The sequence below is a fragment of the Lolium rigidum genome, chromosome 3, assembly GCF_022539505.1.
Source record: "Lolium rigidum isolate FL_2022 chromosome 3, APGP_CSIRO_Lrig_0.1, whole genome shotgun sequence".
In the NCBI taxonomy this organism is placed as follows: domain Eukaryota; kingdom Viridiplantae; phylum Streptophyta; class Magnoliopsida; order Poales; family Poaceae; genus Lolium; species Lolium rigidum.
Genome location: NC_061510.1, coordinates 86,447,989 through 86,520,077, shown reverse-complemented (window position 1 = coordinate 86,520,077; position 72,089 = coordinate 86,447,989). Strand labels below are relative to the sequence as shown.

General features: G+C 47.6%; 1 protein-coding gene across 2 annotated transcripts; it reads left to right on the top strand.

Annotated features, from left to right (window-relative positions):
* Positions 1-26,429: 26,429 nt before the first annotated feature.
* On the top strand, positions 26,430-34,255 carry LOC124701898 (filament-like plant protein 4). 2 transcript variants are annotated; one of them, XM_047233999.1, is made up of 6 exons: positions 26,430-26,539; positions 29,547-29,644; positions 29,935-30,130; positions 30,371-32,714; positions 32,796-32,856; positions 33,498-34,255. In XM_047233999.1, exons 2-6 carry the CDS (start codon positions 29,561-29,563, stop codon positions 33,921-33,923), a joined length of 3,111 nt encoding a protein of 1,036 aa, XP_047089955.1. In that variant the 5' UTR covers positions 26,430-26,539; positions 29,547-29,560; the 3' UTR covers positions 33,924-34,255. The 2 variants fall into 2 exon arrangements, with proteins under 2 accessions (XP_047089955.1, XP_047089954.1); XM_047233998.1 differs by lacking the exon at positions 26,430-26,539 and adding an exon at positions 28,640-28,664.
* Positions 34,256-72,089: the final 37,834 nt, after the last annotated feature.

The following is a 72,089-nucleotide window of genomic DNA, read 5'->3' as shown; positions in this document are numbered from 1 at the left end:
GTTTCGGTTATTCAATCAAGACGCCCTCGACAAAGCTGTCATCGATTGCTACTGCTCGTAAGTGATTTATTTGTGTAATTAAGTTTGTAGCTCATTCATTTGCACTAACAATTATCCTCATTATATTCTTTGTGTACGCTATACATTTAATTATGCAGAATGAAGAAGCTGGAATACAAAAGAGGCAAGCTCCTACCGCTGGGGTTCATAGACCCAAACACGAGTTCATGAAGTTACGGTTCGAGACTTCGCCAAGGACACGGAGGACAACATCGTAATGTTTTTAGAGAAGCAAGCAGACAAAGAGGATATATTCTTTCCCTACAACTTCAAGTGAGTGTTATATATAACATACATTATGCTTGTGCATCTTCCACTTTATTCTCGTAATCATTGAGCTATGCTTGTGCAGTTTCCATTTTATTCTCCTAATCATTGATCTTCACCTTGGAGTCGTAAACGTCATGGACTCGAAACGTACAGAATATGCGGAATGGGCGGACATGGCTGCCATCCTCCGGAGGTAGTTTCAATCAATTTCGTATTGGCATCTTCATCTGCTCTAATTCGAAGATATCATCAACTAATCAATTACTCATTTACTCATTATTTTTTGCCGGGCAGGGCTTGGAAACGGTTCATCAATACTGTTCCGGGTGAATGGTGGAAACCGGAGCTTACATTTAGAGATTACCCCGTAAGTAGTACTATATATATAGCTATGTCCGTGAAACTTTATATATGATATTTACTTTCAATACGATGCTTGATTATTAGTTTGATCGAACTATTTTTTCGTAAAGTGTATGAGGCGAGGAACAAGGGAATAACTTATGTGGATACTACGTCCGCACCTTCATGCGTGACATGGCCTGTCCCAAGGGTGGGGATCCCCAAATACACCACACTCGTGTACGATAACAAATTTTCACAATTAATCTTAATTAGTACCATCTATTGTATTGAGTTCCATTCATATATTGATCTCCTTTTTTAAATATAGATGACACGCCCGCGGGACACTCTCATAACAGCGGATCAAATAAAAGCAATTCAAGAGGAAATCGCGGGATTCTTTATTACCGAGGTCCTTACCCCAGTGGAGAGCACTATCGGAAGATCGTGACGGCGGAGGATATTCGTTCGGGAAAAGTTGTATTGTAAATATGCATGCATTACGTGTACTTGTGTTGACTATGTCGTCTACCGTTGACGATGTCTATATATATTCATGACGATTTTTTGTGGTTTCTTGAATGATATAGATATGCATTGCTGAAACTCGCCGCGGCAAGGGAAACAGATCTGTTTCTCGCCGCGCGCAGAAACGCCTGGTACAGCCCAAATCTGTGCCGCGGCGAGAGAAATAGCAATTCTCTGCCGCGGCGAGAAACATAGGCCCGGTTCGTACCACGAACCGGGACCAAAGCCCTTCCAGCGGGAGCTCCCTGGTCGCACCACGTGTTGAGGCCTTTAGGCCCGGTTTATCTTTGAACCGGGACTAAAGGGTACCCCCTTTAGTCCCGCCTAGTTGGTCCCGGTTCGGGAACCGGGTCTAAAGGCCCAAATGGACCGGGCCTATTGCCCCGTTTTCCACTAGTGTCTGGACATTGCATAAAGCTACTGGACATTAATGGATCAAAGAAATTCATCCAACATAGCAAAAGAGGCAATGCGAAATAAAAGGCAGAATCTGTCAAAACAGAACAGTCCGTAAAGATGGATTTTATTAGCCCACCAGACTTGCTCAAATAAAAATACTCAAATTGAATGAAAGTTGCGTACATATCTGAGGATCATGCACGTAAATTGGCATAATTTTCTGAGCTTCCTGCAGGGCAGTGGGCTCAGATTCGTGACAGCAAAGAAATCTGGAACTGCGCAGTAATCCAAATCTAGTACTTACTTTTCTATCAACGGCTTAACTTGGCACAACAAAACTCAAAACTAAGATAAGGAGAGGTTGCTACAGTAGTAAACAACTTCCAAGACACAAATATAAAACGAAGTACTGTAGCAAAATAACACATGGGTTATCTCCCAAGAAGTTCTTTCTTTTTAGCCATTAAGATGGGCTCAGCAGTTTTAATGATGCACTCGCAAGAGATTGTATGTGAAGCAAAAGAGAGCATCAAGAGGCAAATTCAAAACATTAAGTCTAACATGCTTCCTATGCATAGGAATCTTGTAAATAAACAAGTTCATGAGGAGCAAAGTAACAAGCATAGGAAGATAAAACAAGTATAGCTTCAAAAATTTCAGCACATAGAGAGGTGTTTTAGTAACATGAAAACTTCTACAACCATATTTTCCTCTCTCATAATAACTTTCAGTAGCATCATGAGCAAACTCAACAATATAACCATCACATAAAGCATTCTTATCATGAGTCTCATGCATAAAATTATTACTCTCCACATAGGCATAATCAATTTTATTAGTTGTAGTGGGAGCAAATTCAACAAAGTAGCTATCATTATTATTCTCATCAAGTGTAGGAGGCATAGTATAATCACAACAAAATTTACTCTCCATAGTAGGTGGCATCAAAAGACCACTATTATAATCATCGCAAATAGGAGGCAAAGTATCATCAAAGAAAATTTTCTCCTCAATGCTTGGGGGACTAAAAATATCATGCAAACCAGACTTCCCCAAGCTTAGAACTTTCTATATCATTAGCAACAATGGTGTTCGAAGCATTCATACTAATATTACTACCAGCATGCAAATAAGGTTCCATAGGTTTTTTAATTTTCGCACCAAACAATCCATGTTTTAATTCAGGAAATAGAATAAGAAGCTCATTGTTGTCCATTATGCCAAACTAGTGTAAACAAGAAACAACAAGATGCAATTGCAGGATCTAAAGGAAATAGTTTTGAGCACACACACGACGGCGCCGGAAAAATACTTTACCTGGGACCGTAGTATGAGAGCCTTTTACCTTTCCTCCCCGGCAACGGCGCCAGAAAAGTGCTTGATGTCTACGTTCCCCCTCCTTTCCTGTAGACAGGTGTTGGGCCTCCAAGAGCGAGAGGTTTGTAGAACAGCGGCAAGTTTCCCTTAAGTGGATACCCAAGGTTTATCGAACTCGGGGAGGAAGAGGTCAAAGATATCCCTCTCATGCAACCACTGCAACCACAAAGCAAGAAGTCTCTTGTGTCCCCAACACACCTAATAGGTGCACTAGTTCGGCGAAGAGATAGTGAAATACGGGTGGTATGAATAAGTATGAGCAGTAGCAACGGTGCCGGAAAAGTGCTTGGCGTGTAGTTGATGTTGGTGGTATTGCAGCAGAGTAACGCGATAGAAACGAGTAAACAAGCGAGTAGTAATGTAGCAGTAGTAACACGAACAGTAGTAACGCAGCAGTAGTAACGCGGTATTTAGGAACAAGGCCTAGGGATTACACTTTCACTAGTGGACACTCTCAACATTGATCACATAACGAAACAGATAAATGCATACTCTACACTTTTGTTGGATGATGAACACATTGCGTAGGATTACACGAACCCTCAATGCCGGAGTTAACAAGCTCCACAATAATGCTCATGTTTAAGTAACCTTTAGTGTAAGATAGATCAACAGACTAAACCAAGTACTAGCATAGCATGCACACTATCACCTTCATGCATATGTAGGAGGAATAGATCACATCAATATTATCATAGCAATAGTTAACTCCATAATCTACAAGAGATCATGATCATAGCATAAACCAAGTACTAACACGGTGCACGCACTGTCACCTTTGCACACATGCGGGAGGAATAAACTACTTTAATAACAAATCACTAGAGTAGCACATAGATAGTAGTGATACAAACATGCTGCAATCATAAAGAGATATAAATAAGCACCTCACTATGCCATTCAATGAGTAAGTATTCTGTGAAATATGGCCTAAGAGACCCACACGGTGCACACACTTGTCACCTTTACACACGTGGGACTAGGAGTCTCCGGAGATCACATAGGTAAAACTCACTTGACTAGCATAATGACATCTAGATTACAAGCATCATCATATGAATCTCAATCATGTAAGGCAGCTCATGAGATTATTGTATTGAAACACATAGGAGAGAGATGAACCACATAGCTACCGGTACAGCCCCGAGCCTCGATGGAGAACTACTCCCTCCTCATGGGAGCAGCAGCGGTGATGAAGATGGCGGTGGAGATGGCAGCGGTGTCGATGGAGAAGCCTTCCGGGGGCACTTCCCCGCTCCGGCAGGGTGCCGGAACGAGATCCTGTCCCCGGATCTTGGCTTCGCGATGGCGGCGGCTGCGGCGGGTTTCGTGGGTTTCGTCAATTGGTCTCGGGTTTTCTGATCCAGGGGCTTTTTATAGGCGAAGAGGCGGCGCAGGAAGGTCGAAGGGGGGCCCACACCCTAGGGGGGCGCGCCCCCCCCCTTGGCCGCGCCGGGCTAGGGTTTGGTGGCCATGTGCCTCTTCTCTGGCGGTTCTCGTGTGTTCTGGAGGCTTCCGGGTAAAATAGGAACCTGGGCGTTGATTTCGTCCGATTCCGAGAATATTTCGTTACTAGGATTTCTGAAACCAAAAACAGCAGAAAACAGGAACCGGCACTTCGGCATCTTGTTAATAGGTTAGTTCCAGAAAATGCACGAATATGACATAAAGTGTGCATAAAACATGTAGATAACATCAATAATGTGGCATGGAACACAAGAAATTATCGATACGTTGGAGACGTATCAGCCACGAGGCGCCGCCACAACAGGGCGGCGCGGCCCAGCCCTAGGCCGCGCGGCCCTGGCGTGTGGGGCCCTCGTGTGGCCCCCCGCGTTGCCCTTCCGCCTACTTAAAGCCTTCGTCGCGAAACCCCCGGTACCGAGAGCCACGATACGGAAAACCTTGCGAGACGCCGCCGCCGCCAATCCCATCTCGGGGGATTACGGAGATCTCCTCCGGCACCCTGCCGGAGAGGGATTCATCTCCCGGAGGACTCTTCACCGCCATGGTCGCCTCCGGAGTGATGAGTGAGTAGTTCACCCTCGGACTATGGGTCCATAGTAGTAGCTAGATGGTTGTCTTCTCCTCATTGTGCTTCATTGTTGGATCTTGTGAGCTGCCTAACATGATCAAGATCATCTATCCGTAATACTATATGTTGTGTTTGTCGGGATCCGATGGATAGAGAATATTATGTTATGTTAATTATCAAGTTATTACCTATGTGTTGTTTATGATCTTGCATGCTCTCCGTTATTAGTAGAGGCTCCGGCCAAGTTTTTGCTCTTAACTCCAAGAGGGAGTATTTATGCTCGATAGTGGGTTCATGCCTCCATTAAATGCGGGACAAGTGATGAGAAAGTTCTAAGGTTGTGGATGTGTTGTTGCCACTAGGGATAAAACATTGATGCTATGTCTAAGGATGTAGTTATTGATTACATTACGCACCATACTTAATGCAATTGTCTCGTTGTTTTGCAACTTAATGCTGGAAGGGGTTCGGATGATAACTCGAAGGTGGACTTTTTAGGCATAGATGCATGCTTGGATAGCGGTCTATGTACTTTGTCGTAATGCCCAATTAAATCTCACTATATTTATCATATCATGTATGTGCATTGTTATGCTCTCTCTATTTGTCAATTGCCCGACTGTAATTTGTTCACCCAACATGCTTTTATCTTATGGGAGAGACACCTCTAGTGAACTGTGGACCCCGGTCCTATTCTTTTACATCGCATACTATCTACTGCAATTGTTCTTTACTTGTTTTCTGCAAACAATCATCTTCCACACAATACGGTTAATCCTTTGTTACAGCAAGCCGGTGAGATTGACAACCTCATCTGTTTCGTTGGGGCAAAGTACTTTGGTTGTGTTGTGCGGATTCCACGTTGGCGCCGGAATCCCCGGTGTTGCGCCGCATTACATTCCGCCACCATCAACCTTCAACGTGCTTCTTGGCTCCTCCTGGTTCGATAAACCTTGGTTTCTTTCGAGGGAAAACTTGCTATCGTCCGCATCACACCTTCCTCTTGGGGTTCCCAACGGACGTGTGTCAACTGCACGCATCAAGACTGTTTTCTGGCGCCGTTGCCGGGGAGATCAAGACACGCTGCAAGGGGAGTCTCCACAATCCAATCTCTTTACTTTGTTTTTGTCTTGCTTTATTTTATTTACTACTTTGTTTGCTGCATTATATCAAAACACAAAAAAATAGTTGCTAGCTTTACTTTATTTACTGTCTTGCTCTCTATATCGAAAAACACAAAAAAAATTAGTTTACTTGCATTTACTTTATCTAGTTTGCTTTATTTACTACTGCTAAAATGGCCACTCCTGAAAATACTAAGTTGTGTGACTTCACAACCACAAATAATAATGATTTCTTATGCACACCTATTGCTCCACCTGCTACTACGGCAGAATTCTTTGAAATTAAACACTGCTTTACTTGAATCTTGTTATGCGAGAGCAATTTTCCAGTGTTAGTTCTGATGATGTCTGCTGCCCATCTCAATAATTTTGTTGAATTGTGTGAAATGCAAAAGTATAAAGATGTAGATGGTGACATTATAAAATTAAAATTGTTTCCTTTCTCATTAAGAGGAAGAGCTAAAGATTGGTTGCTATCTCTGCTAAGAATAGTATTGATTCATGGACTAAATGCAAGAATGCTTTTATTGGTAGATATTATCCCCCTGCTAAAATTATATCTTTGAGAAGTAGCATAATGAATTTTAAACAATTAGATAATGAACATGTTGCTCAAGCATGGGAGAGAATGAAATCTTTGGTAAAGAATTGCCCAACCCATGGATTGACTACTTGGATGATCATCCAACCTTCTATGCAGGACTAAATTTTTCTTCGCGGAACCTATTGGATTCAGCTGCTGGAGGTACCTTTATGTCCATCACTTTGGGGGCGGCTACAAAGTTTCTTGATGATATGATGATTAATTACTCTGAATGGCACACGGAAAGAGCTCCACAAGGTAAGAAGGTAAATTATGTCGAAGAAACCTCTTCCTTGAGTGATAAGATTGATGCTATTATGTCTATGCTTGTGAATGATAGGACTAATGTTGATCCTAATAATGTTCCATTAGCTTCATTAGTTGCTCAAGAAGAATATGTTGATGTAAACTTCATTAAAAATAATAATTTCAACAACAATGCTTATCGGAACAATTCTAGTAATAACTATAGGCCATATCCTTATAATAATGGTAACGGTTATGGTAATTCGTATGGGAATTCTTACAACAATAATAGGAGTGCACCCCCTGGACTTGAAGCTATGCTTAAAAAATTTATTAGTACACAAACTGCCTTTAACAAATCTGTTGAGGAAAAACTCAATAAAATTGATACTCTCGCTTCTAAGGTTGATAGTCTTGCCTCTGATGTTGATCTTTTGAAATCGAAAGTTATGCCTAATAGGGATATTGAAAATAAAATTGTTACTACAGCAAATGCCATCCAAGTTAGAATTAATGAGAATATAAGATTAATGGCTGAATTGCGTGCTAGGTGGGATAGAGAAGAAAATGAAAAACTAGCTAAAGAGAATAATGTAGCTAAAGTTTGGACTATCACCACCACAAGTAATGTTGATTCCCCACATGTTGCTGCACCTCCTACTATCAATGGTAAAATAATTGGTGTTGGCAATGTTTCTACTCCTAGTGCAAAGCGCGCAAAATTACCTGAAACTGCTAAAACTGCTGAAACTTCCTGTGATAAAACTGCTGAATTTTTTTCCAACATTGGGGATGATGATCCCATTGCTGTAGCTCATAATGATTTAGATTTTGATGATTGTCACATCTCTGAAGTTATAAAGTTCTTACAAAAACTTGCTAAGAGTCCTAATGCTAGCGCTGTAAACTTGGCTTTCACAAAACATATTACAAATGCTCTCATAAAAGCTAGAGAAGAGAAACTAAAACTTGAAACTTCTATTCCTAGAAAGCTAGAGGATGGTTGGGAGCCCAACATTAAAATGAGGGTCAATGATTTTGATTGTAATGCTTTATGTGATCTTGGTGCAAGTATTTCTGTTATGCCTAAGAAAGTCTATGATATGCTTGACTTGCCACCATTGAAAAATTGTTATTTGGATGTTAATCTCGCTGATAATGCTAAAAAGAAACCTTTGGGGAGAGTTGATAATGTTCATATTATGGTTAACAATAACCTTGTCCCCGTTGATTTTGTTGTCTTGGATATTGAATGCAATGCATCTTGCCCCATTATATTGGGAAGACCTTTTCTTCGAACCGTTGGTGCTACTATTGATATGAAGGAAGGTAATATTAAATATCAATTTCCTCTCAAGAAAGGTATGGAACACTTCCCTAGAAAAAGAATGAAGTTACCTTTTGATTCTATTATTAGAGCAAATTATGATGTTGATGCTTCATCTCTTGATAATACTTGATTTACACTTTACGCGCCTAGGCGAAAGGCGTTAAAGAAAAGCGCTTATGGGAGACAACCCATGTTTTTACTACAGTATTTTTGTTTTATATTTGAGTCTTGGAAGTTGTTTACTACTGTAGCAACCTCTCCTTATCTTAGTTTTGTGTTTTGTTGTGCCAAGTAAAGTCTTTGATAGTAAGTTCATACTAGATATGGATTACTGCGCAGTTTCAGATTTCTTTGCTGTCACGAATTTCGACCTTCCTTCCTGTAGGTAGCTCAGAAAATTAAGCCAATTTACGTGCGTGATCCTCAGATATGTACGCAACTTTCATTCAATTTGGGCATTTCATTTGAGCAAGTCTGGTGCCTCCATAAAATCCATCTTTACGGACTGTTCTGTTTTGACAGATTCTGCCTTTTATTTCGCATTGCCTCTTTTGCTATGTTGGATGAATTTCTTTGATCCATTAATGTCCGAGTAGCTTTGTGCAATGTCCAGAAGTGTTAAGAATGATTGTGTCACCTCTGAACATGTTAATTTTTATTGTCCACTAACCCTCCAATGAGTTGTTTCGAGTTTGGTGTGGAGGAAGTTTTCAAGGATCAAGAGAGGAGAATGATGCAATATGATCAAGGAGAGTGAAAGCTCTAAGATTGGGGATGCCCCGGTGGTTCACCCCTGCATATTTTAAGAAGACTCAAGCGTCTAAGCTTGGGGATGCCCAAGGCATCCCCTTCTTCATCGACAACATTATCAGGTTCCTCCCCTGAAACTATATTTTTATTCCGTCACATCTTATGTACTTTGCTTGGAGCGTCGTTTTGTTTTTGTTTTTGTTTTGTTTGAATAAAATGGATCCTAGCATTCATTGTGTGGGAGAGAGACACGCTCCGCTGTTGCATATGGACAAATATGTCCTTAGGCTTTACTCATAGTATTCATGGCGAAGGTTGAATCTTCTTCGTTAAATTGTTATATGGTTGGAATCGGGAAATGCTACATGTAGTAATTCTAAAATGTCTTGGATAATTTGATACTTGGCAATTGTTGAGCTCATGTTTAAGCTCTTGCATCATATACTTTGCACCCATTAATGAAGAAATACATAGAGCTTGCTAAATTTGGTTTGCATATTTGGTCTCTCTAAAGTCTAGATAATTTCTAGTATTGAGTTTTGAACAACAAGGAAGACGGTGTAGAGTCTTATAATGTTTACAATATGTCTTTTATGTGAGTTTTGCTGCACCGTTCATCCTTGTGTTTGTTTCAAAATAACCTTGCTAGCCTAAACCTTGTATCGAGAGGGAATACTTCTCATGCATCCAAAATCCTTGAGCCAACCACTATGCCATTTGTGTCCACCATACCTACCTACTACATGGTATTTCTCAGCCATTCCAAAGTAAATTGCTTGAGTGCTACCATTAAATTTCCATCATTCGCCTTTACAATATATAGCTCATGGGACAAATAGCTTAAAAACTATTGTGGTATTGAATATGTACTTATGCACTTTATTTCTTATTAAGTTGCTTGTTGTGCGATAACCATGTTTACGGGGACGCCATCAACTATTCTTTGTTGAATATCATGTGAGTTGCTATGCATGTCCGTCTTGTATGAAGTAAGAGAGATCTACCACCTTAATGGTTGGAGCATGCATATTGTTAGAGAAGAACATTGGGCTGCTAACTAAAGCCATGATTCATGGTGGAAGTTTCAGTTTTGGACATATATCCTCAATCTCATATGAGAACACTAATTGTTGCCACATGCTTATGCATTAAAGAGGAGTCCATTATCTGTTGTCCATGTTGTCCCGGTATGGATGTCTAAGTTGAGAATAATCAAAAGCGAGAAATCCAAAATGCGAGCTTTCTCCTTAGACCTTTGTACGGGCGGCATGGAGGTACCCCATTGTGACACTTGGTTAAAACATGTGTATTGCGATGATCCGGTAGTCCAAGCTAATTAGGACAAGGTGCGGGCACTATTAGTATACTATGCATGAGGCTTGCAACTTGTAAGATATAATTTACATAACTCATATGCTTTATTACTACCGTTGATAAAATTGTTTCATGTTTTCAAAATAAAAGCTCTAGCACAAATATAGCAATCGATGCTTTCCTCTTTGAAGGACCATTCTTTTTTACTTTTATGTTGAGTCAGTTCACCTATTTCTCTCCACCTCAATAAGCAAACACTTGTGTGAACTGTGCATTGATTCCTACATACTTGCATATTGCACTTATTATATTACTCTATGTTGACAATTATCCATGAGATATACATGTTATAAGTTGAAAGCAACCGCTGAAACTTAATCTTCCTTTGTGTTGCTTCAATACCTTTACTTTGATTTATTGCTTTATGAGTTAACTCTTATGCAAGACTTATTGATGCTTGTCTTGAAGTACTATTCATGAAAAGTCTTTGCTTTATGATTCATTTGTTTACTCATGTCATTACCATTGTTTTGATCGCTGCATTCATTACATATGTTACAATAGTATGATCAAGGTTATGATGACATGTCACTCCAGAAATTATCTTTGTTATCGTTTACTCGCTCGGGACGAGCAGAACTAAGCTTGGGGATGCTGATACGTCTCCGACGTATCGATAATTTCTTATGTTCCATGCTACATTATTGATGATATCTACATGTTTTGTACACATTATATGTCATATTTATGCATTTTCCGGCACTAACCTATTAACAAGATGCCGAAGAGCCAGTTGTTGTTTTCTGCTGTTTTTGGTTTCAGAAATCCTAGTAAAGAAATATTCTCGGAATTGGACGAAATCAACGCCCGGGGTCCTATTTTTGCACGAAGCTTCCGGAAGACCGAGGGGAAAGGAAGTGGGGCCACGAGGCGCCGCCACAACAGGGCGGCGCGGCCCGGCCCGAGCCGCGCGGCCCCGGCGTGTGGGGCCCTCGTGTGGCCCCCGCGTTGCCCTTCCGCCTACTTAAACCCTTCGTCGCGAAACCCCCGGTACTGAGAGCCACGATACGGAAAACCTTGCGAGACGCCGCCGCCGCCAATCCCATCTCGGGGGATTCTCGGAGATCTCCTCCGGCACCCTGCCGGAGAGGGGATTCATCTCCCGGAGGACTCTTCACCGCCATGGTCGCCTCCGGAGTGATGAGTGAGTAGTTCACCCCTGGACTATGGGTCCATAGCGGTAGCTAGATGGTTGTCTTCTCCTCATTGTGCTTCATTGTTGGATCTTGTGAGCTGCCTAACATGATCAAGATCATCTATCCGTAATACTATATGTTGTGTTTGTCGGGATCCGATGGATAGAGAATATTATGTTATGTTAATTATCAAGTTATTACCTATGTGTTGTTTATGATCTTGCATGCTCTCCGTTATTAGTAGAGGCTCGGCCAAGTTTTTGCTCTTAACTCCAAGAGGGAGTATTTATGCTCGACAGTGGGTTCATGCCTCCATTAAATCGGGACGAGTGACGGAAAGTTCTAAGGTTGTGGATGTGTTGTTGCCACTAGGGATAAAACATTGATGCTATGTCTAAGGATGTAGTTATTGATTACATTACGCACCATACTTAATGCAATTGTCCGTTGTTTTGCAACTTAATACTGGAAGGGGTTCGGATGATAACTCTGAAGGTGGACTTTTTAGGCATAGATGCATGCTTGGATAGCGGTCTATGTACTTTGTCGTAATGCCCAATTAAATCTCACTATATTTATCATGTCATGTATGTGCATTGTTATGCCCTCTCTATTTGTCAATTGCCCGACCGTAATTTGTTCACCCAACATGCTTTTATCTTATGGGAGAGACACCTCTAGTGAACCGTGGACCCCGGTCCTATTCTTTTACATCGCATACAATCTACCGCAATTGTTCTTTACTGTTTTTCGCAAACAATCATCTTCCACACAATACGGTTAATCCTTTGTTACGGCAAACCGGTGAGATTGACTTCCTCACTTTGTTTCGTTGGGGCAAAGTACTTTGGTTGTGTTGTGCGGGTTCCACGTTGGCGCCGGAATCCCTGGTGTTGCGCCGCATTACATTCCGCCACCATCAACCTTCAACGTGCTTCTTGGCTCCTCCTGGTTCGATAAACCTTGGTTTCTTTCTGAGGGAAAACTTGCTACTGTCTGCATCACACCTTCCTCTTGGGGTTCCCAACGGACGTGTGTCAACTGCACGCATCATACACCCCTTCCAACATGATAGGGAGTTGGTACTTCGTGCCCTCTTACTTAGCCTTCTCCGCCAAGTAGGTGAGGTAGCTCAAGTAGTCGTCAGTGTCATCCCTCTCAACCGTAAACTGCTCCACCTCGTCATCCACCTTCATATCCGCGGACAACGGATCGCCGTACTCGAACTCATTGTCACCAAGGAACCTGGAGCGGCACCGAGGATCACACAATGTAGAGTCAAAGCCGTAGGCTGGGTCCACCAGCAGATCTGAAATCACAACGTCCCGCCGAGGCGCGATCTCCACGCGCTGACCCGACCCAGCCACGGCAGCGACGTCATGGGCACCCTCCTTGCGCCGAGGTGTTGTTATTGTATAGCGCCCACACAACATCCACGTGGACGGAGACACGGGCGTTGGCTCTTTCATTGGCTTCGCCGACGACCCATCCTCGTGGCCGTTCTTCGGTTTCCTCTACAGTTGGGCTTCCTTGCCCATGGTCGTCTTGGGGGAGGCTACCGGTACTCTGCAAACACAAGGAGGCAAAGTGCCAAGTATTGATCTACTTTGTAAGACCAACTACAACAATCGCGTATCGTGCGGGCGCGGCAAAACCGGCAATTTAGTGCGTGGGGGAGAAGGGGGCGGCTCTAGCAGCCGCGCCAAAAAATTCCCCGCGCATGGGATAAAGCGGTAGCACGCGGGATATTTGGTGCATTGCTTCCAGCGAGCGCTATAAAATTTGCGGCTCCCAACCGCCAGACATCCACTCCATCGCACGTTAATTCGTCGCCCCGCATGCGCCACCGCTTCGCCATGCCTATGCGCACCGCAGCTAGTCCGGGTTCCGCGCCGTCCACCCTTGGCCGATGGGGACGTTCTACATGGAAATCCTCACCACCGGAGGGCGCATCATCCTTAGCATGTTTGCCACAGCGGAGGAGGTCGCGCCCGCCTCCGACGCGGCAGCGTGGCGGGTCGGACGACCCCGCCACGACATGAACTTCTACAACTATGAGTCGCTCGCAGAGGCCGAGTTCCTTGCGGGGGTGGCCAATATCGTCACCGCCGAGTAGCGTTGCCGTCAGCGCGCTCCAGCGCCGCCTAGCCGTCGTGGAGGCAGACGAACGCGCCATGGAAGCGTGGCACCAAGCCTTCCCGGAGAACGTCTGCAGCGAGCAAACCTTCTTCGCGCAGATGGAAGTCGAGGGCAGTGCGGCGAAGGAGGACGTGCACCGAGTGAAGGCCTTCGTCCAGAGGAAAGGTCCCCAAACCATCAACGACAATGATGGATCGCTGGGCGGATGAATTCTTGACCACCCCGTCGGAATCATAGAGTTCTGATGATTCCGATTTTTATATCATCGGCGACAACTAGTTATAATGTTTAGTATTTTGCTGCATTTGGTATTTTACTTTGTCGTATGTATATCGCATTTGTTATATATGTATTTATTTTGATAGCTGCATTTAATCTTGTTTTGAGCAATTTGATCAGTGAGTTATGTTTGTGGTGCGCTATTTTGCAGCGTCTAGTGAAGAGCTATTTCCGTGCTTTCGCGTGTTGTACTTTATCGCCTCCAGTGGAGGACATATTGACGTTACGCGCTAAATCCCTTTGCAGTATGGCATAAACGCTATTTACAGTACTGGGTTTTGGCGCGGCTGCTGGAGATGCTGCGAGGCAGGGTTGTTTGGGATTGGGGCAAGGGCAACGCTCAGCGTCGGTCGGCCGACGTGGGCTGATAAAATCGATTGCTGTCCTGGCCGTCAGATCGCGATCTACCGGCCAAAAATAGCAGCAGCAAACGTTTTGCATTTTAGTATCTCAAGTTTCGAGAAATCAACCCGCCGTCCCAACAAACCACAACGTGTATATCCTGCTGCCCCTAACTATCTTGGTATACACATAAAATGCCACCATGGTGATTTATTATTAGAACAGAGAGTTTTACAATAAAAACCTCTCACCATGTGTACAATTTTTTTCGATATTACAACAAAAGAGGCACATCATTTTTTTAAGTAAATGTACAAAAAGAGGTTAAACAACAATATTTTTTGCTATAGATTGATTTACAACAAAAGATCACTAGCTATTTTAACAAAAAAATGCAACGTATTACAACAAAATAAAAAATGATTCGAACAAGTTGATGTTAACAATAATACTAACAATTTCAGCACTAATCATTATATGTACCATACATACATTTACAACAAACTATCAATATATTTACAATAATAATTAACAACAAAAACAACTTTTTTTATTTGGGTGTTTACAATAATAATTAGTTTTCCATGCAAGAAGTATCTTTTACAACAAATCCGTAACATATTTACAACAATAGTTAATAACAAAAAAAAAATTAGGCCTTTACAACAAATAGTCACCAACAGTTTTAACAGGATAACAACAATTCCCATGTTAAAACTATATTTACAACAAATCACCAGTATATTTACAACAAATAATTAACAACAAAACAACAACAAAAAAACCGTATCCGCATCCCCACACCACCTTGGCCATTTCATCTCCTCTAATATCTCCTGCCCCGGCGGCAGCTCCGTCGTTGACAACACTCACCGGGGGTCAATGTATTGCGGTAGCCGAGCAGTAGGAAGCACATAACACACTCGTCGGGGGAGGGGTAGGGGTCGCTCGCCGGGAGGAGCAGGAGCCGCTCGCCGGGGAGAAGCTGAGGCGGCATGCTCGCCGGGCGGCGCACTCGCCGGGGGAGGAACAGGGGCTCCCCGGGGAAGGAGAAGGGCGTGAGGCTCGCCGGGGAGGAGCAAGGCGGCGCGCTCATCTAGGAGGAGCTGGGAAGGCGCGCACCATGGGAGCGGAGCTGGGGCAGAGCTGGGCGGCGCGCTCGACGGGGCAGGAGCCGTGGTGGTTGAAGATTGAACAACGAAGGAAAGTTTCCGTGGCCAGCGTTAGGATAAGAGTGCGGTGGGGGCTACCCACGTGCGGGTTGTGTGTCCACCCTCAAGGGAAAAGCAACGACCGATTTTTTGTGAGTTATCGGTGGGCTGATCCAAAGCGTTTTCCTTGGGGCAAACTGACGGCATCTGTGCATGGAACGAAGAACCTGAACCGAAGGTTTCGGCCGTCCCATCACCCCATCGAACGGCGCAAGTTAATTTCATTTCGGTCTCGCTTGTCTTCCCCGATGTGCCATGAGTCGTGCGCGGGCGCGGTTCCGTACGTTTTTTTTTAACAGGAAAGGTCCCGAAGGATCTAGGGCTTCATTTTTTCAGCGGTGGAGTATATTTTACAGATAAGGCCTAAAGAAAACAGGAAAATTACAAGCTGGCCCTTACAAATTGCATTGAGGATCTTGAAATAAAACCAGAAAAAGCGATCAGGTCCAGCTCCTTCTTCACCGCGTCGAAGCTCACCGGAGTCAACCTCTACGCCGCCGGGGACGAACCACTTGGGGCGCAGAGGTGGGAGCCAACTCCGACGAAACTGGAGAGCCTCCGAGCTGACAGGAATGCCTGACGGAGGTTGTTGTTGCCTTGAGGACGGCCTATCGCCGTCACACGAGGGTGGAGGGGCCGCCCTCCGCCGTGAAATACGACGACAGAGGCGCCGTGGTAATCCTCCGATGGAGGGGCTGCCTTTCAGCCATGGGATACAGCGACAGTGGCGCCGTGGAGAACCTCCGAGAAGAAGCCGACGAGCTTCCCTGCTGCAGATGCGACGACCAGCCGGAGACAGCAAGCAGCAACTCCTCCCTCTCGCCACCCCGACGAGGAAGAAGAAGAAGCTTATCGCTGCACCGCTGGCCACCAAATCCGCCGCGATAACAGCCTTATTTACGGAGATCTTCGTCTCCCCCCACCGCCACATCTCCGGCTCCGACCATCGGAGCTCGACGAGGCAGAGAAGGACAACAAGCTAGTGCCAGATCCGGCCGACGAGATCCGCCACTTCCCTCCCGTCATCAACGCTATACACCATATAGGAACAAAAACTATACTTAAATCTACAGCTAACTACTCCGGCACCATCTCCCCTCCAACTCCGGCCGGCTACTCCGGCGAAGAGGAAGAGGGAGAGGCCCGGTAAGAAAGTGGAGAGGCTCAGGTACTGTAGCTTGTAGCTGGACGAGAGCCAGATGGGGGAAATGCCGAAATGAGAGCTCCACTTGTGGTGGTGATACTACTCAATTCCAGTTCCGTACGTATTAAAGTCGGATAAATTCGTGTCTCATAGTCCGCGCCTGTCACTGGCTTCCTGGCGGTGGATGAAGTGGCGTTGTAGCCGGTGATACGTGCCATCTTCGCCGCGCGCGACATGTGCTTGTACGCTTGCCCTCGGACGGTAGCGCTCTCTAATCACCGTCGCGCTCGATCGTTTTAATTCCGTCCGATTAGACGGACTGAGACAGTATAACAGTAGGATGTATCCAATCTTCTTCCACGGCACGGGATGTGTGGCGACGGGTATGCATATGCGACTGCTTCACTGAGACACTGACACAATTCGTGAACTTCACAGCAGCATACGTACTACGTGGTCATAGTAAAATCGTCGCAGCCACATGCGCAGGCCTAGAAGATACACAGAGGCCTGCTGCTATTCAGCATCTTTGGATCCTCTCCTCTTTCCCGGCGCCAGGAGCTGGAGCTGAGCAACAAGCCTACGACCCTTTCGTCCTTTCCAGGTCATCCGGCCACACCTACACCTACTATGATGGCCCTTTGTTACTTTACTTTCACACACATGTGTAACACAAGACTGATTATTGCCGCGACAATCGCCAGTCAATGTAGGAAAGCTCGATGACACTGTAGAGTGTAGAGAGATCAAGTTTCACGCTGGAAATTCGCGGTCGTTAGCCGAGTTTTTAAGGAACGAACGACATGTCTGATCGTGCTGTTCGCTTTGCTTAAGGGGAAAAGATTGGGAGAATGCGACCGGTTTTCTTGCGTGTCATGGTTAATTGCTTCACAAGGAGATGGTACGAGGGGGATTAAGACTGGAATTCTGTGTTGTCGTTTTTTTCTGGGAGGAAAATAAAAGATCGGAGAAGGATGAGTGAGAGCGTCTTCATCTTCCCGGCTCAAACGAACATAAAGTAACAGTTTATATTCTGGTGATCAAAATATGGGTATGTATTTAGCTTAGCGGCCCGACATAAACTGTCTACATTGTCAACGGGGACATAAACGTGGCCTAAATTTGGGATGTGAATGCGTCCGCGCACGGACATCATGGACACGGTGCGGACACCTCGCGTGACCTACCCGCCTCCGCCTGCCAGGGATAGCGAAATGTATCAGATCAAAATAAAGGACTCTCGCCTTCTTTGCAGCCCTAGGGCAACGCCGCCATCCGCTACCCCCTCGCCGGAGTCCACGCTAGGTGTCGGGTAGGGGGGAGCCCTTGCCTGCATCGCCCGCGTCTTTGTTGGCTGACCATCTCGTCGGAGCCCTCACCGGTGATGCACATGGCAGTTCGATCAATTGCGCGCTACGATACCGACGAACTGTTCAGCCATTTCGGCAAACTATGCTTGCCATTTATCCGTTATTGTTGCCCCGCAGATGCACCTCGGGCAGTCGATCGAGATGCTCCGTAGGGAAGGCGTGGACACCTCATCCGACGAGACGTCACAACTCATGGTTGTCGCAGCCTCCCTCATCCACGAGCACAATCACAGGCAGATACCGTTGTACCGGGACTCGACGAAGGGCCGCTTGGACAACCTGAAGCGCTACAAAGACTACTTCCACCTCACCAATCCGGTGTATAAGAAAGTCATGTTCCCACGCCGCTATCGGATGTCAAGAGACTTGTTCTTGATAATCTTACGGGGCGTCAGAGACTACGACCCCTACTTCCAACGCATGGCCGATACCACTGGTAAATGAGGCCTCACCTCTTATTAGAATTGTTCCACATCATTCACGAATACCTACGAATGAGTGAGAGCATCTGCCTTCGATCCATGTACATGTTTTGCCGAGTAGTGATTGCGGTGTTCGGCAAATTTACTTGAGAGAGGCACCAGTTGAGGATACATCACAATTGTTGTCGATTAACAAGGCAAGTGGGTTCCCGGGGACGATCGGTAGCATAGACTGCATGTACTAGGAGTGGAAGAACTGTCCATTTGCATGGCATGGTCAGTACAACAGCCATGCCGAGAGATGCGCTGTCATTCTTGAGACAGTGGCATCATACGATTTGCGGCTTTGGTACTCCTATTTGGCATGGCTAGTTCTCATAGTGACATCAATGTGCTCCACTGCTCTTCGGTATTCGAGTGGGACACACTTGTGAAGATAGTATGCAAGCCTGATACAGAGAAAACCAAGAGGTTTGCCCATGGAGAAGAAGCTTGCGGGAAATATGTGAAGCGGGTATTTGGCGTGCTCCAAGATAGGTGGGCTATTGTTCGTCACCTAGCTCGAACATGATCTTTGAAGACCATGAATGAGGTGATGATCTGTTGTTTGATCATGCACAATAGGGTTGTTGAGACAGAGCGTCCTAATGACTTAATGACCACAAATGGAAATTTTAGCGTGATTTAGTTGAGTCGTAGCCTAGGGCAGGAAAATGGGAGGAGTTTCTGCGTATGAACACGCTGAAGTCTCAACCACGTTTCCAAATGTTTGCAGCCGATTTTGATTGATGGGCATTGGAAGACTATGAAGAGAATGAGGAATAGTCAATTTCACCTAATTTAATTTGCTCTTTCATTTTTCATGCTTGGAAATGCTTGTAAATTTTGTATTTATTTGGATGTAATAAGTTCATTAATCATCACATTGTAACATTTGGTTTTTTATATATCATGTCCCGGTTTGGGGAGAATAGGTGAGGAAAATTCGAAAAATGCCCAGATCGGAAAAAGAAAGCATCCAGCCGTTGGGCTACTTGGATCCAAACAAATATACAGAATAAAGCGGCCAACTTGGTGTCCGTGGCATCCAAACGAATTTCGTCGACCCGGTGGAAGCCTACAAGAATTTCCTTCGCAAAGTTTCTTTTTCTTCGTATCCTTCTCGATCTACAAGGTCTAGCCACCTTTCCGTTCGCTACCCTCGGTATAGGTGGTGAGCTGTTGGATTTGCGATTTCTATTATTGGTGTCTGTAAAGGTATTTGCTCCAAAGGAAAAGCAAGGTATCAGACAGCAGTGTCACTAGACCAGGGATACACTAGTATACTGATTCTCTCCAGCTACTGTATAACACTCTGACATGAAAAGAGTAACAAGAACGGATGCGACAACAGTGGTCTATATCTTTCAATTTGAGTTCCGTGCATCATCGAAAGCACCTTGCCAAGGTTAACTGAACCAGTGGATGTTAGTTGAACAGTGATGTACCACCTGACTGTTGTTCTTGGACACTAACCATAATACTGATTGTGTAAAGTTTATCATTACATTACCCACAAAAAAAGGTTTATCATTAGATGGTTTATATATTGAGCTGTTAGCGGATAGGAATAATAAGATCGACCAGAGACAAGTGTCACGATTAAACTAAAAAAATCCCACCTGCCGATTCCAAGCGGCTGCCTGCTGATATCTGCATTTTCTGCAGGCTGCTAGTATAGTATTTTGCTTCCTCGGAACTCATGCCTCCATATAATACGCATGGCTTCTGTACGTGGCGGTGGAGGGTAGAGAGGTGAGGTAGAATCAGGCGGTGTGCATTCTCGGTTGGCAGTTTGCTCGCATGATTTGCGTGAGCAAATATGGTTCTAAATTTTGGTTGTTGTGGAGGCGGCGGGTTATCTGCTCCAACTCTGTTGTCCTTCCTCTCTCAACAGAAGCAGAGTTCACACTCTACTACCGATGAGAGGTAGTTTCACTTTAAAAAAAATAGATTGTCCATTCCACCTTTTGCTGCTTTATCGCGTTGGAGAATATATGCCATAACTGCACAAACAATATTTGGATTAGACACGAAAAAGGATGACATAAGTATGCAGTGGAAAAATCAAACAAAAAGAGTCTAAGGTTTCACACAAAAAAATCACCACTTAAATTTAGAGCATGTATGTAAATGAGTAGATATCCATCTTCTCATGTTATACATGTTGCGAGGTGTACAACATTCCTCTCGCGTTGAGGCAATATGTTCTCAACTTATGCAAATGCATGCAGCTATTAGGACTAACAATTTTTCCATTTCTGAAACAAAATTAATTGTAAAAACCGTTTAGAAAATTGGGATCCATGTGAGTAATAAGGTCGTCTCTTAGACTAGCGATAATGAGAGTACCATAAGTAGTACCATATGGAGTATCATGCATGTGATGCTGACAAAAATTTGATATGACACAACAATTAATAAGGAGAGGCGTGCGAGTGGTGGATTATAACACGTTAAATTATAAAATTTAATGGCAAATAGATCATATACATAAATTTGCATTAAAAAAATCTACAAAATATTAAACACGATGGAACTATGATACTAGCTCATGATAGATTATACTATGCTTTGTATATGAAACCCCAAAAAGTTAACGTTATTTAAAGTCCAATTAAGGTCACATCGCATTATGGCTTCTATACTTGCGTGTGAGGCTAGAAAGGTGAAGTAGAATCAGTGGGAGCGGCGTGCATTCTCGGTTGGCAGTTTGTTCGCATGATTTGCGTGAAAACAATGTGGTTCTAAATTCAGTTGTTGTAGAGGCGATGGGTTATCTGTTCCAACTCTGTTGTCGTTCCTCTAGGAACAAAAGCAGCGTACACACTCTACCGCCGATGAGACGTATTTTCATTTTGTTTTTTAATAGATTGCCCATTTCACCTTTTCCTGCTTTATCACGTTGGAGAATAAGCAATAATTGGATTAGACATCAAAATGGATGACAGAAGTAGTGTCCCGGTTCAGTTGAGAAAACAAACAAAAAGAGTCTAAGATTTCACACAGAAATTCACCACTGATATTTAGAGCATGTATGTGAGTATTTAGAGCATGTATGTAAGTGAGTAGATAGCTATCTTCTTCTGGAGAATGGACTTCTGTAGATCGGGCTACATGTAGGCCACTTTTCGAATCTAAGAATTTTTTTAAAAATATGTTTAAAAAATTCGAAAATATGTTGACGTAGAGAATGTTGAAATCTATTGGTGTGTAAATTTTCAGATTAAAATATGTTATATTTTAGACTCAGCAAAAATAACAAATCTTGATTTCAACATTGGTAAACAGTAATAAACAGTACACTAAAATCTAGATTTATATTTGTGAGACTTTGTTATTTTTACTGAGGGTAATATATGATGTATTTCAATCTGAAAATTTTCACACCGATAGATTTCAACATTCTCTACGTCTACATATTTTTCAAAAAATTTAAAACTTTAAAATCAGAAATTTTGAAGTTTGAAAAAGGAAAAACAAAACCGGGCTACATGCCCGGGCTACATTTGATGTTTTGGTCTTGTTCTTCCCTTAACAGTCATTGAGGTGCTAGGTAAGGTGACATGCACGACGACCACCCATCTCCACCTGCCTAGGCCTTGATTCCCTCTCTTTCGCTTGCCGCTCCGACGGCAGGCGGGAGTGGGATCTCGTTCCTTCACTATTGCCTAGTATGTAGGGTTAGGGTTTGTCTGCTGTGGTGTGTCATTTGAGTGGTGGGAGCAGCATCGGGATGAACAAATCTGGCTTAACTCTAATCCCACACTGATGGCAGCCTTCAGGGCGGCGTCTCGGAGTTGATGGCAATATGTTCTTGTCGATCTTTCAAATTGGCGGCTTGGTCTTCTCGCTGATCTTTAGATCTTGTGAGATCAGTTCCTCGGCGCGTTGCTGGCAATCGTTGTTGCCCACGGCGGCGCCGGGGGCCAGCACGAGGTGGATGCTCTGGAGCGAGGATGTTGGTAAAGAGATGGTGGGTATGTCGTTATTCCCTGACTTCGTCGGTGGGATACGGTGGATCTTGGTCCAAGGTAACACGGGAATGTCCCCCGGCCGGCGTGCCACAACGACATGTACTTTGCTACTTGCAGCGGGCCTGTTTTATAGACGCACAAAGCGTCATTGACGATGGTCCTTTAGATCTGGCAATGGAGGGATTCGGCGTCTCTTCCAGCGTGCGTCTAAGCGGTGTTGGAGTTTGGCGGCGGCCGTTAGCTTCACTTAGTGCAGGAGACAGTAAGGATGGTTATGTACTTTTCTATCCGTTAGGATTCTACCTGCAAAGTTTTCATGATAACTTTTTTCTCATGCTCTGTCTTTTAATTTTTACGTTTGTGCGCTCATGTAACTTGATATTCAATTAATTAAATACATGCGGTTGCTCTCAAAGAAAAAAAGATAGCTATATTCTCATGTTATAACTGTTGCGAGGTGCACAATATTCCTCTCGCCGCTACCTGGCAACATATTCTCGACTTTTGCATGCGCATGCGTGCAACTATTAGGAGTAACAATTTTGCCATTTCCCATATGAAATGTTTCTAAACCGATGGTAAAAACCAATTGATTTAGAAAATTTTGATCCATGCCGAGTAGTAAGGTTGTATCATATATTAAATGTCATATATCATAGTACATTTTTGTGGGGTAAAGCTATTATATTAATGATGTGGTCCCATGTTAGTTTAGTGCAACCATACGGGTTTTCTAATCCGGAGAGCAAATTTGGCGATACCAAGATGTTGGCGGCAAAACTAGAGCTTACCTCGGGAAAGTTACAGATTCATATGAATTGCACCTAAAACCTCTCGACCTAAATAGGCCAACGATCTCCCTTTCCATCCTTCCTTCCTTTTGCATCTCACTGTAGAAATGGAAGACAATCTGAGAGATCGTTAGCTCACCAATCCATAGCTAGGAAAAAGGGCACGCATTGGGCAGTTATGTTTGCCACGGATTGCATCTTCCTCCTCTAGCTAAACACCATGGCCGTCCTCTGCATGCTCCACCTATATAGCTCGTTAATCCCTCCTCTCCTTCTAGCTACAACACCATGGCCGGATTCAATCTAAACTTGCTACTAGAGGAAGAAGTAGAGGGGGGAAGACGAGCCGGAGGAAGTATTGGAGGAGGAGGAGGACGAGACAATGGAGGTGGAGGAATCAATCGGCCACATCTCGACCTTGCGGGACATGGTCTAGGCAGTTTCCCTTCGAGCCTCGGCTCTGGAGGATGCTGGTCCGACACATAGTGGTAGTGGGAGCGGGAGTATGAGGCACTCGCGGCTTGGCTTCGCCGGCACATCGTGGAGACGATGGGTAGAGAGGAAAGAGACTTTATTGCTGGGAAGTTAAGTCACGCACGGAAATTAAGAGAACTAAATACTCCGGACTTGTATTTTCGAAATACCTAGAAAAGCTCTCTGGACTAGAAATCCCAAACAGTGGGAGTACATACCCAAAAATGGTTTACGCTATTCAAAGTCCAATTAGCATCATATCGCCTTCGAGAGTCACCAAAAACTCAGGGGCAACTTGGGTAGATCAAATCTTAGATAGGTTTAATTAGATCATTTTTTTTTGAAAAGACAAAATTAACAATAAACATATATGCTATATATGCAACCACTAAAAATTGTAGCTTCAAATTCGACATACACTGAAAGAACCCAAAAAGGAAAGAAAGATAAAATCAGGGTGTGAATAGTGTGAACTACTATTCACCTAAATCTAACACTATTTACAGTTTCTCCATATATAGGTTAAATTTTCAACAGATTTTTTTGGAGTTGTAGCCAGTAGGTATGTTGTATACAAATTCCTTTTTTTTCTTCATGAGCTGATCCTACGATCACGTCCAATACGACGATTCCACACAAGTCCCCCTCCCCCCTCCCCTCTTCCCCACACATAAAACTCCGTTGACGAGCTCCTTTGGATGTCTTTGGATTTGGTACACGAAACCGGCACCGACCGGCCAATCAACTACTCGTGAACGAATGAGCTATCCTCCACCCGGATAAACCGGTGTGCATACCACCGGTCCAATGAGAATAATTCCTACATGAACAAGATGAGAGTCGAGAGAAGCCACATTTTTGTTACGATATTTTGTTTTTTCAGTTTCTATATATTACGATAGTTACAAAAATCTCAGTGCACTTTACACTCTACTACTCCCTCCTTGTCTACTTACACGGGGCACGCTACCCCCATTCTAGTTTGACCGTCAATGTTCAACAAAATATAGGTTAATGCTACAAAAAACAGTGTACAATGAAATTCACAGTGAAAATATAGTCGTATAATTTTTGTGATACATTTCATATTAGTTGGCGATGAATTCGGTGCTCAAAACTAAACTGAGCAAGTCAAGGGCATCCAGTAAATAGAGTCATGGTTCATGGATAGTATTGTTGAATGCTTCCTACAGTTTGCAATAAACAGAAAATTGTGGCAAGAGGTAATTTGAATTTTGAAATGGCTATCGTCGCCACTTATTAAGAAGGGATTGTAATGATGATCATCTCTAATGTCTCTACAAATATTTTGAACTACTAATGCTTTCTAGAAAATCTTTGATATTTAATGATATTATTGACTGAGGTCCCTCATTTATCTTAGATACTGGAGTACGTGACACATTGAGATCTTCTAGTAGAGTACTCATGTGAAAGAGCCGGAAGAATACATTGTTGGCGTCATCGCTTCTACCAGAAAATAACAATTCTTCGGCAAGTTTATTCATAGCAGTATACCATTTCGTTGCTACTAAGGCTGGTGCCATTGGGGGCGGGAGTGGGGGCGCTATCGCCCGGCGCGGGGTGGGGAGAGGCGGGAGCGAGGCGAGACGGTAGCGTCGGGCGGTGGCGCGGACGCCCGGTGTTAGGGCGCGGTACCGCCCGCCTATAGCCCGCGTTGGAGGCGAGAGCGGGGCGAGAGGGAGGCGATAGCGGTGCTAGTGGGGGCGATAGGGAGGCGGTAGGAAGGCGGTAGGGAGGAGAGAGAAGTGAGAGCTGACACTATAGCCCGTGCACTGGCACCGTGGGGTGAGAGTGAGGTGAGAGTGGAGTGAGAGTGAGGGAAAAACTGACGTGGCGAGACTATAGTGGGGTGATGCATTGGCACCAGCCTGATGCAGGATGTAAACGAGTTGACGTGTAATTCTCCGCTGCCGTCACCCGCTCCATCTTCTTCTCCCCTCCCACGCAGAGGCAGCGCTGCACAGCACATCACTCTCTCGGCTTTTCCCCACTCGCCTCGCCACTTTCCTCCCTCTCCTCCTCCTCAGCTTTTTAGGGCCTGTTTGGTGTGGCTTTTTTTGGCTTTTGGCTTTGGCAAAAGCCACCAAAAGCACCTAAATAGGTGCTTTTTTGGCTTTTGGATTTTGGAAGCCAAAAGAATAGGATCTTTGTTTTTGGCTCCAAAATCCAAAAGCCAAAAAAGCACCTATTTAGGTAGCTTTTGGTGGCTACAATGCCCAAGCAAAAAGCCACACCAAACAGGCCCTTAGCCCACCTACCGGCAGCAGCAGCAGCAGCAGCGCCCCATAACAAAAAGCGCCCGCACCTCCCTCTCCCCCACACAGCCACCACTCTCCATTGACAGGCCCGAGCCGGGAGCCGAGCTGCATTACCGGACCAGCGAGCACGCGCACCGAGCACGCTACAAGCTACGCGCTCGCCGCTCGTGCTAGCTGCAGTAGCCGGAGGTGCGATTCCAAAGGGGCAAAAGTTGGGGCAGCAAAAAGGGAGGAGGGCGAGGGTAAAAGGAGGAGGAGGGGGGAGTGAGGTGAGGTGAGGGGGCATCCAGTCCGCTAAAGCGCGGTGATTGATTGGAAGTGTGCGCTGCAAGCGAAGACCGCATCGCCGCAGCCGCAGCAGCAGCAGCAGCCCACCGACACTCCCCCGGCGCGCCGATCGGAGCCGCGCGTCAGATCCAGTTGCCGGTCGGATTAAGGCGGGCTCCGGCGCCGACGACCCCGCCGGATCTGCATTCCGCGGACGACCTCCTCGGCGCGAGCTCTCGCCTCCCGTAAGTCCCCCTCCCCTCTCTCGTCTCGTGTGCTTTTGCGTAATATTTCTCTGTTTTTGGATGTTGCTATGCCCGATTGCGCTTGGTGCTCCTGCAATGTGTGTAGGATTTCTGCTGTGTTTTTTGAGCTTTTCTTCAACAGTTCGAATAGCGTTTGTTCAAAAATAAAAATTCCCCACAGCAGACGCTGGTTATGCGAAATATTTCGATGGTTTTTTTACAGACTTCGAATAGCGCTCATTCACACAAAAAAATCCCCACATCAGAAGCTCCTTCTGCGAATTTTTGGGATGGTTTCTCTTCGATAGGTCGAACAGCGCTCGTTCAAAAAACTTCCCCCCATTTTGAGCCTCCTTCGTTCAACCTGCGCCGCGCTCTCTGAATTTTCACTGTTTAACCGAGAATATTTTTCTGGAAGGTGACACAGTCCCTTGACATTTTCGTTCCGCTGGACCGCTTGTTTTCGGCCCTCCCGGACTTCCCGGCTCGTGTCTCCTTGTCTCTTGTGGATGAATCGCACACCACACCATACCATACCATACCACTAGTAGCAGTCGCAGTGAAATCACTCACACAGCGTCGTCGGCTCGTCACGAACTGTTCCCGCTCGCGCCATCAGATCAGCCTCCATCCATGTCGTTCGTGGCCGGCAGCCCTGTTCCAGCTTTACCGTCGTCACGTTTTGTCCACCTCCATGATTTCATCCCCGAAATGTTCTATTCCATTCCATTCCATGATGGCATGAGTGAGTGAATGAAAACGAAGCTACGAAACCCGCTCCACGCGGTACGGATTTTGCGCGTGAAAGCCGCCTCTCCAGCAGCGAGTACGGCGGCGACTTCCTTTCCTCCCGGGGGGTGTAGCATGATTGATACTTGAAACAACGTGTGTTTTCTACCGGTACTATCCATAGATAGTACTCGTACTAGTACTTGCAAGATTAGTAAAAGGAGGTGGTAAAAATAGGAGTATTACTAGAGCATGCAAGGAAGGGATTGAATAGAAGTAGTAGAACCCAATCAACCGACGGAGCATTCGCCGCCATTAATGGCGGTATCGTGCTCGGGGTAGTAGTAGCTCCGGGCTTTTACTCCGGCTCACGCGCGCCGTCTTTATTACTACAGCCAAAAACCCACCCTCCCTTGACCTTGCTCCTGAATGCGGCGCTGTTGCCTGCCTGTACCAGCGGCATCTTCTTCACCGATGGACTCTTCTGCCCCGACGCGCGCGGCGAGTAGGTGTCCGGTCATCTCGTCCGTCCGTCGGTCCGTCCGCATGGGCTTAAATAAACATTCGACGCCGGCCATTACTGCCGCGGGCGTCTTAGGTGGCCGCCATGCGCCCGCCCATAACTGCCGCGCTCGCCGAGACCGAGCTCAGCTGCGCTGCCCTTGCCGCGTCCGCGTCAACCTCCAGCCTGGGCGCCCGGCCGCGCGCCATGGTCCATGCATAGAGATGGAGATACTGCTGCCTGCTTGCCTGCCTTAATTAAGCCCAGTTAGGTGAGCACAGCCAGCCACAGGCTGAGTCATGAGTGTTGAGTACGTGACACGACTCTTACTTGCCCCGCCCGCGTCAATGCCCTGGCATGACGGTGATCGGATCGGCTCTTGCTGCTGCTGCTGCTGCTTTCCCCCCACAACTTGGCCTCTCGGGTGGGGGGCACCGTAACCGCGTGCGCCTTGGAGGGCATGGAATTTTTTTTGGCATACTAGCCCTCCTCCTCGTTGTCCATGGAAATTCTTTTGGCCTACTAGCCCTCATCCTCGTTGTCCATGGTCCTACTCTCTATCCTACTACATGCTAGGTGTGTGCATTGTGACACAAGCTTCTGGTTTTGGATCTTGCCAGATGGAATGTATGATGCTGGAACCTTGAGGTACGCCGGGGTTTATGTACGTACCTCCACCCGATCTACATGACTGCCTGATTGCATTATTGAGTGCATACCTATATATGGGTGTGGAATGATTGGATCTCAACCGTGTACAATACTTTGCCCAACCACCAGCCACTGTATGCCTATGTCCTCTTCTGCGGGTTGGGGGTACTTGCTAGCAGCAGTTTGAATTATGGATGCGCGCACAAGAAAACAGAAAACAATTCACGCTAATTATGCATACTGGTTCGTTTGTCTGGCGCATACTCCACTGCATCGCAGATATTTCCTTCTTTTATTTCCTTTGTGAAAGGTCTTCGCGGTTGGCGACAGGATAGCTTACGTTACATTTCAGGTCTCTTGACCTACATGATCGCACAAATGCTTACACATGCAGGATGCGGAGAGATGTTTTCTTGAATTTGGTTTGGTTGTCACATATATAAACATATTTTATCAGATACAGTGTGCTGTTTTTATGTGTTCGCTAGCTTCTTAAAGATTGGCTTGCATTTTGGAGTTTGGCTTGTCCCATCAATTCAACTTTCCTCTATAGCTTCGATTGTAACAATACTAAAAAACCATACGATTTTGGAGTTCCTTGCCTCATCAGTTCCACTTTCCTCTATAGCTTTAATTAGTCGTGATACGACAAAACCTTACGGTTTTGGAGTCTGGATACATGTGCTGGCCGGTCAACAGATTCCTGGAAACAGGAGCATATTATAAATTGTGTCTTTCGTATATCGACAATGGTCGGAGTCAAAACAGCTGCCCACCAGCAGCTAATTTGCTGTATGACTTACGTGCAAATTTGGTTCTTGCCAACACCGCCAATAATGAATATTTGTATGGATGTGTAATGCATCGAAACGCAAGGCTTTTGCGTTTTCGCGAAAAAAAGAACCTTTTGCGTGGAATGATTTTTTTTTTTACTTCTGTTTGCACTTTTGACCGATACTTTGCATGTAACGTATATCTAGCTTTATCTTTGTTTTATTGTTGCAGTTGGTGACAATACAAACTTAATCTCAGTTACTTTTGAGCAGTGCGCTTGTATATGCAGGATATGTATGTGCAATTTCTTGCGTTAGGTTGCTGACAAACATTAACCTCTTATGTGATCAGATACCTTGCGTGAAATGGACCGACGTAGCTGGCCTTGGAAGAAGAAATCATCTGACAAATCCTCAAACGCAGATGTTTTGCAGAATCAAGCAGAACAGGTTTGTTTTCTATTTAGATGTGTTTAAATACCAGTGATGTCTCTAGTACTCTTTTTTCTAACTTCCTGATTGACAATGCTAAAGCAAACAGTTCCTAATTGCAATGTCAGAGATACTCTTCTGTTTTAACCAACTGTTTAAGGTTGCATCTATTCATTACCTAGTGATTGTGCTTGCTACCGTCGCAGCCAGTTCCTTTAGCTAGTTGCTTTCCCTAAATAAATGTATGCTGTGTTTCAAACCTCTATGACAATGTTTGCTTCCTTCTAAAATTACCTTCTATTGTGCAGGATGATAAAGTTCCGAAATTTGTGCAAATTTCACCTGAAACATATGCACATCTTACTGAATGTGAACAAGAAGTGAAAGTATTAGATGAAAAGGTGAAGAACTTGAATGAGGAAGTGTCTGCATTGCAATCTGAGATCACTACCAAAGATGCCCTTGTGAAACAGCATGCTAAAGTTGCTGAAGAAGCTGTATCAGGTGCGCAGAAGATCTCTATACTCATTTTCTTTTTTGGGGGTGTCTGGCTAGAAGAATTTACTCTCTATAGCTGACCTTCCTCATTTTCCTACAAACCTTACAGCAGTGGGTGTTTGGTTTAGTCTAATAGACAGAATTATTTTTCTTGTTGATCTCATTATGTGCTCCCACAAGATACATTTTGGTTTATGAATCACTATTGTAAATATCTTCTTTATGAGATTATTTTGCTAATGTTAGGTTGGGAGAAAGCTGAAGCGGAAGCCTCAGCACTGAAAGTTCAGCTTGAAACTGTTACGTTGTCTAAGCTAGCAGCTGAGGAAAGAGGTGCCCATCTGGATGGTGCTCTAAAAGAATGCATGAAGCAAGTAAGAACTGTGAAGGAAGAAGGCGAGCAGAAGCTACATGATGTAGTCTTCGCGAAAACCAAACAGTGGGAGAAGATAAAGGCCGAGTTGGAAGAAAAGTTGATTGAATTTGATCATGAGCTCATCAGGGCTGGTGCCGAGAATGATGCACTCTCAAGATCACTCCAAGAGCGGGCAGATTTATTGATGAAAATTGATGAGGAAAAGGCTCAGGCAGAAGCTGAAATTGAAGTCTTGAAAAGCACGATTCAGTCAGGTGAAAGGGAAATAAATTCGCTGAAGTATGAAGTGCATGTTGTCTCCAAAGAGCTTGAAATCCGCAATGAAGAAAAGAACATGAGTGTGCGCTCAGCTGATGTAGCAACTAAGCAGCACCTGGAGGATGTTAAGAAAATAACAAAACTGGAAGCTGAATGCCAAAGATTGCGTGGTCTTGTTCGGAAAAAGTTACCAGGCCCCGCTGCATTAGCTCAGATGAAAATGGAAGTGGAGAGCCTGGGAATGGGCAGAGATTATGGAGACAGCAGATTGCGACGATCCCCGGCAAAGAATTCTAATAGCTTTCATCGTCCTATGTCCCCTATGTCTCCAGTTCCTGATTATGGTTTTGATAACCTACAGCACATGCAGAAAGAGAATGAGTTTCTGACTGCACGTTTGTTAACTATGGAAGAAGAAACTAAGATGGTCAAAGAGGCATTGACAAAACGGAACAGTGAGCTACAAACTTCAAGAAGCATGTACGCTAAGATAGCAGGCAAGCTACGCAGCTTGGAAGTTCAAATGGTGAATGGTAACCAACGTAAGAGTCCAAACATGGATATCCACTTTGATGGTGTACATAGCCAAAATGGAAGTAATCCACCTAGCATGACATCCATGTCCGAAGATGGTGTTGATGATGAAGGCAGTTGTACTGAGTCTTGGGCCAATGCTCTGGTATCTGAGCTCTCCCACATCAAGAAAGACAAAGTAGCTAAGAGCAGTGTCACTGAAGGTTCCAACCAGTTGGAAATGATGGATGACTTCCTAGAGATGGAGAGATTAGCTTGTTTGCCTTCTGAAACTAACTGCCATGGCAATACTGTTGACAAAATGAAAATAAACAATGCTGAGGCTGCTATGTCTGGTCTTACTGAGAGTAATGGTGTTAAAGATTTGCAGTCAGCTTTACCATCACCAGGAACTCCATCTAGTAAACAGCAGCTGTCTGAGGGTTCTCCACTCTTGAAATTGCAGTCCAGAATATCTTCCTTGCTGGACTCTGAATCACCTAAGAACAATGTTGGGAAGGTACTAAGCAGTATCAGAAATATTCTGAAGGATATTGAAGAAGAGGCAGATTCTATGAATACAACCAACATGGTTGATGTTGCTGACAGTGAATCATTAGTGAACCAAGGCAAGAGGTTGAGCATTGGGAGTAAACATGCCATGGATCAAGAATTTTTAGAGGCCGTCTTGAAGATTCAGGACTTTGTGAAGTCACTTGATCAAGAAATGTCTAAGAACCAAGGGATGCCTTCTGATTATGATGGGCTATGCGAGAAAATACAGCACTTCTCTGCACTGGTTGAGAAAGTTATGTCAAACGAAGATGTCGTAAATGACATCATTATGGCACTCTCTTGTATCTTGTCAGAAACTAGTGAGATCAAGTTCACAATGTTGAGAGACAGCACCAAGGAAACAGACAGTAACAATTTGGATTATGTTGACAAAGTGGCACTACTTGAAAACAAAGTGCAGCTTGTACCACTGAAAGATAACATTTGTGGCCCTTGCCCACTTATTCCTCACTCATCTTCTGATCCTGAGATGGTGGGTCCTAGTGATGCCGGATTCGATGTGAAGATGTGTTCCCCGGATGACTACGAGCAACTTAAATCCGAGAAGATGAATCTGGAGGTAGAATTAGCGAGGTGCAGCAAAATGATAGAAGATACAAAGTGTAAGTTTAGTGAGATGGAGAAAAATCTGGAAGAGCTTACATCCAAGTTGTCTGCCAGTGAGAATTCAAACAGCTTGGCTGAGACACAATTGAAATGTATGGTTGAATCCTACAAGTCGCTTGAATCAAGGAAAAATCAGTTAGAAAGCGAAATAGAAGTGTTGCAGTCCAAAATAGAGATTTTAACAGCTGAACTCAGTGATGAAAGACAGAGTCATCAGGATGACTTAGCCAGATACAAAGATCTCGAAGAGAAGATGGAAAGGTAAAACTGAGGTCTTCTTATTAATAGTTAGTATATATGCCTCTGCTTGGTTTCTTCTCATTTTGACTTTTTAATATGAAGATATGAGAATGAGCAGAGTTCAATGCATGTGGACGAGGTTGAAGATACCAAAACGAGCCAGGTACTACTAATGATAACTAATAAATACTAGCACTTTCCTTCTTAAAAACGCAACAAAATGTGTCAGTTTAGCATCCTCCCTCCATCTGGAAATAAGTGTATTTTTTTGCATTTGTCGTAAGTCAGACTTTTTAAATTTGACCAACATTATTATAAAAAAAGTATTAACATATATGACATCAAATTGCTATATTATGAAACTACATTTCAAGACCGATCTAGTGATACTAATTTAGTGTCATAAATGTTGCTACTTTTTCCTTCAAATTTGATCAAAAAGGTTTGACTTAGAACAAAAGCTGGAAGTACACTTATTTCCGGACAGAGGGAGTAGAGTTTTGGATTCACAATATTTCTATATAACGATTGCCTTATGATGTTTGTTTCGCTGCCGGATTATGCCTGTTCATGATTGGCCTTCTGGCCATCATTGTTGATGATGTATAAATACTGTTGTAGAATTCGAGGTACGAAAGTCATAGTAGCATTAAATCATATCCTACTCAGAATCAAGCAGCAAGTGTTGAATATAGATTATAGGCTCATTTATACTTGAGAATATAGGTTATAAATTTGTATTCTGAAATCTTGCGATTTCTGGGAATTGAAGACTTATAACACTGTTCTTTAACTTGATGGCAGGAGGTAGAAATAGCGGCTGCAGCAGAAAAGCTTGCAGAGTGCCAGGAGACCATGTTGATTCTTGGTCGCCAACTGCAAGCTATGCGTCCTCCAGCAGAGTCGATAGGTTCCTCACCAACCCGGCAACGAATGGAAGACTTCTTGCAGGACGTTGCAGTAACAACCGAAGGTGAGCATACCCAGAAACCATCAGGTCAGCTTGATGCATATCAGGAAATGCTTGAGTCAGGGAACGTATCTCCCCTCAACGGATACAAGACACACATGACCCCTTCTGATGTGGAGGGAAGTCCTTTTGTCTCAACGAACAGTTCCAAGCGTCCGAAGCACAGATCGAGATCTTCATCTTCTTCCTCGATTGCTAACCAGTTGCCTGACAAACAAAACCGGGGCTTCAGCCGGTTCTTCACCAAGGGCAAAGAGTGAACATTAGGCGGGCTTGCAAGATTCTGTGTTGGCTTGTTGATTCTTTGTGGCAAATGAATGACGGATCAATGCAGGTCACAAGTTTCTATAGAAGCTGCTCGGCGAACCTGCTTGTGTATTATTTGAGGTGGTGCCTTGAGTGGTTCAGTTACTGGAGTAATACTTATCTTGCAGTCGAGCGGTTATGACCAGGTTGTGTGTGAGAGTGTTAGCAGTCAGTGGTATGTTCCGCTAGAGTTTTTTCTGGGTTGTTGTTTGTCCGAAACCTCACTAAAACCTCACTGTAAATGTGCTTACTTGCATGAAGAGCGTTGTTGTTGGTTTGTGTTTCATTCTCGTGTGAAGTAACCTTTGTATCTCGCTGGTGCCGCAAACAGCCTTGGTGTACAGTTAAGTTAACATGCATTTATTAGAAGGCTGTCATTGAGTTTATCTTTTGAATAAAATGCAACCACTGTACTGGAAGTTGGAAAGCGGGTCACCGACCTTAAAAATACAACATGTATGGTCACTAAATACGACGTAGTGTTCTCCTCGCCGTAGAGGAGTCATATTTGCCAACATAGCAACTGGTGGACCCCATATGCCAGTCCCATTAATAGTTTGCCGAGATAATTTTCAATAATGTAAAAAATTGGGCTAAAGTGAAAAAATGACAAAGAGGATAAGGTTTTGTTCCCCTCCGCTTCCACCCCTCCTCCCATCTGACCTCGCTATCGTCGCTGCGGGATGCCACTGGATGCCACCTCCACAACGGCTGCTGATTTCCTGCTTACTCACCGACAAGGCGATCACACTCGTGCCGAGGCGCCCAGCAGGCAAAAGCCCTGGTTGTGGCGGCGCGCATACTCCACGGCGGTGTAGCAGGGCGGGCATGGAGATGAGGGCGGCGCTGGTCGAGTCGGGAGCACCTGCACGCAGCGATTCAGATGTGCGTCGGCACGGGCTACGGAATGCCACTTCACTGCTGCTCGACGAGCTCGTCCATGCCGCTCCTCCTGTAGCTCGTGGGCCGGGGCGGCCACGGTCATAGGAGCGTCTGCGTGTGAAGATGGTGGAGAAGGAGGGTCTAGCTGGGCGGTACCGGCCGTTGAACGGCTCCGGCCTATGTCGCGGCGTCCCCGACCCCCGACTACAGCCCCGCCACCCAGGGATGGAGCCAGCTTCCCAGCCTGAGGGGGGCGAAATTGTGTTGTAAACTTGATGAGGGGGCCAGAGCTAGCTAAATCAGCAAGAAATTAGATCTCTAGTGAGTAATATTCTTCATAAAATCCCAATCATGGGTGATAAGGGGTGGCCCGATCTTCTCAGTAAGCAACGGTGGTGATGATGATCACGGGATGAACACAACGGAGAATCACGGATGATGAAGTGGATGATAACTTGTATGACGCAACGAGATCTCTCGATTGGTCCCTGTCGCCAATTCAACATCTCTCAACCATGCAAGATATTCGCAACTCCACACACTTGCGCACGTAGCCGCCGACCACGAAGCGGTAAGTTGCAACCTTCTAATTCCCAATGGAACATCAGATTACACAAGACTTTCAGATCTACACCAATATCAAGCAATATAGTGTAGGGAATTCAATAGTTTTGCAGAGCAAACAACTAAGAACTAGGGTATATCTTAAACGTGGTCTAAAGCAACTTTGGGGGCGTCCTGGGAACTTATATAGACGTCCGGGACGAGCCCCCAGGTCAAAAAAGTACAAGAATAACCGACTCAGAATAGATCTGGTCGAGACAGACTCGGACACGGCCGGCCTAGGGGCCGGTCGACCGGGTCTGAGACCGGCCCATCCGGTTTCAATCGGATGCGGCGCCGGGTGGTGACCGGGTGAGGGCTCCAGAGCCCCTGGACATTGGCCCGGTTGGCACAAGCGGATTTCCCGGTTTAGACCGGGCTGATCCGGTGTGGCAGTCGATCTGACCGGCCCTGGGACCGGGTGGTCCGGTTGCACGGCCGGTTGGACCAGGTCTGGCATCGGCCACCTGAACTTCATCTCCTCCTCTCGCGCATGCCTCCCACTCCTCCCTCGCGCGTCCATGGGATGTCCTCAGGTCCAGCTTCCTGTCCAGCTGCTCCTCTCCTCCTCGTGCGATGCTTGGTTCCTCTTCATACCTAATCATACATAAGTAATACGACTTAGGCAGTATAAAGTTCTCATCGATCAAAGTATCACATAGGAACAAGTTCACCTGTTTCTTAAGTAGCTTCGCACGAGCTCGTGTCATTGGTCCAATCCTGACTTCACTGGACTTGAGCTTCACAGCAGCATCATCTTCATCTTGCAATGACGGAGGTAGTAGTGTTGTAGGGATGTCCTCATCAATGGGGGTGGCTAAGCCCCTCCTCGTCCCCCTTCTCTCTATCCCTGCCGCCACCGCCCGGCGGTTGGCGACACGGGCCGCAACACAGAGGTTGTCAGGGCCAACGATGGCGTGACGACGAACTGTGAGGAGGAAGAAGGGGAGCAAGGCGCTCAGATCTAAAGTAGCTAGGCAAGTAGGGAAAATAAGACATAAGGATAAATTTAGGGTTTATTCTGCTTGCCAGCCACCATCTTATATCCGTGAGTAGGACCAAGCAGTTTAGTGATTACAGCATTAATCCTAGATTACAATGCAATGCCACTTAGGCGCAAAGCTAGATGTTTTAACGACTAAGGAAGAATGTTGTTGATCGTTGGATCCTTGCTGGACTATATCCCCTAATCCTGACCATCCTTCTTGTTCAGCTCCTTGATGCCACTGTTTGGTGGGTGAGTACCAGTGTCCAGACCCTGACAATTCTCCCCCGTTGAGTCAAGACTTGCAGGCTTGAACGAATGGAAGGTTTGTGAGATGAACTTGGTGTCTTCCCATGTTGCTTCCTCCGGTTCCATGTTTTCCCAATGAATGAGCCATTGGGCACCGCGACATCGTAGTCACCTGCAGTTCTTGGAATTTGCTTGCGTTGAAGAATAGAGAAAGGAAATTACTTTCCCTTACCCAAAGGAGTGACTAAAGGCAATATTGGGTCAGTAACTGCCAATGGCCCCAAGTGCTTCTTGAGCTGGTTGACGTGGAAAACGTCATGTATCTTGGAGTTGGTAGGTAACCGGAGCTTGTATGCGCGTTGGCCAATAGCCTGGGTGATCATGAAAGGACCATACCATTTCGAGGAGAGCTTGCGGGCATTCTTGCGTCCCAGAGATGTTTCTCGATGGGGCTGCATTTTCAGGTATACCATCTCCCCAATGTCAGACGTTCTTGGTGTTCAGTTCTTGTCCGCATGCTTTTGCATTGATTTCCGAGCTTGTGCCAAATTAGTCTGCAATTGCTTGATCATACTATCCTTTGCCAACAATGTTGTTGTTGTTTCTTGGGAACAATCAGCTAGAGTGATATCTGCTGACACTTGGGGTGGGGAATACTCATAGAGTTCCTCGAATGGGGTCATTTTGATTGTTGTATGGTAACTATTGTTATACCACCATTCTGCTGTGGGTAGCCAATCACACCACTTGGTTGGTTGGTAAAAAGCCATGCATCTGAGGTACTATTCCAAGCATTGATTGACCCTCTTTGATTGACCATCACTCTCTGGATGATAGGAAGTGGAGAAATGCAAGGAGATGTTGAGGGCCGAGAAGAGTTCTTTCCAGATGTTGCTAATAAAAAGTAGATCTTTGTCACTAACTATTACTGTAGGAGGACCATGGAGCTTGATGATATTGTCCATAATTAAGCTGGCTATTTTAGGCACAGTGTATGGGTGTGATAGAGGCAAGAAATGAGCATACTTTGTTAGCATATCAACAACTACCAAAATAACATCTTTGCCTTTGCTCTTTGGTAGAACCTCGATGAAATCAATGCTGATCTAAGACCATTTGGATTTTGAAATTGGTAGGTGATCCAATAGTCCCAGATATTGTACCTTTTCAGATTTTGAAATTTGACACACATGACATTCTGCTATTTTATCTATGAGGTATTGTTTGAGCTTGGGTCAGTAAAACAATTGCTTAATCCTGTGATGGGTTACTCGAATTCCTGAATGGCCACCAAACACAAAGGAATGGAATGAGGACAAAATCTTGCTTCTCATGTCAGTAGCAGAACCAATGAATATCCTTCCTTTATGCCTCAAAATTCCTGACTGTAGGGTGAATTGGGTGTTGCTATCATTGTTGACTGCCAATTCTTGCAATAACATGGTACATTTCTCATCTCCAATGTAGGAGTTAGTGATGTCATCGATCTAGGTAGGAACTGTTGTAGAGGTAGCCATGAAAATTTCCATGTCAATTGATGGATTGTTTCCGAGGATAGGATGATCTTTCCTGGAGAGAGCATCTGATACTTTGTTTTCACAACCTTTCTTATATTCAATTGTGAAGTCAAATTCCAATAACTTCAGCATGAGCTTGTGTTGGATTCCTTCTAGGAGATTCTGGCTAGCTAGGTATTCGAGACTACTCTGGTCAGTTTTGATTACGCATTTGTTGCCCAAGAAGTAGTGTTTCCATTTCTTGAGAGCCTCCAAAATGTCAAGTGATTCCTTTTCATATATTGAGTGAGCACTATTTTTGGGTCCAAGGCTCTTGCTAAAATAAGCCAACGTTCTGCCCTTCTGCATAAGTACTATCCCAATACCTGTTGCACATGTGCCGGTTACTAGTGTGAATGGACAAGAGAAATCAGGGAGGGCTAGCAATGGAGGGGAGAAAAGTGTGTGCTTTAGCTTCTGGAAAGCTTGCTGTTGTTCTGGACCCCAAGCAAAACAATCTTTCTTCACTACTTGATGTAGAGTTATGCAGATGATTGCATAGCTCTTGATGAATTTTCTATAATACCTAGTAAGGCCAAGGAATTCCCTTAGTTGCTTTATTGTAGTAGCACTTTTCCACTAGACAATGGTCACTGATTTTTGTTGGATCAGTTTGGACCCCTGTAATGGATATAATATGTCCTAAATACTCAACATGTGGTTGTGCAAAGATGCATTTGGAAAATTTTGCTCTCAGTTGGTGCTTTCTCAGTATATTCAACACTGCATGGAGGTGGATCTGATGATCTCGTACAGACTTTATGTACACCAATATGTCATCAAAGAAAACTACCACACATTTCCTTAATAGTTGGGAGAATATACTGTTCATAAGTTCCTGAAATGTGGCAGGAGCATTGCAGAGACCAAATAGCATGACAAGATATTCATAGTGTCCTAAGTGGGTGGAGAAAGCTGTTTTTGTACATCCTGATGATCCATTCTTATCTGGTGATAGTCTGGTCGTAAGTCGAGCTTAGAGAATATTTTTGCCCCATGGAGTTCATCCAGTAAGTCTTCAGTGATAGATGGCATTGAGCCCTCTGAAATCCACGCAAAGTCGCTAGGACTTGTCTTTTTCCTCAATAGAATGGCAGGGGAGGAGAAAGTGCTTTTACTTGGTCTAATTTCAGCATTGGTTAGCATTTGTCTGATGAGCAATTCAACAGAGTTTTTCTAGGAGTGGGACATTTTGTATGGCCTCAGGTTTTGGGGTTTAGTTCCAGGAAGCAAAGGTATGTGATGATCACATTCTCTTGGTGGTGGCAGACCAGAAGGTGCTTGGAAAATATCATGTAAATGATGGAGGATATTGATTCCATCAGGCACATGAGGGAAAGTTCAGTGTCCTTGGTTTCAGTCTCCTCTGTTGCATACAACAATATATATCCTGTAATCCCTTGCTCGATGAGTTTGTTGAATTTCTTGAGGAAATAAGGAATTTCTTCTTAGGGAACATATGGTCATGGAATGTGTGTAATGTTCCTTCTATACCAAAGGTTATGCTTCTGTCCACAGAGTCAAAATTCACAGGGTTGTGCTGTTTGAACAAGTTGACTCCCAATATTATGTCAGAGCCTTCTAATTGTAGTATTCTGAAATCAGTGGCAAATTTATGACCCTGAATGGAAAAGGGACAGTTGTAAGCCATGGCTGAGGAGAATAAGACTCCACCCCCTATAACTTTGACTGATCTTTGCTTTGATGTTGTCATAGGAATATGGTGCTTCACTGCGAAGTCATAGTCCATAAATGTGGTCGTGCTTGTTGTATCAGCTAGAGCCACTGCAGTTGCGTTATGGGTTGTTAAGGACAGGGATATTGCACTTAAATGCCCACCATAAGCAGATGCGGATATACTCATCAATTGGTCAGCTTGTTCATCCTGTTCTAGTGGCAGTACTTGAGTTGCTTCTTCAAGTTGAGCTAGTTGTAAGAGATGTACTTTGTTCTGTTCTCCCTCAACAACCTCGGCGTTAGAATGGTCTTCTATTTGTATTTGGTTGAGGGTAATGGTCTTTCATTTGTATTTGGTTGAGGGAACGTTGCACTGGCAAGCATTTGTGGCCCAATGTTCAATTTTCCGGGCAGTACCAACATTTGCGGGGTTCTCAAACTCCGTCATTGCAATTGCCTACTCTGTTTCTTGCATCACGAATGGCAGGTGGTCTTGGTTGTGGGATTGGGGCATTCCTCTGGTAAACATGAGGTAGAATTTGACGTCTGATTATTGACATGGTAGCCTTTTCATATTGCCTAGCATACCAATACGCTGAGAGCAGTGTTTCTGGTTTGTGACACAAAACTGAATGATTGATTGTTTCTTTCAGTCCACTGAAAAATCTGTGCACGAAGAAATCTTGCTGCAGATAGGGCCTCTCTCGTTTCATTTGCGTCATCCACGTCTCATATACATCAATGTAAGCATTGACTGTGGTGAGTTTGTAGCTGGTCCATTGGATCACTGCTGGAGATTAATAACAGGCTGAGCTCATTTTTTGTAGCGTAGACCGTGGAAGTTGGTATAAGTGTGGGTGTGTTTCAGGAGTAGTGATCTGGGTGAAATTTTGTTGGCTTAGCGCTTGGGCTTGTCCCTGCTGCGTGGTAATGAGGGCGGCTGTGGTGGTGTAGATAGGTTGAGGGATTTGTTGAGGAAAGATGGTTGTTTTGGGAGGGAAACTTGGATGTGGTAGATGATATGGTGACAAAGCACCGAATTGGGGTGGGTAGGTTTGGGTTGTCGTCGGCGTGGAAGCTGGAGTGTGTCCTTCCGCGATTAGTGAGAGGGAGACCCGAGGTAATGGCGGCGGAGTGGAAAGTTTGTGGCTTTGGGTGATCGGAGGGTGGGTAGGCGTAGTGGTCACTTCCGGCGTTGTTGAGTGAATCAGATATGCACATAGGTTAGCCATCATCTGAGTCATACCGGCAATCTCACCTTCCATTGCGGTCATGGCGGTCAAGGCTTCAGTGGTTGCCTGCTCGTGCCTGTCCAGGCGGCGACGCATGGAGCGTACATCGCAAGCCAGCCGTACAACACGCTGCTCGTCTTCCATGTCGTCTGTCGAGGGTACTCCTCGTCAATGCCCTCCGTAAGAGGCTTAGGGTAGATGGAATCCTGTAGGCTGACACGAGACATCGGTTATCAAACAAGCGGGGAGAGCGATTTACCCAGGTTCGGGGCCCTCGATGAGGTAAAACCCTCGATGAGGTTTTGCAGCAATTGCTTCTGTCAAGAAAGCTTCCTTCTCGGAGTGATCACTAGGTCCGTAAACCATTGTCAGCTTGAAAGAGGTGCCGCAAAGGCGGATGGTGACGTGTCGATATGAATATTTGAGATTTCCACATGATCATCACTCCAGAGCAAGAGGATGCCTCCCCGGGTGCCAATGGCTGGTCGGTGCAAGAAGGATCGGTGTCTAAAGCCTCCGATATAAGACGCAGTCTGTTGGTCAATGTGGTCGAGTTTGGTCTCTTGGATACAAGCAATGTGACAAAGGGTATTCGTGAAGAAAGTGTGAACTGTGTCTTTACGGCCTTGATTATTAAGTCCACGGGTGTCCAATCAGCAATGGATAGATTTGGTCTCACAAAGAGTTATTTTTGTGCAAATCGCCGCGCATGTGGCTGCGATGACGATTTTACTATGACCACGTACGTATGCTGAAGCTCGCGAAACCTTGTCAGTGTCTGTCTCAGTGAGTCAGTGGCATGCCATCGCCACCGTGTACGGCATCCCGTCGGCCGTCGGCACACATCCCGTGGAAGAAGATTGGATACTTTTTTTGAACATAAGAAGATTGGATACTTGATTATTGTTATACCGTCTCCATCCGTCTAATCGGAGGGAATTAAAACAGACGAGCGCGACCGTGATTAGCCGAGTACTACCATCCAAGCGCAAGCGTACTGGCAGATGACGCGGTAGAGATTGCACGTATAACCGGCTACAACGCCACTTCATCCACCACCACCACCACCACCAGGAAGTGAGCGACACGAATCTGTGAGTTTAATACGGAACCACGCGCGACCCATGGCACATCGGGGAATACACGCGAGATGGAACAAACTCGGGTGCATGCAGGTGGCTCCTTCCATGCCCCGATGCCGGCAGCTTGCCCCAAGCCTACCGCTCTGCCTTGTTAAAAGTACTGTAGGAGCCACGGACGGAGTATTTCCCATCATCTGCGCTCGTATATTACTGTCAGCAAAGAGCAACGCACAGCTGGTAGTGCATGTGCAGTTTAGTTTCGACTAGTCGAGTTTTGGTGTAAAAGTAAAACGCAATCATGTTTGGGCGTGTGTGGGGCTGAATTTGGCCCTGATTGATTGGCATGGAGCGCGGGGATCGCAGCAAGTGTTCATCCTTTTCAGAGGGAGGGTTTGGTCAGATCTACTAGAGTACTCCCTCCGTCCTCAAATAAGTGTACATTTAGCCTCTAAACTTTGTCCACAAAAGAGTGTACTCCTATCTTTCCAATGCAATTTAATTGATTCTCTCTCATCGCACGGAAATCAAACCCAATAATATTGAGCACATATTTTTCTTGTTTTTTACATGCACTTAGCTCATTGGAGGTGAAAGAATTAAAGAGAAGAGATGCATGTTTCCAATGTACTTTTCACCCCACCTCATAATTTATCTTGAAAACCCCGCAGGTACACTTATTTGTGGACGGAGGGAGTAGTTCTCGTGCGAATGAGATGTTATACTGGCATGTCAATCTGTCATGTCCCTCAGTCCCTTCCCTTGATTACAGGCATGTTACGTACAACCAGCTTCTCTGCTCTGCCTTTATCTTTCTATCTCTCTCTCTGTGTATATTGTATCATCCTGTTCGCTAGCTTCTCGGCATTTTTGCACGGCACATCACGGCAGCTCTCACCTCTTGCACGGGCTCTTGTTCAGCATTCCGAATTGTTTTTCACTTTCGAAGAAGGAGGTGACAAGACGCCAGGAATTATCAATTTTCGCTTTCACTGCAGTACAGCCTGCTAGTCAGCTAGTCGCTAGTCGGTGCTGCGATCATAGCTGTAAAGAGCCCAAAGTCAGCTAAACTAATTAAGCATGCTGCAAGAACAGGCTTTGACTGCAGAGCTAACAACAGTTACTCCTACAGCCTGCGAGTACGGTGTTGTTTTTAATGGGAGACACAAATACACAATGTCCAGTACGTGTGCAGTTGTAGTACCGCATGTGCATTTGTTGTCTGTCAAAATTTGCAGAGGACATGAATGTTCGCCCTGTTGATTTCGTCCTCGACTAGTGCCAGTTAGTGATAATGTAGTTTAGTACACAAGGACCATGGATGATGCATTGGTGATTCTGACAAGAAAAAAACGACAATTCCTCCAGAAAAGAAAAAAGTTAGTAGAACGGTTGGTTACTTGGTTTGCTCAATTAGTGAAAGCTCAACTGGTGGGTATTACAAAACTGCAAAACTAGTAGCCCGATTTCTTGGTGGTTTGCTGCAAATGGTATAAAATCCAGAGTTCAGGCAAGGAATCCACTAGTGGAAAACAGGTCATTTGTGGCGGGTCGTTAGGCCCTTTTGTCGCGGGCGGCCAGCCGCGACAACGAAGACGCGACAAAAGGTGGACCTTTTGTCGTGGGTCCGTTACCACCCGCGATATATGATCCACCACGTGGCAGGCGCGGGGCGCGCAGGGGACAGCCCCTTTTGTCGCGGGCCGTATTACGACCCGCGACAAAAGGACCTCTACGTGGCGCGCGTAGAACGCTCCTGCTTTAGGGTTTGAGTACATGGTGCAGCACCACCCCCGCCACCGTCCCCCCTTTTATTTCATTTTTTATTTCAAAATAAAAGTTGCATATATTTATACGCTACTACAAGTTGTACACGTTCATTCATTATATATAGATCGAGCAAACAAATATTGGAAGCAAAAGTCGATCTATTCGTAGATTCCCCTTACACATATACATGGAGCTCACGACTACCGGGACAAAAGCCCGTCGTCTATTCGAACTAATACATATACATAGAGCTCCCGTCTACCGACGCCTCTTTGGACTAAACCGTCCGTTGTCGTTTATTACTTCTGTCAACAGAAATGCCGCCAGTTCCTCCGTAATTCCTAGTATGTGTTCATGTGGTTGGAGTTTCTCCCGCATGCAGTCGACCTATAGTTGTAAGGAAAGAGTATTGAATCACAGAAGCTTTGCTCCACTATAAACCTCGTTAGGTTTTCCACCGTTTCTTCGATATTCTTCTTTACGGTTTCATGATGTACTTTATCTGGGTCAACAAACCCAACATTGTACACCTTATTATGGCTGCATTCAACCATCTTCAGTCTGCATAAGAGAACACATCTGATATAATGAGTATATGCAATGAACAGGAACAACTGAATGAACATGAACTTATATGTAGTTAACAACTTACAAGCAGTAGCAACTCATTAGAGATTTGTCGAGGGCGTCTAAATTGAATAACTGCAAGAGTTCATTCATCTCCATATGGATCTGCTCCCTTCGGAAGTAATAATTTCCTGGGATATCTGCCACGATGAAACTTGTGTTCTCCTTGCACGCATTAAGGTACCACTGATGCAAATTCTGCATATGCGTTGGCAGTTTATGCAGCCTCTTTGCTGACCAAGTCGGCCCGGTAGACAAATTTACGAGCTATATCAGCCCTAGGTACTGCATCGGAGAACATCATGTCCTCCACGGTCATGCCAATTTGAGCCGCTAGCGTCGCAGCTTCGTCCATATCGAAAGGACCAAGTTCCTGGTACGCCAAGGGAACTTGCAACACTTTGAGTGGCGGGAGCGATTGTTTGGCTCGTGCTCCGAGGTGGGAAACTTCCTTTCCTTTTCTGCCTGCTGTCGCTTGCTTGGCCTTGAGGGGTGCACTTATTGAACTTGATTTCTTCCCGGCTACACTTATTGCTGATGATTTGCTCGTGCTAGCACTATCCTTCTTCTTACCAGCACTATCCTTCTTGTCCTCAATTACCTTCGCAAGTGTGCGTGTGTTGCGGTCAGAAAGCCACCGGCGAGCAACGACGGGCAACACAGTAGAGCCGGGAGGCTCCCAGAACTGCGGCTGGCTCTGGTCCCTCGAGCGATGGCCCGCAAAGCCTCGGCACGCACGTCCGATGCTGGTGCAAGGGCGTGCCACCTGACCTATACCTGGTCGGGGAAGGTGATGGATTTGCTTCGCTTAGTTTCCTGCATGGCATACACGTAAACATTAAATACGAGCCTCGATCGGCTCTCAGGTTGTCCTGTGAATCGGCTCAAGGAGCCGATCCACCCATGATTCGTATGAGGTCTACGATCACATGGTGGTCCCGCTTGATCAATATAAAGCTAAAACGACCTACGATGATTTAGGGTTTTCACCACATAATCGGAACATCCTACGCGTGATTGAGCCTGGCAGCCACGCACGGTGATAAGAAACCAACCCTAGACAGGGCCTAAAAACCAACATGAAGTTGATCCCCGGAACATCTTATCTAAGGCTAGCAAACCACACCCTACGTGCCACTGGATCCTTCAACCCGTTTGCAAGGCCTAACTATGTAGATATTAAACTAATCCTTGAAGAACAAGGAGCAATCATAACGGATCGGATCTACTAAATAATGATCAAGCAAGGTGCCGCCCTTACACCTAAGATAGGTGTAAAGGCGGCTAGACGTCTAAGGGTTGCGTGGATAAAAGCATATAACACGGCAAAACAATGCTAACCCTAACACATCTATGATAACTACGTTACTCGCTATCAACAAGGCTTCAGCACGAGCAACGCATGAACAACGAATAATCGTATACTGCCTAGATCGCAAGGTGCGATCTAGGCAGCATGATGCTTACCCGGAAGAAACCCTCGAAACAAGGGGTTGGCGATGCGCCTAGATTGGTTTGTGGTGAACGTGATTGTTGTTTTTCTCAATAACCCTAGATACATATTTATAGTCCGTAGACTTTCTAACGTGGGAATAATCCCAACCGTGCACGAGCCAAATCCTATCTAACCGACACGTATCCTACTATATTTACAGATACACGGGCAAACTAGCCCAAACTTTGTATACAAGGCCGATTCATGTATATCTTCCATGTATATTCTTCAAGGCCATCTTAATCGCGGCCCACCTCTGATCCGGTCAAATTCTGGTGATAACACATGCCCCCTGGTTTTGGAAATGATAATTCCAAAATCACCCAGCTTTTTCTTCGTCGGGTCATGTCGTGGCAGAGCAGGACCGTCGCAGTATCCTTCATCATGATGCCTTGCCTTCTCAACTTCTCTGCAAGATTTGATAGCTTTAACATCACTTCCTCGGAAACCGTAGTGGCATTAAATTTCCACTATACCCCCTTATTTAATCGTGCCAAACGGCTCGCCTCTTCATCCCCTTGTTCTGTTCCAACCATCGGCACCAAAAAACCCTCTTTCCCTGTTGCAATGTCTTCCTCTTCCTCCGTCTCATCAGGCCTCTCTTTCCAATCTTCTTCCTCGAGCGAGCAAGAGTGGGACTTTGACTACGTGCCAGATGGCCCACCCGAGGCCCTCATCGGGTCAGATGGTGACTTGCCCCTGACCGATGGAGAGGACGACCTCCAGTTCCTTATCGAAGGGGAGCTGGAGAGCGAGAGCGAGGACGACCTCCACTCCTGGGCGAACTCCACCTCCTCCGACGAGGAGGAGGAAGAAAAAGAAGAGGAGGAAGAGGTGGAAAAGGAGGAAGAGGAGGATGACTCCTCCTCCTCCGCTGGGTATCCGCCGGCGAAGCGCTTCCGCGCTTGGGCGGACAGCGAAGACGATGATGATGACGAGGAGGAAGAGGCTCCGGCCGAGGGCTGGGGCAGCAGCGACGAGGAACTCTCCGGAAGCAGCGCCGACGGCAGCTACGATGCCGACGAGAGGCCAGCGAGGATTAGTAGTGTAGGATTAGTAGTTCCTGAGAAATCGGCTCTTCTTTTGTTCTTCCTCTCTTGAGCAATCGGCTCTTCATTGTAAAAACCCCTCTTATTAATGAAGAAGTGCTTCCAGTTAATTTTGCCGATAGTCAAAGTCAAACAATCCCCAAAAGAGCCGATGGCATCGCATCGGCCTCTACCATAAAACACGAGTAAGGCCAACCTAGCTGCCCCTCCAAACGGTAACCTGCGACCTCCGTCTGAGAAAGCAAACTCAGATCCCCAAATCGCCGCCCAAGCCGCTCCAACTCACGGCCACACGAATCTCAGATCTCAACCGCGCCGTCCCAACTCCAGAGCGCATCAAATGGCGGAATCATCCAACGCCAACGCCATGGTCTCCGGTCTGAAGGTAATACTTAACCGCCTCTTCGCCATTCGAATCAATGTTAGGATTTAACACCAAACACCTGAATTAATGTCCTATTCCGTTATTAATTTTAGGTTTCAGACATCCTGCTGCCGCATCCTTCTCTCTCAAATTCTACGTGTCTTGGCCCCCGTTCTTCCGAGAGTCCCGCTCACTTAATCTCATGCGAGGCCAATAGAATCCTTTTCGTGAACCAGAATTTAGATCTGACTTCCTGGGCCGACTGCCTGCGAGCCTGGCCTAATCCTCCTGAAGGTTGGGTGGCATGGTACAGTTGTTATCACCAGAATTTGACCGAGTCAGAGGTGGGCCGCGATCAAGATGGGCTTGAAGAATATATGTATAGAAGAAATACGTGAATCGGCCTTACATGCAAAGTTTGGGCTAGTTTGCCCGTGTATCTGTACCATAGTAGGATACGTGTCGGTTAGGAGTTAGAGTTTTACCCGTGCACGGTTAGGTGCACACCTGAATTAGAAAGTCCCTCGGACTATAAATATGTATCTAGGGTTTATGGAAAAACAACAACCAACGTTCAACACAAACAATCTCGGCGCATCGCCAACTCCTTCGTCTCGAGGGTTTCTTCCTGTAAGCACCATGCTGCCTAAATTGCATCTTGCGATCTAGGCAAGCATAAGCTTATTACGTTGTTCACGCGTTGCTCGTGCCGAAGCCTTTTTGATGGCGAGCAACATAGTTATCTTAGATGTGTTAGGGTTAGCATTGTTCTTCGTATCATATGCTCGTCGTAGTGCAACCCTTATACATCTAGCCGCCCTTACACCTATCTTAGGTGTAGGGGCGGCACCCCGCTTGATCATTGTTTAGTAGATCCGATCCGTTACGGTTGCTCCTTGTTCTTCAAGGATTAGTTTAATATCCGCAATAGTTAGGCCTTACAAAGGGTTGGAGGATCCAGCGGCGTGTAGGGTGTAGTTTGCTAGCCCTAGACAGGATGTTCCGGGGATCAACCTCGTGTTGGTTTTTAGGCCCTGTCTAGGATCGGCTTACGATCACCGTACGCGAGCGCGAGGCCCAATCGTGAGTAGGATGATCCGATTATGCGGTGAAAACCCTAAATCGTCGTAGATCGCTTTAGCTTTTTCTTGATCAAGCAGGACCACCATATATTCGTACACCTCGTACGAATCATGGGTGGATCGGCTCTTTGAGCCGATTCACGGGACAACCCGAGAGCCGATCGAGGCTCGTATTTAACGTTTACGTGTATGCCATGCAGAAACTAAGCGAGGCATCATCCAACACCTTCCCGACCAGGTATAGGTCAGGTGGCACGCCCTTGCGACAAGCATCGGACGTGTGACCAGAAGGCTTTGCGGGCCGTCGCTCTGAGGGACTGGGGCCAGCCGCAGCCCTAGTTGTTCCCGGCTCTACGGTGTTGCCAGTCGCTGCCCGCCGGTGGGTTTCTGACCGCAACACATTCTGGCGCGCCAGGTAGGGGCGATCTTCGACATCCACCGCATCGCCATCTACATCCGAGATGGCGGAAAGCACTCCGGTCAAGTACGAGGATCTGACTGACGAGCTCAAGAAAAAGCATGACGAGATCAAGGCGAGTCCTCGAAGCCGACCTCATCGGCTCTTTCCACGGAACCCGCTCCCGTGGCATCGGGTGGAAGGGGTTCTCACCGAAGGCGCGCTCGATGGAGTGGACCCGTCCACCCCATCGAAGAACGCACCAGGTCGCTGCGTCAGAGATCAACTTCATGGTGGCTCATTCGCCGCACCGCCACTCGAGAGCCTCGGTGAACACTTTGGAGCGTGTCGCTCGCGCGTGATCCAGGAAATCATGAGCCATCGGTATTCTCCGTCGGGACCAGCTCGGGGACTTACAAAGGAGAAATACCATTCCGAGTCCCGTCCACCGCCGCCGTTCGCGTTGGCAGCACCGAAGTGCCGAACTCATCGGCATACGTCGTCTACAAGATTGGTGGTGACCCTAGTGACTACCAATTCCTACCTGAGGCGCCCAAGGAGACCCCGCACGGATACACGTGCGCATACGTGCCGATCGCAATGAATCGGGCACTCTCGAACCAGAGCTGCAGCAGCGGGGGCCTCCGGAACGGCAGGAGGAACGTCGGGAGCAGATCTTGAGAAGCAAACGTGGTTAGCTAAGTACGCCACTCCGACAAACCTCCGCAGCTCAGCTCCCGCAGCTTGGCTCAGAACTGGAAAAGCAAGCATGGCTGGCTAAGTATGCCACCCCGGCGAATCTTCAGGGTTCGACACCTTCAGCCATCACCGCGGATCAGATTTGTACAATTCTGAAAGATCAGTTCGGCATGATGCCGAAAAGGAAGGCATTCGGCTATACCAAGCCGTACCCCAACGAGTACGAATTGATCCCGCTACCACCCAAATATCGGCTCCCGGACTTCACAAAGTTTAGTGGATCAGATGGTTCCAGCTCCATCGAGCATGTGAGCCGATATTTGGCACAGCTGGGCACGATCTCAGCATCAGACGAGCTGCGTGTGAGGTTCTTCGCACAGTCCCTCACGGGACCGGCTTTCGGGTGGTACACATCACCGCCACCGAACTCAATCCGGACTTGGAAGCAGCTTGGAAGAGCAGTTCCATGAGCAAGTATCACTCGGAGGCTTCCGAGGCTGGTATTGCCGATCTAGCACAAGTACGACGAAGCGCGGGAAACAAGTGTCGAATACATCCAGCGCTTCAGACCATTAGGAACCGATGCTATTCGGTTCACGTAAGTGAAAAAGAAGCGACCGAGTTGGCGGTGGTGGGTCTCTCATCATCGATCAAGGACGTGGCCTCCCAAGCAGTACTACCCTTCATTGGCGCACATGGTGCGAAGCTATCGGCATATGAACAGCGCCACCCGGATGTTTACCGAGACAAATTCAAGCGTGCGGTGGTCCTGGTTGAGGCGGACGAGGATGAAGGTGCTGCGGGAGATCGAGAGGTAGCAGTGGCTGAATGGACTCGGGCGGCAGGCCCCGTGTCCCGCAAGTGGGTTAAGCCACAAGGCCCTCCAAAAGGGTTCGACTTCGACGTGACCAAAACCGAGCAGATTTTTGACCTCTTACTCACGGAGAAGCATATAAAGGTACCCGAAGGCCACAAGATCCCCACGGTGCAAGAGCTGAACGGAAAGCCATACCGCAAGTGGCATAACACGTTCACCCACACCACTAACGACCGCAGGGTGTGGCGTCGGCAGATCCAAATGGCGATAGAAAAAGGGCGGCTAATTTTCAACCAAGCACGCCATGAAGGTCGACACACACCCCTTCCCCGCCGTTAACATGGTGGAGTATACTTACCATGGAGGGTGCCAGCCAGATTTCTCGTGCAATATCAACATGGTGGGACCCGGGCACCACTCGGTAAGGACGGAGATGAGGGCAGCCTGCTCTCATAGCAAAGACACAGAGGAAGCCGCTCCACGCGATCGGCTCCGCCACGACGGCAAGCGCTACGTCACAGAGGGAGAAGTGAAGAACATAAGATATCAGCGACCTCTCTCTGATCACCTCCTCAACAAGTATGTGAGTCGGTATGACCAACACCGGCGATACAATGACGATGATGAAAAAGATCATCTGGCTAGGGACGACAGGAGACGTCGTCGGCATGATCACGACGAGGAGCGACATGAGCGCCACGCCAAGGAAAGGTCAAGGGAGCAAGACGACGAGGATAGGCACTGGGACTGCCCCTTCTTCGTACACTCGCTGGGATTCAGGAATGAGCCGATTGCCAACAATCGGCAATTGCCCGATAATGTAAACAAAGGAAGAAGGATGCAGCTAACGTGTCCGTGTTCAAACGTCTAGGGCCTCTCCCGCCTCGGAACAAGCATGCCGAGTCCGCTCGGGTGGAAGATCTCGAGGAACTAGAGGACGATGATGAAGAAGACAAGTATCATCGGCCAAGGTGGTGCCCTGATGGGCTCAGCCGTTCCCATAAGCGAAGGGTTCAGCGTCTGCGTGGGTTGGAGGAAGCTGAAAGATTATACCTGCACACGTTGAGGAAGGCACGGCCTGATCTGGCCGCCAAAATTCAGCGAACCCTGGACGAAGAAGGTCGGCCACAAAGAAAAGAGTGGCGCCCCAAGCAAAGGAAAGCCGATGATGAGGCATCGGCTGGCACAAACGTGGTGCTCGTCCTTCCAACGGAGTTTGGTGCTCCAGGATTACACGAGGCACCCAATTTCGACGACTGCGAGCGCATCAACGTGACACAGGATGGGACTAGGTTGGTCTTATCCACGAGCCCGACCGTGTAGCGAACGCAGCGTCTATGGACAAACGTGGCGATGCCGATCCACGAGATCGGCCCCAAGGATTTATGGAGGAACATTACAAAACCTTCATTGAGCAATTCAACGTGGAGGCCGATTCCAGCAATCGGCCAAAATTATCCTCACTATCCCTTCACGTCCGGGTTCAACATTTGATCCAACAAGGGAATACCTAAAGAGCCGATACCATCAAATCTCTTGAAAGAATCGGCTCGGGGGCACCCAGGTGGATAAAACACAAGGATATGCAGTAGAAGCGTCTTTTAAATGCCCAGCAGCCCAAGATATCCTTTGATGATGGGTATTGAAGTATGGGGGACGATACATAAATCGGCCGTAAAAATTCAAAATTTTTTAAGCACAGCCGATGCGCAGACATCGACTTAAGGATAGAAAGCCGATGCATGGCCATCGACTCAAGAGATACAACTGTTATAAGCAGAGACTCAATGGACCAGTGCCAATGCCAAGAGCAGCCTGGATGTGCAGATCAGGTTAAGGATGGGTTGCATCAAATCCGCCAAAGGAAAGGAGCCGCTCTGACCAGCAAGGCGCAAGAAGTGGACTGAAGAAGCTCGGGGGGCACCTCGCCCTGAAGATTCTCTGCTCTGAGGAGCCGATTTTGTTGAAATCGGCTGGCTCTGCATTATGCCTTGGAAGCCAATGGTGGCACATTTGGCTGACTCACTACCTTTCTCGCCTTGACTGAGGCTCGGGGGGCAGCTTGTCCTGAAGGACCCTTTGCTTTAGGGAGCCGATTTGGTTGAAATCGGCTGGCTCTACATCTCAGATTTTGAGGAATAGTTGCTGCGGAAAAACGGAGCAGGAGCCTGTCCCGCGGAGTATCATCTCCAGCCTCCGGGTTGAGTTAGCAATGGTCTCGGAGAGCCCCCGAAAGCAAAGGGGATTTGGAAGAGAAGGGTCCGGCAGGAAAACGTCCGAAAACCCGAGGTTAATGATGAGGCCAGGCATTATTTCGAGGGTTTTGCCGTTGGATCCAACACTACGCTCGATGGATCGCGGATTGAACCCGTTCGGTTGGAAGTTTGGGGATCTGAATGTGAGCAAGGTTTGCAGGTTACCGGTGCGTTGCCATCGGCTTATTGAGCGGTGATCAAATTAACAATCGGCCAAATCGCGTACGAAAAGAAATCGGCGAAATCGAGTTAAGGGAAATTCTTCATTAATATTGGGATTTCTTACAATGAAGAGCCGACTGCTCAAAGAAGAAAGGAAGAACAAAAGAAGAGCCGATTGCTCAAGGGTTACTAATCCTACATTGCTAATCCTCGCTAGCGTCATCGTCGGCATCGGAGTTGCCACCGGCGCTACCTCCGGAGGCTTCCTCGCCGCTCGCCGCCCCAGCCTTCGGCCGGAGCCTCTTCTTCCTCGTCATCATCATCATCCTCGCTGTCCGCCCAAGTGCGGAAGCGCTTCGTTGGCGGGTACCCAGCGGAAGAGGAGGAATCATCTTCCTCCTCCTCCTCTTCTCCTTCCTCGTCATCATCTTCGTCCTCACTGTCCGCCCACATGCGGGAGCGCTTCTTCGGCGGGAGCTTGGCGGAGGGGGAGGCCTTGGCCTTCGCTACTTCTCCTTCTTTCTTCTCCTTGTCGGAGGAGATGGGGTTCGCCCCGGAGTGGAGGTCGTCCTCATTCTTGTTCTTCGGCGACGATTGGAGGGGGAGGCCGGAGGGGGAAGAGGAAGAGGAAGACATTGCTACAGGGGAAGAGGGTTTTTTGGGCGCTGGTGGATAGAACAGAGCAAAGGGATGAAGTGGTGAACCGTTTGGCACAGATAAATAAAGGGGGTGTAGTGGAGATTTAATGCCATGACGTTTCTCGAGGACGTGATGCCGAAATTATCAGTTCGTGCAGAGGAGCCAAGGAGGCGAGGCGAAATGATGGAAGATTCTGCGGCAGTGCTGTTCTGCCACGACATGACCCGACGGAAGAAAAGCGTAATGATTTTGGAAATGTCATTTCCAAAACCAGGGGGGCATGTGTTATCACCAGAATTTGACCGAGTCAGAGGTGGGCCGCGATCAAGATGGGCTTGAAGAATATATGTATAGAAGAAATACGTGAATCGGCCTTACATGCAAAGTTTGGGCTAGTTTGCCCGTGTATCTGTACCATAGTAGGATACGTGTCGGTTAGGAGTTAGAGTTTTACCCGTGCACGGTTAGGTGCACACCTGAATTAGAAAGTCCCCTGGACTATAAATATGTATCTAGGGTTTATGGAATAAACAACAACCAACGTTCAACACAAACAATCTCGGCGCATCGCCAACTCCTTCGTCTCGAGGGTTTCTTCCGGTAAGCACCATGCTGCCTAGATCGCATCTTGCGATCTAGGCAAGCATAAGCTTATTACGTTGTTCACGCGTTGCTCGTGCCGAAGCCTTTTTGATGGCGAGCAACATAGTTATCTTAGATGTGTTAGGGTTAGCATTGTTCTTCGTATCATATGCCGTCGTAGTGCAACCCTTATACATCTAGCCGCCCTTACACCTATCTTAGGTGTAGGGGCGGCACCCGCTTGATCATTGTTTAGTAGATCCGATCCGTTACGGTTGCTCCTTGTTCTTCAAGGATTAGTTTAATATCCGCAATAGTTAGGCCTTACAAAGGGTTGGAGGATCCAGCGGCGTGTAGGGTGTAGTTTGCTAGCCCTAGACAGGATGTTCCGGGGATCAACCTCGTGTTGGTTTTTAGGCCCTGTCTAGGATCGGCTTACGATCACCGTACGCGAGCGCGAGGCCCAATCGTGAGTAGGATGATCCGATTATGCGGTGAAAACCCTAAATCGTCGTAGATCGCTTTAGCTTTTTCTTGATCAAGCAGGACCACCATATATTCGTACACCTCGTACGAATCATGGGTGGATCGGCTCTTTGAGCCGATTCACAGGACAACCTGAGAGCCGATCGAGGCTCGTATTTAACGTTTACGTGTATGCCATGCAGGAAACTAAGCGAGGCATCATCCAACACCTTCCCGACCAGGTATAGGTCAGGTGGCACGCCCTTGCGACAGCATCGGACGTGTGACCGGAAGGCTTTGCGGGCCGTCGCTCCGAGGGACCGGGGCCAGCCGCAGCCCTAGTTGTTCCCGGCTCTACGGTGCTGCCGGCCGCTGCCCGCCGGTGGGTTTCCGACCGCAACACATTCTGGCGCGCCAGGTAGGGGCGATCTTCGACATCCACCGCATCGCCATCTACATCCGAGATGGCGGAAAGCACTCCGGTCAAGTACGAGGATCTGACTGACGAGCTCAAGAAAAAGCATGACGAGATCAAGGCAGTCCTCGAAGCCGACCTCATCGGCTCTTTCCACAGAACCCGCTCCCGTGGCATCAGGTGGAAGGGGTTCTCACCTGAAGGCGCGCTCGATGGAGTGGACCTGTCCACCCCATCAGAAGAACGCACCAGTCGCTGCGTCGGAGATCAACTTCATGGTGGCTCATTCGCCGCACCGCCACTCGAGAGCCCGGTGAACACTTTGGAGCGTGTCGCTCCGCGCGTGATCCAGGAAATCATGAGCCATCGCATTCTCCGTCGGGACCAGCTCGGGGACTTACAAAGGAGAAATACCATTCCGAGTCCCGTCCACCGCTGCCGTTCGCGTTGGCAGCACCGAAGTGCCGAACTCATCGGCATACGTCGTCTACAAGATTGGTGGTGACCCTAGTGACTACCAATTCCTACCCGAGGCGCCCAAGGAGACCCCGCACGGATACACGTGCGCATACGTGCCGGACCGCGAGACTCGGGCACTCTCGAACCGAGCTGCAGCAGACAGGGGCCTCCGGAACAGCAGGAGGAACGTCGGGAGCAGATCTTGAGAAGCAAACGTGGTTAGCTAAGTACGCCACTCCGACAAACCTCCCGAGCTCAGCTCCTGCAGTTGGCTCAGAACCGGAAAAGCAAGCATGGCTGGCTAAGTATGCCACCCCGGCGAATCTTCGTGGTTCGACACCTTCAGCCATCACCGCGGATCAGATTTGTACAATTCTGAAAGATCAGTTCGGCATGATGCCGAAAAGGAAGGCATTCGGCTATACCAAGCCGTACCCCAACGAGTACGAATTGATCCCGCTACCACCCAAATATCGGCTCCCGGACTTCACAAAGTTTAGTGGATCGGATGGTTCCAGCTCCATCGAGCATGTGAGCCGATATTTGGCACAGCTGGGCACGATCTCGAAGCATCGGACGAGCTGCGTGTGAGGTTCTTCGCACGAGTCCCTCACAGGATCGGCTTTCGGGTGGTACACATCACCGCCACCGAACTCAATCCGGACTTGGAAGCAGCTTGGAAGAGCAGTTCCATGAGCAGTATCACTCGCAGGCTTCCGAGGCTGGTATTGCCGATCTAGCACAAGTACGACGGAAGCGCGGGGAAACAAGTGTCGAATACATCCAGCCGCTTCAGGACCATTAGGAACCGATGCTATTCGGTTCACGTAAGTGAAAAAGAAGCGATCGAGTTGGCGGTGGTGGGTCTCTCATCATCGATCAAGGACGTGGCCTCCCAAGCGGACTACCCTTCATTGGCGCACATGGTGCGAAGCTATCGGCATATGAACAGCGCCACCCGGATGTTTACCAGGACAAATTCAAGCGTGCGGTGGTCCCGGTTGAGGCGTACGAGGATGAAGGTGCTGCGGGAGATCGAGAGGTAGCAGTGGGCTGAATGGACTCGGGCGGCAGGCCCCGTGTCCTGCAAGTGGGTTAAGCCACAAGGCCCTCCAAAAGGGTTCGACTTCGACGTGACCAAAACTGAGCAGATTTTTGACCTCTTACTCACGGAGAAGCATATAAAGGTACCCGAAGGCCACAAGATCCCCACGGTGCAAGAGCTGAACGGAAAGCCATACTGCAAGTGGCATAACACGTTCACCCACACCACTAACGACTGCAGGGTGTGGCGTCAGCAGATCCAAATGGCGATAGAAAAAGGGCGGCTAATTTTCAACCAAGCACGCCATGAAGGTCGACACACACCCCTTCCCCGCCGTTAACATGGTGGAGTATACTTACCATGGAGGGTGCCAGCCAGATTTCTCGTGCAATATCAACATGGTGGGACCTGGGCACCACTGCGGTAAGGACGGAGATGAGGGCAGCTGCTCTCATAGCAAAGACACAGAGGAAGCCGCTCCACGCGATCGGCTCCGCCACGACGGCAAGCGCTACGTCGCGCAGGGAGAAGTGAAGAACATAAGATATCAGCGACCTCTTCTCGATCACCTCCTCAACAAGTATGTGAGTCGGTATGACCAACACCGGCGATACAATGACGATGATGAAAAAGATCATCTGGCTAGGGACGACAGGAGACGTCGTCGGCATGATCACGACGAGGAGCGACATGAGCGCCACGCCAAGGAAAGGTCAAGGGAGCAAGACGACGAGGATAGGCACCGGGACCGCCCCTTCTTCGTACACCGCTGGGATTCAGGAATGAGCCGATTGCCAACAATCGGCAATTGCCCGTAATGTAAACAAAGGAAGAAGGATGCAGCCTAACGTGTCCGTGTTCAAACGTCTAGGGCCTCTCCCGCCTCGGAACAAGCATGCCGAGTCCGCTCGGGTGGAAGATCTCGAGGAACTAGAGGACGATGATGAAGAAGACAAGTATCATCGGCCAAGGTGGTGCCCCGATGGGCTCAGCCGTTCCCGAAGCGAAGGGTTCAGCGTCTCGCGTGGGTTGGAGGAAGCCGAAAGATTATACCCGCACACGTTGAGGAAGGCACGGCCCGATCCGGCCGCCAAAATTCAGCGAACCCTGGACGAAGAAGGTCGGCCACAAAGAAAAGAGTGGCGCCCCAAGCAAAGGAAAGCCGATGATGAGGCATCGGCTGGCACAAACGTGGTGCTCGTCCTTCCAACGGAGTTTGGTGCTCCAGGATTACACGAGGCACCCAATTTCGACGACTGCGAGCGCATCAACGTGACACAGGATGGGACTAGGTTGGTCTTATCCACGAGCCCGACCGTGTAGCGAACGCAGCGTCTATGGACAAACGTGGCGATGCCGATCCACGAGATCGGCCCCAAGGATTTATGGAGGAACATTACAAAACCTTCATTGAGCAATTCAACGTGGAGGCCGATTCCAGCAATCGGCCAAAATTATCCTCACTATCCCTTCTGTCTGGGTTCAACATTTGATCCAACAGGGAATACCTAAAGAGCCGATACCATCAAATCTCTTGAAAGAATCGGCTCGGGGGGCACCCAGGTGGATAAAACACAAGGATATGCAGTAGAAGCGTCTTTTAAATGCCCAGCAGCCCAAGATATCCTTTGATGATGGGTATTGAAGTATGGGGGACGATACATAAATCGGCCGTAAAAATTCAAAATTTTTTAAGCACAGCCGATGCGCAGACATCGACTTAAGGATAGAAAGCCGATGCATGGCCATCGACTCAAGAGATACAACTGTTATAAGCAGAGACTCAATGGACCAGTGCCAATGCCAAGAGCAGCCTGGATGTGCAGATCAGGTTAAGGATGGGTTGCATCAAATCCGCCAAAGGAAAGGAGCCGATCTGACCAGCAAGGCGCAAGAAGTGGACTGAAGAAGCTCGGGGGCAGCTCGCCCTGAAGATTTTGTGCTCCGAGGAGCCGATTTTGTTGAAATCGGCTGGCTCTGCATTATGCCTTGGAAGCCAATGGTGGCACATTTGGCTGACTCACTACCTTTCTCGCCTTGACTGAGGCTCGGGGGGCAGCTTGTCCTGAAGGACCCTTTGCTTTAGGGAGCCGATTTGGTTGAAATCGGCTGGCTCTACATCTCAGCTTTTGAGGAATAGTTGCTGCGGAAAAAACGGAGCAGGAGCCTGTCCTGCAGAAGTATCATCTCCAGCCTCTGGGTTGAGTTAGCAATGGTCTCAGAGAGCCCCTGAAAGCAAAGGGGATTTGGAAGAGAAGGGTCTGGCAGGAAAACGTCTGAAAACCTGAGGTTAATGATGAGGCCAGGCATTATTTCAGGGGTTTTGCCGTTGGATCCAACACTACGCTCAGTGACTGCGGATTGAACCTGTTCGGTTGGAAGTTTGGGGATCTGAATGTGAGCAAGGTTTGCAGGTTACCGGTGCGTTGCCATCGGCTTATTGAGCGGTGATCAAATTAACAATCGGCCAAATCAGTACGAAAAGAAATCGGCGAAATCGAGTTAAGGGAAATTCTTCATTAATATTGGGATTTCTTACAATGAAGAGCCGACTGCTCAAAGAAGAAAGGAAGAACAAAAGAAGAGCCGATTGCTCAAGGGTTACTAATCCTACATTGCTAATCCTCGCTAGCGTCATCGTCGGCATCGGAGTTGCCACCGGCGCTACCTCCGGAGGCTTCCTCGTCGCTGCTGCCCCAGCCTTCGGCCGGAGCCTCTTCTTCCTCGTCATCATCATCATCCTCGCTGTCCGCCCAAGTGCGGAAGCGCTTCGTTGGCGGGTACCCAGCGGAAGAGGAGGAATCATCTTCCTCCTCCTCCTCTTCTCCTTCCTCGTCATCATCTTCGTCCTCACTGTCCGCCCACATGCGGGAGCGCTTCTTCGGCGGGAGCTTGGCGGAGGGGGAGGCCTTGGCCTTCGCTACTTCTCCTTCTTTCTTCTCCTTGTCGGAGGAGATGGGGTTCGCCCCGGAGTGGAGGTCGTCCTCATTCTTGTTCTTCGGCGACGATTGGAGGGGGAGGCCGGAGGGGGAAGAGGAAGAGGAAGACATTGCTACAGGGGAAGAGGGTTTTTTGGGCGCTGGTGGATAGAACAGAGCAAAGGGATGAAGTGGTGAACCGTTTGGCACAGATAAATAAAGGGGGTGTAGTGGAGATTTAATGCCATGACGTTTCTCGAGGACGTGATGCCGAAATTATCAGTTCGTGCAGAGGAGCCAAGGAGGCGAGGCGAAATGATGGAAGATTCTCGCGGCAGAGTCTTTGCTTCGCCACGACATGACCCGACGGAAGAAAAGCGTAATGATTTTGGAAATGTCATTTCCAAAACCAGGGGGGCATGTGTTATCACCAGAATTTGACCGAGTCAGAGGTGGGCCGCGATCAAGATGGGCTTGAAGAATATATGTATAGAAGAAATACGTGAATCGGCCTTACATGCAAAGTTTGGGCTAGTTTGCCCGTGTATCTGTACCATAGTAGGATACGTGTCGGTTAGGAGTTAGAGTTTTACCCGTGCACGGTTAGGTGCACACCTGAATTAGAAAGTCCCTCGGACTATAAATATGTATCTAGGGTTTATGGAATAAACAACAACCAACGTTCAACACAAACAATCTCGGCGCATCGCCAACTCCTTCGTCTCGAGGGTTTCTTCCGGTAAGCACCATGCTGCCTAGATCGCATCTTGCGATCTAGGCAGCATAAGCTTATTACGTTGTTCACGCGTTGCTCGTGCTGAAGCCTTTTTGATGGCGAGCAACATAGTTATCTTAGATGTGTTAGGGTTAGCATTGTTCTTCGTATCATATGCTGTCGTAGTGCAACCCTTATACATCTAGCCGCCCTTACACCTATCTTAGGTGTAGGGGCGGCACCCCGCTTGATCATTGTTTAGTAGATCCGATCCGTTACGGTTGCTCCTTGTTCTTCAAGGATTAGTTTAATATCCGCAATAGTTAGGCCTTACAAAGGGTTGGAGGATCCAGCGGCGTGTAGGGTGTAGTTTGCTAGCCCTAGACAGGATGTTCCGGGATCAACCTCGTGTTGGTTTTTAGGCCCCGTCTAGGATCGGCTTACGATCACCGTACGCGAGCGCGAGGCCCAATCGTGAGTAGGATGATCCGATTATGCGGTGAAAACCCTAAATCGTCGTAGATCGCTTTAGCTTTTTCTTGATCAAGCAGGACCACCATATATTCGTACACCTCGTACGAATCATGGGTGGATCGGCTCTTTGAGCCGATTCACAGGACAACCTGAGAGCCGATCGAGGCTCGTATTTAACGTTTACGTGTATGCCATGCAGGAAACTAAGCGAGGCATCATCCAACACCTTCCCCGACCGGGTATAGGTCAGGTGGCACGCCCTTGCGACAGCATCGGACGTGTGACCAGAAGGCTTTGCGGGCCGTCGCTCTGAGGGACTGGGGCCAGCCGCAGCCCTAGTTGTTCCCGGCTCTACGGTGTTGCCAGTCGCTGCCCGCCGGTGGGTTTCTGACCGCAACAACAGTAGAGTGTCTAAAACCCATTATGCCACCTGGGAAACGATAGGGATAGCCGATGCTTTGTCATTATCATTGTCTCCTCTTGAAAAGAATGAGAACATTCTGAAAACCATCGGCTACTTTTGGTCTGATGCACTGAATTGCTTCATGTTCGGACATGGCCCCATGACACCAACTCTGCCGGACGTGGCCATGATCACGAGCCTGGACATTGCATCCTCAAGCCCCTCTCGCCTTTAAGTTGCCAAAGGTCCCTTTCACCCTTTCCTCTAAAACAGAGTGTACAAGCTGGGGCGCCTACCTCGAGCGTTATATGAAAACCAAAGGCCCCGTGACGAGAGAGAGCACACGGCCTTCTTGAACTTCCGGCCGGAGCACTTCATATTCCGTGGTCCTTCACTCGCCCCAACCAAGAATTACCTTTCCCCGGCCTATGAACTCGCCAAAGGCACTCAACTTGGCCTTGGCAACCGTTCCTTGGAGAGGTCTATCGATCTCTTCAACCGATGTCCGTCAAACCTGTTCTCCCAAAAGACAGTTAAAACAGGAGGCCCCCGGTGGTTTATTCGGTTATGGGCTCACTGTACTTTCGTAACTAGAACCCAAACTTCCAACCTTTGGCCACCCGCACCTTCCCGCATGCTAATGGGAAGGAGATCCGATGCACTAGCTATGGCCAAGCTCCGTATAGCCTCCCGTGCAGCGAGGCTGATCCCTAAGGAAGCAACAGAGTGGTTCAAGATTTTCTTCCACGGCTTGGGCAACCCCTGTTCTTTCCTTATACCGAATCGGAGAACTTTGAGAATCCGAGTCTCCTTCCGGTTAGACAGACTTTGCCGATGACGCTAGCACCCGGCACTTGTACTCTATCATGATCCGTCCTTGCTTTCTCCCGGTTGGCATGAGTACCTCAAACAGGATCATCAAGCCCGGTTATGAGTCTTACCAACCGGTGGTAGTAGCCCGGCAGCTTGGTCTCGGGCAAGTGCCCCCACACTTCTTTCTCCACCACCCGACAGCCAGCGTAGCCGAACCGCCCGACATCCTTACCGGCCAAAGGTGCTATACCTTCTTTGACGCTCCGGCCATTCCAATTCCTCACAACCTCTCGTTTCACCATCACTACCGATGGTTTCGAGACTTGGTGGTCCATGTGGAAGACCCACGCCTTCAGAAGAGCTCTAGGACCGTTGCTGAAGCAACTTGATGCCGAATATGACGTTCCTGCACACCAGGTACCATTACATATAAATTTCTTGCAATGGCTCATGATGATTGTCTGTAACCTGGCTCTATCTCTTGGCAGCAACAAGATGGCCCGTAGCCCACGCAAGCCGATGGCTCCCCTTCAAATTCCTTCCACCAGCCCCGGTGGTTCTCTTCGCCGAGCTCGCCACCCCCGAAGAAGGTCATAATGCGAGCCAGCCGATTTCACCGAAATCGGCTCCCAAGAGTAAAGCATCCTCGGGGCCGCTTGCCCCCGAGCCTCAATCCAGGCGAGGAAGGCGGTGAGGAAAGTAGCCGCCGTAAAGACCCCGAAGCGCAAAGCTCCTGCCCAAGAAAGCTTGCATGTAAGCCGACTCGTGCCTTGACTAAACTTATCCGTCCTCCCAGCCTTTTGCAACATGCTTGTACTTCTTTTTACAGACTTCCACCGAAGAGAACTCCAGCGGGGAGGCACAGTCCAGCCAAAGGGACTCGAACCCGGGCAACTCCGGGAGGTCCACCACACAGAGTCGACGGACTCGCCAGCGTCGGCTTCTAGGAAAAGGTCGACTCCCGAGCCTGTTGCTCCTCAAGCTCCGATCAAAACAGGGTCACGCGTGAAGCGTCGATGCGTCAAAAGGGCTCGCAAAGACCCACGAGTTTCCTCGCCAAGCCAGGAGGTTTCAAATGTAATTACTTCACCAGTTCATATTTCATGCCGTCCCATTGCTACTTGGATCGGCTCACCATTTCTTTTGCAGACTAATGAGACCTCTAGCGGGGACGTTGAAGAGGTACTGATGCCATCCGCCACGCTAGACCTAGCCACCTCGACAAGCGTGGCTGACCAAGTGGCTAACCTAGCTAAGTCCACGGAAAAGCCGATTATCACAACATCGGCTGCTCCTCCTACTTTGGGAGAGGTACACTCCACTCCCTTGGCTCTACCCTTTTCTTTGTTGTATACTAATACTGCTCTTGTTCGTCCGTCGTGGTTGTGATCTTTCAAGCTTGCCGACGTTCGATCCTGAATCCATCGAACCAGCCTACGTCCAAGGCAGGTGAAGAGCCAAGTCCTAGCACGGTCCATGGTCCACTCCAGCCGTCTCAAGGCTTTGCTCTCCTCCTCGCTTGAGACCCCGGTTGAAAACCCCGAGGCGATCAAGGGCATCCTCGAAGACATCCAGCCCCATCTCCCGGTGACACCGCAGTGAAGCTTTGGCCAGCCGTGACTCTGTCGGTCTTCAGGTCAAGGGTGCAGTCGGCTAGTCAAAGAATTATCCTTCGTCACGCCCAGCTTCCGTTGAGAGCCGATATTGCAGACAAGTGTCAACGGCTCAACGAGAAAAAGGCTGCTTTAGACGCCAAAACTGACACTTCGCCAATAGTGCCGAACTCGAGACCCCGCGTAAGGAACTCGGAGAACCTTGAAGAGAGGGTCGAGGTGACCAAGCAGCTTATCCAAGACAAGGAAACCCTCATTGCCCGCTCTCAAGAGGAAGCAAAAGGCCTCACAGCCCGATCCGAAGACCGATCCGGCTGAAATTCGTGCCCCGAGCGATCGGTGGTGACGGGCAAAGACGAGGACGACGAGGCTGAGATCGCCGAGGTGGATCGTATCCGTGCTGACGCCCTTCACGCCCTCAACGCGTTTCTTCAGTAGAGCCTCTCTGTGTAAACTGATAAATGTTTTTTTTACTGGCCGATTTTTCTATCGGCCCCCAATATTTCACTGCCCATGTATCGCACATGTTCATCGCACATGTTCATCTGATTAGGTGCCCCCCGAGCCGAATCTGTCAGGTAACTGCAGATATCGGCTCGTAGTTAGCCAATGCACCGTACTTGAACATCGGCTCCGTCGAGACCAATGTTGACTTCTTCCAGTTCGTCAGCCGATATAAACCCAGACCCTAGCTTTCCGTCACCTGTTAGATCGACACTGAACACAGGCAAAACGTATGGCGAGGATAATATGGGCCGATTGCTGGAATAGGCCCCCATTTTGATTGTATTGCTCAATGAAGGTTTACATCTTGGTCTTGCTTTACTATAACTACGTGACATGCTTGAGACAAGATTATCCCTTTTCATTTTTTGGGGCCGATCACAAGGATCGGCCTTGCCACATACGTCCATAGATTTTGCTCTTGTTACACGGTCAGGCCGGTGGATAAGACCAGCCTCACCCCGTTTTTTGTCACGTCGATGCGCTCGCAGTCGTCCAAAGTGATGCTTGAGAGTGGCTCTTGGCCTGCCATCTCCCAAACGTTCATGCCAGCCGTTGAAATCTCGGCTGAGTCATCTGCGTGGACGACCTCTACTTCATCTCCATCCCACTGTATTAAACATTGGTGCATCGTGGATGGAATGCAACGATTGGCGTGGATCCAATCTCTCCCTAGCGAGGACAGCATAGGTGCTCTTGCTATCGACAATAAAGAACGTCGTAGGGATGGTTTTTCTTCCTACGGTCGGATCCACGTTCGGAACACCTTGTGCTTCGGATGCTTGGCCGTTGAAATCGCTCGGTGTAACGTTGGTCTTGATCAGATCCGAGCTAGAGCGTCCCAACCGACGTAGCATGGAGTATGGCATAATGTTGATCGCCGCTCCGGTGTCCACCAGCATCTTGTTGACAAGGCTGCCCATTGATATAACCTCGTAAGTACGGGGCCTTCGGTGTGTCCGTAGCTTCTTTCTCGTGGCTTCTCAAAGATAACCGGCCGTGGGCCGCAGTCAAGTTGTGCCACTGTGTGCTTCGTCTAATCCCGGAGCACAAAACTCCGCTGGAAGGATGAACACCATGTTTGTGCCAGCCGATGTCTCATCATCGGCTTTCCTTTGTTTGGGGCTCCACTCTTTCTTTTGTGGCCGAGCTTCGTCCAGAGTTCGCTGAATTTTCGCGGCCAGATCAGGCCGCGCCTTCCTTAACGTGTGCAGGTATAACCTTTCGGCTTCCTCCAAACCACATAGTCGCTGAACCCTACGCTTTTGGGAACGGCTGAGTCCATCAGGGCACCACCTTGGCCGGTGGTACTTATCTTCTTCTTCTTCTTCATCGTCGTCTTCTAACTCCTCGAGATCTTCCACCCAAGAGGACTCAGCGTGCTTGTTCCGAGATGGGAGAGGCCCTAGACGTTTGAATACTGACACGTCTCCTGCACCCTTCTTCTTCGTCTACATTCGGGCGGTTGCTGATTGTAGGCAATCGGCTCATTCCCGAATCCCAGCGAGTGTCCGAAGAAGGGACAGTCCCGTGCCTATCCACGTCGTCTTGCTCTCTTGACTTTTCCTTGGCATGGCGCTCATATCTCTCCTCGTCGCGATCATGCCGACGATGTCTCCTGGCGTCCCTGCTAGCCAAACGATCTCTTTCGTCATCGTCGTCGTATCGTCGGCGATGGTCGTATTGACTCACGTATTTGTTGAGGAGGTGATCATAGAGAGGTCGCTGATTTCGCACATTCTTCACTTCTCCCTCTGTGATGTAGCGCTTGCCATCGTGCCGGAGTCGATCGCGTGGAACGGCTTCCTCTTTGTCCTTGTTATGAGAGCGGCTGCCCTCGTCTCTCGTCCTTACCGCAGTGGTGCCCGGGTCCTACCATGTTGATGCCGAACGAGAAACCCGGCTGGCACCTCCTAGGGTAAGTGCACTCCACCATGTTAACGGCGGGGAAAGGGTGTGTGTCGACTTTCATGGCGTATCGGCTGAAAATTAGACGCCCTTGTTCTATCGCCATTTGGATCTGCTGACGCCACACCCTGTAGTCGTTGGTGGTATGGGTGAACGTGTTATGCCACTTGCAGTATGGCTTTCCGTTCAGCTCCTGTGCCGTGGGGATTTTGTGGCTTTCGGGTACCTTTAGCTGCTTCTCCTTAAGTAAGAGGTCGAAAATTTGCTCAGCTTTGGTCACGTCGAAGTCAAACCCTCTTGGAGGACCTTGTGGCTTAACCCATTTGCAGGACACGGGGCTTGCCCCCCGAGTCCATTCAGCCATCGCTACCTCTTGATCTCCCGCGAGCCTTCATCTTCATCTGCCTCAACCAAGACTACCGCACGCTTGAATTTATCCCGGTACAACTCTGGGTGGCGCTGTTCATATAATGACAGCTTCTGAACCATATGCGCCAGTGAAGGGTAGTCTGCTTGGGAATCCATATCCTTGATCGGTGATGCGAGACCCACCACCGCCAACTCGACTGCTTCCTTTTCAGTCAAACGAGCCGGATAGCATCGGTTCCTAACGGTCCTGAAGCGCTGGATGTATTCTGACACTGTTTCTCCGTGCTTCTGTCGTACTTGTGCTAGATCGGCAATGCCAGCCTCGGAAGCCTCTGAGTGATACCGCATGTGGAACTGTTCTTCCAACTCGCTTCCAAGTCCGGATTGAGTCTCGGTGGCAGCGATGTGTACCACCCGAAAGTCGATCTTGTGAGGGACCGTGCGAAGAACCTCACACGTAGTTCATCCGATGCCGAGATCGTGCCCAGCTGCGCCAAATATCGGCTCACATGCTCGATTGAACCGGAGCCATCCGACCCATTAAACTTGGAGAATTCAGGGAGCCGATATTTGGGTGGTAGTGGGATCAAATCGTACTCGTTGGGGTACGGCTTGGAATAGCCGATTGCCCTCCTTTTCGGCACCATGCCGAACCGGTCTCTCAAGATTGTACTCGATCTGATCCGCGGTGCTGGCTGCAGGAGTCGAGCTCGAAGATTCGCCGGAGTGGCGTACTTAGCCAGCCACGCTTGCTTCTCAAGCTCCGAGCTAGCTGCGTAGTTGAGCTTTGGAGGTTTGTTGGAGTGGCATACTTAGCTAGCCACGTCTGCTTCTCACGATCTGAGCCAGCTGCAGGAGTTGAGCTCGGAGGTTCGTCGGAGTGGCATACTTAGCTAGCCACGTCTCGCTTCTCAAGATCCGATCCGAAGCTCCTCCCTGCCGTTCCGGAAGTCCCTGCCGTTGCGGTCCGGTTCGTGAGTGCCCGATTCATCGCGGTCCGGCACGTATGTGCACGTGTACCCGTGAGGGATCTCCTTAGGCGCCTCATACAAGAACTGGTAATCACTAGGGTCTCCACCGATCTTGTAGACGACGAATGCCGGTGAACTCGGCACTTCTGGTGCTGCCAACGCGAACGGCAGCGGTGGTCAGGACTGGAGTGGTATCTCTCCTTGGTGATTCCCTAGAGCAGGTCCTGACGGAGAGTACTGATGCCTCATGATTTCCTGGATCACCCGAAGGGCGACACGCTCCAAAGTGTTCACCAGGCTCTCGGAATGGCGGTGCAGCGAATGAGCTACCATGAAATTAATCTCCCGACGCGAGACCCGGTGCGTTCTTCCGCAGGGGTAGACAGGTCCACTCCATCGAGCGCGCCTTCGGGTGAGAACCCTTTCCATCTAATGCCGTGTGAGCGGGTCCTGCCGGAAAGAGCCGATGAGGTCGGCCTCGAGGATAGCTTTGACCTCGTCATACTTCTTCTTGAGCTCCTCGGTCGGATCTTCGTACGTGACCGGAGTACCTTCCGCCATCTCAGATGTAGATGGCGATGCAGTTGATGTCGAAGACGGTCCCACCGGGCGTGCCAGAATGTGTTGCGGTCAGAAACCCACCGGCGAGCAACGACGGGCAACACCGTAGAGCCGGGAGGCTCCCAGAACTACGGCTGGCTCTGGTCACTCGAGCGACGGCCCGCAACGCCTCGGCACGCACGTCCGATGCTGGTGCAAGGGCGTGCCACCTGACCTATACCTGGTCAGGAAGGTGATGGATTTGCTTCGCTTAGTTTCCTGCATGGCATACACGTAAACATTAAATACGAGCATCGATCGGCTCTCAGGTTGTCCTGTGAATCGGCTCAAGGAGCCGATCCACCCATGATTCGTATGAGGTCTACGATCACATGGTGGTCCTGCTTGATCAATATAAAGCTAAAACGACCTACGACGATTTAGGGTTTTCACCACATAATCGGAACATCCTACGCGTGATTGAGCCTGGCAGCCACGCACGGTGATAATAAACCAACCCTAGACAGGGCCTAAAAACCAACATGAAGTTGATCCCCGGAACATCTTATCTAAGGCTAGCAAACCACACCCTACGTGCCACTGGATCCTTCAACCCGTTTGCAAGGCCTAACTATGTAGATATTAAACTAATCCTTGAAGAACAAGGAGCAATCATAACGGATCGGATCTACTAAATAATGATCAAGCAAGGTGCCGCCCTTACACCTAAGATAGGTGTAAAGGCGGCTAGACGTCTAAGGGTTGCGTGGATAAAAACATATAACACGGCAAAACAATGCTAACCCTAACACATCTATGATAACTACGTTGCTCGCCATCAACAAGGCTTCAGCACGAGCAACGCATGAACAACGAATAAACGTATACTGCCTAGATCGCAAGGTGCGATCTAGGCAGCATGATGCTTACCCGGAAGAAACCCTCGAAACAAGGGGTTGGCGATGCGCCTAGATTGGTTTGTGGTGAACGTGATTGTTGTTTTTCTCAATAACCCTAGATACATATTTATAGTCCGTAGACTTTCTAACGTGGGAATAATCCCAACCGTGCACGAGCCAAATCCTATCTAACCGACACGTATCCTACTATATTTACAGATACACGGACAAACTAGCCCAAACTTTGTATACAAGGCCGATTCATATATATCTTGCATGTATATTCTTCAAGCCCATCTTAATCGCGGCCCACCTCTGATCCGGTCAAATTCTGGTGATAACAGCGTGTATAGTCATCCTTCCTCTCGTGTAAGTCATATTGCGATGGTGTGTTCAGAAAACTAAGAGCATATATTTTTTGCTTCTCTGTGTATGGTGCTGGGGCCTTGGGTTTCTCCTTATGAAAAAAATCATAATTGTATTTCTTCACAATGGCATCATTTTCCTCTTCAGTACGATCGTAAGCACGGGGGGGAGGAACCTTTGGTACTGTTGGTAGGGGTGACATTTTGCGGACAGGACTCTTCACACGCTTCCGCTTGGGTGCATTCTGAGTCTTAGTGGGCGCCGGCGGTAGCGCGGGAGATGGAGATGGACTAGGGATGTGGTTCTCAAAGTCATGGGGTGATGGTGGCGACATGTGATCAGTCGGAGGAGGTGATGGTGGCCTTCGATCATTTGGAGGAGGTGATGGTGACCTGGTGGAACGACTAGTAGAGGTTACCATGCTTGGAAGCTTGATGTTTTTCTTTTCCCAAAGAATGATTTCTCCCACTACATCTCCCAGTGTATCCCGGCCATCACCTCCAGCGATTACGAGCTCCAATGACTCCCACGTCGGTACAACTGTATCCACCCCGACACGAGCATAGCCAGCTGGAATCTGATTGCCATGCCATGTTGCCGGCTCACCTTCATGTCCAAATGCAGGTAAGACATAGCCGACCGCCACCTTAACAGACATGTTCCTGAACACCTCATGGAGATCACAAGGTGTTTGCTCCTTGATTCCATGCACGGGGTCGCCAGGACCGCCATCTATCATCTGTGTAGGCGGGGCCTCCGAGTCGGCCACGCTGCTGTCTCGTCGCTGAGATATGTCGGCGGTATTATCTGGCTGGCGCTGTCCTTTTAGTTCATTAATCTCCCGCTGCTGCTGCTGAATCTCCCGCTGCTGCTGGTCAAGTTAGCGTTGGAACTCAGCCATCCGGTCATTCTGCACCTCCAACTCGCGTTTTTTTTGCTCTTGCTCGGCATCTATAAGTCTCCGCGTTGTTCGGAAACCCAAGCGCCCACGGAACACTAGGGTCGAAGCCTCTTGTTCGTCCTCCCTTTTCAGGATTACCGAGGACAAGCGTCAGCAAGTCTTTCTCTCTATCGGGAGCAAACTTCAGTTTTCCCGCTTTAATATCAGCCGTCACTTCAATCCATTTTTCCTCGGGTACCCTAACCTTGCCGTCACTTTCAACAAGGTTCCCTGTCTTCATGTCATACTCACAGCCATGCCCAAGGAACCAATTTCGAGCCCTAGTGTCCCATCCTTCTCGCTCTGATTCTGGAGTGATCCCATTCAGCTTCATCTCAGCCTCTTGTGCATCCCACTTAGGCATGGCTACTTCGTAGCCCCCTCGCCCCGTATGATGGTGATATTTCTTTTCGATTGCATTCTTCTTGTTTTTCTTTGACAGGTTCACAGCCTCCTCTGATTCTTTGTACTTCACAAATTCTTCCCAGTTATGCTCCTACTTCGCTAGATAGTTTTCGAATAATGGAGGCTTCTTCTCGGCCTTATAAGCTGCCCATAACCGGTTTTATACGCCCGGAAAAGTTCCCCCATCTTCTTAAGAGCCCATTTCTTCACTAGCGCCCTCTGCTTGGCCATCTCAGACTCCGATCCCAAATCGGGCAAAGTGAAATGTGTCATGAGGTCGTCAAAAAGTTTGTCTTTGTACCTATCGGCAACGTCACTTTCGGACACATTCTTGGTCTTGTTCCATTCTTTAATAGTGATCGGGAGACGATCCCTAACCAGAACTCCGCACTGATTTTTAAATGTCACTCTGACACTCGTGGGTGCCACCGGTTGGCCTTTCGGTGATATAGCTTCAATGTTGAAGTGGTCTTTTGGGCCCAACTTCTTTGCCGGGCCTCGTTTCTCTAACTTATCTTCGGAGGCCTAAGAGAATTAAAATTAATTAATTTATATCTATATGTACATATAGAATTTCATTAATGCCTAGTGATCGTATACCTCGCCATGACCGGAGTCGTTGGCTTCTCCATCACCGGAGCCGTCGGCTTCTCCATCACCGGACCCGCGGTCTTCTCCAGCTCCGGAGCCGTCGGCTTGTCCATTACGGGAGTCGCGCTCTTCTCGGTCGGCTTCTGGACCATCGCGGATTATGTCCTCGAATAGGTCTTCCTGTTCCAAGTCTCGATGGATTTCGAATGGATCCATTGTTTCTGCAAAAAATTAAATTGATAAGTACATGTTCTAACCCTAATCAAACACTAACCAAACCAAACCCTAACCCTAACGAAACCCTAACCCTAATCAAACACTAACCAAAACCTAACCCTAACCACGGATGGGGTAGGCTCAAGGAGAGGATCTCGACAATGCTCACGTGAGGAAGAGGGTGTTCGCGAGAGGGAGAGGGTGTCGGCGTCGGTTGTTTGCGAGAGGGAGAGGGTGTCGGCGTTTGTTGTTTGCGAGAGCGAGAGGGTATCAGCGACTGGTGTTTGTGAGAGGGAGAGGACAGGGAAGTTGCGGCGTTTCAGAGGTAGAGGAGAGGGAAGTTGCAGCGTCGGGGGTGTTCGCGAGAGGGAGAGAAGAGGGAAGTTGCGGCAGAGGAGGCTCGGGTGTTCGCGAGAGGTAGAGGAGAGGGAGAGAGAGGGGAGTTGCGGCGTCGAGTGATCGCGAGAGGGAGAGGGTGCACGGGACGAGGGCGATTGCGCGAGAGGGAGAGGGAGTTGCGGCATCGTGCCTCTATAATGATTTTACAAGATAAATTTTCTCTTTTTTACATAGACCACAAAAAATATCTCTTTTTGTCAAAAAAATTCGACAATTCAAAATATAACTAATTAAAACTAATTTAACTAACTAAAACTAAATACTACATACTAAAAACTAACTAAAAACTAACTAATTAAAAACTAACTAAAAACTAATTAACTAACTAACTAAAACTAAATACTACATACTAAAAACTATCTAAAAACTAACTAATTAAAAACTAACTAAAAACTAATTAACTAACTAACTAAAACTAAAAACTAAGTAAATAAAAACTAATTAAAACTAATTAACTAACTAACTAAAACTAAAACTAATTAAAAACTAAA

What these genes read in the sequence shown, in the direction of transcription:
- LOC124701898 (XM_047233998.1), top strand. An exon ending in TGCAGAATCAAGCAGAACAG is followed by an intron (nt 29,645 to 29,934) that starts GTTTGTTTTCTA and finishes TCTATTGTGCAG; the next exon opens with GATGATAAAGTTCCGAAATT. An exon ending in TGCTGAAGAAGCTGTATCAG is followed by an intron (nt 30,131 to 30,370) that starts GTGCGCAGAAGA and finishes TGCTAATGTTAG; the next exon opens with GTTGGGAGAAAGCTGAAGCG.